The following is a 72,089-nucleotide window of genomic DNA, read 5'->3' on the forward strand; positions in this document are numbered from 1 at the left end:
ATTAAACAATCTTTCTCCGCACTGCCATTATTCAACTGGTATTCCGGGACCCCACTGTCCATCTTTCAGTTCCTCAGATCTCCCAGAATGTTTCATGGTTTCATGCCTCACACTAATCCTTTTGCCAGGAAAATAAAAAGTGTGTGTACAATTTATGTCCCTGGGTGTACATTTCTTTTTTTCAAATTTCACTGTAGAGTTCACATAATTCGTGAAGGTTTTTTTGTTTTGTTTTTCTTTTTTTTCCTGCTATCCTCGTGCAGAACTAACTAATCCATTCACTGTACCCCCCCAAAACTCCTTGGCATTCTTGAGTTAGAAACTATGCTATTCTACTTTATACAGGTACACACACGTATCCATTAGTTTATAAGGGTTCTTGAAATCAGAAATACTTGTTTCAACAGAACCTAGTATGTACTATAGCACCTAATACAAAACAAAAATTTGAGGGGAAATTTTTTTTTTTTTCTTTTTTGGAAACTTCTTTTTCTTTTACACACAAAATGCTGTCTGGATTATTTTCCAATCTCCATGAAAATAACTGGTAACTCTCACGGATACCACTAAATGGTATTAGTTTTCACAAATTTAAACAAATAGAAGAAGACAATGTACCTAGAATTGTCCAATGTTACCCACTTTCCAGACAGAGATCACAAGTAGGCAGAGAGGCAGGCAGAGAGAGAGAGGAGGAAGCAAGCTTCCTGCTGAGCAGAGAACCAGATGTTGGCTCAGTCCCAGGACCCTCAGGTCATGACCTGAGCTGAAGGCAGAGGCTTTAACCCACTGAGCCACCCAGGCGCCCCACTGTCCCTTATTTTAAAAAAGATTCTCTCCATGGACATTAAATTCCGTGGCCTTCTGGGTTGCCTTTCCCAGCCTGTCCAAGCAATTGCTGGACAAGCTAGATATTATAGCATGAGTCTTAGTCTTGCAGCTAAGTCAGACAGAGATGGAAGGGAACAGAGTCTCTGTCGGTCCAGTTCATGAGCCTTACTACTAGAATTGCTGCAGCCCATTCTGTCCTGATAGCAACAGAGCAATACTAAATTTCAGTTCTTCTCCCAAGTCAAGCTGCCAGCGGGTAGTGTCAGAAGAGGAAATGAAGGCAATGGCATCCAGTATTCTCCATTAGGTACAAGACTGAGATTGAAAAGGCAGACATACTGAGTCTGGTAAGCTCCACCTTTGTGCATTTCAGATCTGCCTGCAGCCTTTTATGATATCTAGATCTCACAGGAGAACAGGATACCATCATATCTTCTCTAACAGGGAATGCATAGGTCTTGCTTCTTTAAAAGTATTAACAAATCTCAGAAAATTAAAACTGTGGTGTCTAATGCTGCAGCTAGCCCCACAGCCAGCACTTAGACTTATCAAATCCCTCTTCCACTACCATTCACGATTACTCTCTTCCTAGCTGTTACTTTCTCTCGACTGGATTGCTTGCTCTCTGGAATGACCTAGATGTTAAATTCAAACTCAGAGGAGTCTGGTTTCTTAGTTGTACAGAGATCTATTCACAGTTTTTACTGGTCATGGAAGCACCAAAAAGATATCCTAATGAATCATCTGGGATGAGGATGACTTTAATTCCATTGTATAGTTGTAACTGTAGGCCTTTCTAGTGATTGGAGTCAATTTCCCTGTCCAGTTAAGCAACTCCATTCTTAGCATGCTATTCTTCTGGCATGTGAATTCAAAAGTAATAGGGTGATAATTTCAGGTATCAGCAGAGTGAAACCTTTATTGTGTTCCATGGTGAAAGTGTTCGCCTGTGTCTGACAAAGAATCAAACTTCTATCGGACCTTAAAAATTACAACTTTGGGGAAAGAAAGTTTAAATTCCATGAGAAAGGCACTAGCTATTATAATGAGATCATTCCTATATATACCCATAGGTTTTTAGCTCATCTTTTCTAACTGGCCCAGACATGGGACATAGTATTGACCATTGGTTTAGATCCTATCCCACATTTTGGAAGATAATATTCAAAACCAATGTGTTTAAGCTAAGTTGATACAAGATATGTGTCTTTAACAGGCAGTTCTATGCATCTATCCAGATGGCTGCTTCTCCAATAAATCCTTTGGTCATATTCGTATCAATATAACTACTTGGTCATGAAATGAGCCCTTGAGCTGAAGCATTGTTATAGGCTATTATGACTTCCCCACAAATCTGGTATTTTACATAATCTTAATTTTTGGTACTGGTAAAGGCACTGATAATGGAGTAGGTGCCAATTATAGTAAAGGAAAAGTATCTCTTCTGCCATGGTGGAAATGATCCAGGACAATCAGCCTCCCACCCTGTGAGCTATTTGGTCTCCAGAGGAATTGAGGAGTTGTATTACATCAGAAATTAAGTATCAGTCTGGGTTACTGATAGTCATCAGTAGCAGTAGTTAGATCAGTGGGAGTATGGGAATTCATGTCACTTGGGCCATGTACAGGCATACCTTGGATATACTATAGGCTTGGTTCCAGAATACATAAGTAAAGTAAATATCACGGTAAAGTGAGACAAATGAATTTGTTGGTTCCCCAGTGCATATAAAATTTATGTTTTCCTTATATGGCAGTCTAAAAATATACATACCTTAATTACAAAATTCTTTGTTGCTAAAAATTGGAAACCATCACCTGAGTTTTCAGTGGATTATAATCTTTTTGTTGGGAGAGGGTCTTGTCTTGATGTTGATGGCTGCTGACCAATCAGCGTGTTGGTTGTTGAATGATGGGGTGACCATGGCAATTTCTCAAAATAAGATAGCAGTAAAGTTTTGCACATCAGTGGATTCTTCCTTTCATGAATAATTTTTCTGTAGCATGTGATGCCATTTGATGGCATTTGACCCACAGTAGGATTTCTTTCAATCTTGGAGCCAATCATGTCAAACCCTGCAATACTTTACGTCTAAGTTTATGTAATATTCTAAATCCTTTGTTGGCCTTTCAGCAACCTTGACATCTTCATCAGGAGATTTCATTTCAAGAAACCACTTTCTTTGCTCATCCATAAGAAGCAAAAAATTCATCCTTTGAAGTTTTGTCATGAGACTGCAGCAATTCAGTCCTCCACTTCTCATTCTAGTTCCCTTGGTATTTCTACCACATCTGCAGTTACTGCCTCCATTGAAGTCTTGAATCCCTCAAAGTCATCCATGAAGGTTGGAATCAACATCTTCCAAACTCCTGTTCATGTTGGTATTTTGACCTCTTCTCATGAATCATGAATCACGATGTTCTTTATGGCATCTCATACAGTGAATCTTTTATTTTGCCCAGGTCCAGTGGAGGGAGTCACTATCAATGGCAGCTATATACTTACAGAATGTATTTCTTAAATAATAAGACATGAAGTGTGAAATGACTCTTCAATTCATGGGCGGCAGGATGAATCTTGTGTTAGGAGACAAGAAAACAACATTAATCTCATTGTACATCTCCATCATAGTTCTTGAAGGACCAGGGGCATTATCAGTGAACAGTAATATTTTGAAAAAAATTTTCATTTTCTGAGTAGTAGTTCTCACAGGGGGCTTAAAATAATCAGTAAACCATGCTGTAAATAGATGGGCTGTTGTTATTCCAGTTACAGAGCACAGACAGACTAGATTTCAAATAATTCTCAACGGTCCTCGGGTTTTTGGCAAAGAAGCACTGGCTTCAACTTAAAGTCACCAGCTGCATTAGTCCTTAATAAGAGAGTCACCCTGTCCTTTGAAGCTTTGAAGCCAGGCACTGACTTTTCCTCTCTAGCTATGAAAGTCCTAAATGGCATCTTCTTCCAGTAAAAGGCTGTTTTATTTTCACTGAAAATGTTGTTTAGTGTAGCTACTGTCATTACTTAGCTAGACATTCTGGATAACTCACTGCATATTCTAAATCAGCATTTGCTTCTTTACCATATACTTTTGTGTTATGGAAATGGCTTCTTTCTTTATATTTTGTGAACCAACCTCTGCTAACTTCCAGCTTTTCTTCTGCAGCTTCCTTATGTCTCTCAGTCCTCATAGAATTGAAGGAGGGTCTTGCTCTGGATTAGTATTTGGCTGAAGGGACTATTGTGGCTAGTTTGGTCTTCTCTCCAGACCCCTAAATCTTTTTCCATATCAGCCATAAGACTGTTTTGCATTTTGTCATTTGTGTGTTCACTGGAGTAGCAGTTTTAATATCCTTCAAGAACTTTTCTTTTGCATTCATAACTTGACTAACTGACATAAGAGGCCTAGCTTTCCTTCTAAGATAAATCATTTCTAGTTTTTTATTTAAAAGGAGAGTGGGGAGCCTGTGTGGCTCAGTTGGATAAGTATCTGACTCTTAATTTTGGCTCAGGTCATGATCTCAGGATTGTGGGATCGAGTTCCATGTTGGGCTCTGCACTTAGTAGGGAGTCTGCTTTAGATTCTCACTCCCCTTCTGCCTCTCCCCACCCCCTACTTGTGCATGCATGCCCTCTCTCAAAATAAATAAATAAATAAATAAAAATAAAAAATTTTAAAAAAGGAAAAGTAAAGACATGTAACTCTTCCTTTTACTTAAACACTTAGAGGCTGTTATCAGGCTATTCATTGGCCTGACTTTAATATTGCTGTGTCTCCCAGGGAATAGGGAGGTCTCAGAGGAGACAGAAAAAGAGGGGAATAGTCAGGTAATAGAATAGTCAGGACGCACACAGTATTTATCAGTGAGGTTTGCTGTCTGGTTTTTTATTTTGTTTGCATTTTTAAGATTTTATTTATTTATTTGAGATAGAGGGTGAGAGCATAAGCAGGATAAGTGGCAGAGGGAGGGGAGAAGCTTGCTCCTGATGAGCAGGAGCCTGATGTGGGGCTCAATCCCAGGACCCTTTGGTTGAGCCAAAGACAGAGGCTCAACCGACTGAGCCACCAAGAGGCCCTGAGGGTTGCTTTCTTGTATAGGCACATTTCATAGTGCCCTGAAGAATTAAAATAGTAACAAATCAATGAAAAAATTTGAAATATTATGAAAATGTGGCACAGAGAGTCATGATGTGAGGATATGCTGTCATAAAAGCGGCCCTGATAGACTTACTCACACAGGATTATCACAAATCTTCAATTTGTTAAAAAGAAAATACTGAATATCTGTGCAACAAGTGAAACACAAAAAAACGAGGCACGCCTGTACAGCTTCCAACCATGCCACTATGATACTTCTGTTCATAGAGCCATTGCAAAGGCACTAACTTGCCAAGGAGCAAGTTTCAGAGGACAGGTCATTCTGTCTACCCAGCAGAGAGTTCCTTCTATGGTGACTGACTTCTGGGAGTCATCTACAAAGGATGTAAAGAACAGAAGACATTGTGCCTATTTATGTCAGTCTGTTCACTTCCTTTTTCCTGCTTTAATATTTCATTGTTTTTTCAGGCTCCTAGCCTGTTCATTATTTCCCACAAGTGTATGTGAATATGTATCTATTATGGTTTCTCCCGTCATATGAAGTGGATGTTCAAGTGTACTGCTCACGAATTTAGCCACTGGAAGAATGTTTCTTTACACTGTTTTTAAAAATAACCCTTTAATGGAATGTAATGTAGTAACAGATAAATTCTAGCTAGTGTCATCATATCATGCATAATTACTTGATGTCCCATAATCAGGTACAGAGCACAGTAGCTACAGGTTAATACATTAATTTAATGAACACTTTTAGCTGAACAACATACTAAACAACTCATGATCAAAAGACAACTTCTCAGGGAAAATATTAAAAACACATTGAACTGAATATAAAGGAACATACAATATATCAAAATCTACATGACATCACAAGTAGTGTTGAAAGGGAAATTTATAGTACTGAATACACAAATTAGAAAAGAGAAAGTGTTCTAAGTTCTTATCTCAAAAATGTAGAAAAGAAGAGCAAAATATATCTAAACCAAGTAGCAGGAGAAAAATAATATAGATAAGAGTATTAATCAATGAATTTGAAAACCAGAACAATAGAGAATAAACAATAAAGCAAAGATATGACTCTTTGGGAAAGATCAATGAAATTGGCAAACCTCTAGTAAGACTAAGCAAAAGAGAGAAGGCAAATCTGACAACTTAGATGAAATGGATCCTTTCTTGAAAAATACAAGTTATTACAAATCACTTAATATAAAATAGATCATTTGTATAGACCAGAGCTGTTAAGTAAATATAGTTCATATAACTACTCTTCTTTAGCTCCCCACCAAAAACAATCTCTAGGCTCCAGATGGTTTTGCTGAAGAATTCCAAACTGTCATAGAATACTTAATATGAGTCCTACCATACAAATATTGTATGTACTCAGCAATATATAAAAAGAATTATATACCATGATAAATTGACCCAGTACTTGGGATGCTAGAAATGGAAGATAAGGCATGTAAGACTAGGTCAATAGTCAACCTGGGGATAAAGACTAGGTTGATATTCAATAATCAGCCAACTACATTAGCTAAGTAAGAAATACATAATTATATCAATTGTAGAAAAATCACTTGACACAATTCAACATCTATTCTTGATAAAGAATGCTCAGAAAAATAGGAATGGGGGGACTTCCTCAGTTTGGTAAAAAGCATCCACAGAAGTCCTACAGCTAACATTTTTCTCTGGTTTGAATCCTTTCCCGCTAAGATCTGAAGGCAAGTATATTTGTTTTCCTCACTCTTATTCAATACAGTGCTACAAATTGTAGCTAACAGAATATGGCAAGAAAAAAATTAAAGGCATGCTGATAAGGAAAAAAAAAAATCTCTAATTGCAGATAACATGACTAGCTATGCAAAAATTCCAAAGGAATCTTAAAAAAAAAAAGAATTCCTAGAAGAAATCAGTAAGTTTAGCAAGGTCACATGATACAAGTTATACTACAAAAGTCAATTATATTTTTACATATGAGGAATAAATGGATGAATGCCAAAATTGAAAATGCAATACCATGTACAATCTACAAAAGGGAAAGACTTTGGTGTAAGTGTAACAAATCATTTACAGTGCCTACATGCTGAAAACTAAACAACACCAATAAAAGAAATCAAAAATCTAAATAAAATGAGTGCATGAAAAAGTCACTCGTTAACATTAGCCATTAAGGAAATGCAAATTAAAATCATTATTAGATATCACTACACATCAATCAGAATGGCTAAAAGAAAAATGTGACAACACCAAATGCCAGTGAGGTAACAGAGAACCAGTTCATCCCTATATAAACATATAAATGATCCAGCTACTCTAAAACAACATTTTGCCATTTCCTTAAAAATAGAAACAGGGGATTACCATATAGCCCAGAAATTGTACTCTTGAGCATTTATCCCACAGAAATGAAAACTCATGTTCATGCAAAAATATGTGCATGACTGTTTATAACAGCCTAGTTCAAAAACAGGTAGCAACCCTGATGGTCTTCAAGGCGTGAATGAATAAAGAAACTTGTATATGCATACCATGAGATATTGCTTAACAATAAAAGAAACAAACTGTTTAACACACAACAACCTGAATAGATCTCCAGAGAATTATGCTGAGGAAAAAATAAAAAAATAGCCAATCCAAAGGTGACATACTGTATGATTCTACTTAGATAACTATTACAGCCTGAATTGTTTCCCAGCCAAAATCTGTCTGTTGAGGTCCTGATGCTTAGCACCTTAGAATGTCACTGTATTTGGAAAAAGAGTTTATAAAGAGGTAACTTAAGTAAAGTGAGGTCACTAGAATGGACCCTAGGCCAATATAACTGCTATCCTGACAGGAAGAGGACATTAGGACACAAATACACAAGGAAGAACATGTTAAGGCACAAGGAGAAGAGGCCATCTACAAGTCAAGAAGAGAAAATGTCAGAAGTAACTACCCTGCTAACTCTCTGTTCTTGGACTTCTAGCCTCTAGAAACATGAGAAAATAAGTTGTTTTTTAACCACCCAGTCTGTGATGCTTGGTTATGGTAGCCCTGGCCAACAGCAGAATAACCAAAATGAAAAAAAATTTCAGGATGGAAATTCAGAAATGGAAAACATATCAGTGGTTGCAGAGTTAAGGAATGAGTGGGAGTGAAAGAAAAGGTATAATTATGAAAAAGAAAAATGAGAGATTCCCGTAATGAGTTTGGCTCACTAAACACTGAATCAATGAATTCAGTCACCATAATTATTTTCAAATCTCCAGATCTCAGCGTTTATGTTAGACTTCACAGTCATATCACCAGGACAATCATCTCTAGCATAGCTGTGTCTTTTAAACTTTAGGTCAGTATAACTAACTGGTGAAACGTAGTATATATCCAGTAGTCAAGATTAAGGAAAACTTGAAAATTAGTTTTTTTGTTTCTAACCTCTCTGCCTAGAAGGCAGTGGAATGGATATTTTCACAGGCAGTACACAGTACTTATCTTAAAAACTTATTTTTTAGATATGTGGTAATAAGTAATAAAATAATATATGAGCTAATGTTTCCTTAACTATTATTCACAAGTTAGTTTTACAGCAAATCTTCAGACCTATGTAAGCTTGCAGAAGCACTTAGGCAAATCCATATATCCAAAAACACTAAAATATACAGTTTCAGCCTTTGGCAGTTTTCTTCTCTCTTTCTGTGATATCTCTTTCATCAACTTCATTCAGATTCACATCTTCAACTTCTGACTCTCAAATCTATATCTCCTGCTCTGATCTCAGGCTTTGATTTTTCATCTTTTATATCAGAAATCTTCAACTAGATGTTCTATCCATACTTCATAATTAATTTGCTTCAAATTTTAAACATCTCAAATTTGTGCTATATGTTGTTTCATTAAAACTGATTCAATGATTTGCATAATAGAAGATGGTATAAGAAGTTAAAAAAATATATAAGGAGATTTGGAAAAATTAATGAACCCAAATAAATTTATATGTCTCTCCAGATAGGTCATCCCTGTCTCTTCAAGATCTTGAATAAATTAAATTCCCTCGTTATTACTGTCTTCATCTCCTAATACCTGTGACTATAAAGTACAACTTGGGCATATAATCCAATCTCTGACTCCCTGTAGCTCTTCCTGACTTAACTGAAAACCACCAGCTTATGGGAACTAGTTTTCCTAACTCAGTTTCCCAGAGGCTAGAATAACATAACCCAGAAGTCTGGCAAAGATGAACCATTTTGGGGAATCAAAGGCAGAATTTATCAATTCCTCTTATCTTCTTCCTGGGAAACTGTTCAAGCCAAGTTACATTCACAGATCCTATCTTGAAGATGACCCTCATGGCCTAGAAAACTGTGCTTTTCAAGCTGTGATGGCGGGTGGGGGGTAATGCAACCATTTTTTTTTTTTTTTGGTTTCTCTTCCTCTCTGACTCATTCTTTCATTTCCTCACTCTTACACTTTGCTCTTGCAACGCCAGGATTGCTTTTCCAAATAAAGCCACAGCTCACAATCTTAACCGCAGGCTCTGTTCTTTAAGGAATCTGTGCTAAGACGATTTGTACTAGTATTAGTTCACAAATGCAGATATTGGAGTGAGATTTTGGTGTTGGATTACTCACCTATCTTTGGAAAGTGAGATGATTGTAACCCCTGACATGAAGGGACACCACAATTACTGGAATTTTGACCTGTGGGTTAATTTTGATGAGGTGCAAGTGGAATCTAAAGCTTAAGGAGATCAGACAGGCACATCATTTAATTACTATGGAGACAATGCTAATTGTGAAGATTGTGATTGCAGATATCCATTTTAATGAAATCAGACAGTTTGCAAAATAAAATTATAGGATCAATGCAGCTAACATAAGGGATTCTATGAAAGCTAGAAAACTTCTATGGTTTAAAGGAGATTCCAATGTATTGTGGACACATAGCAGATCATGATTAAAGTCAGGCTCAGGTTATGATCATATGGCTGTGGATCAGAGCCTCCACAGATAATAAAAGAGCAGCCTCCAAAGGTATTTTTGACATAAAAGGTATTTTATATCAATGCCAGCATCATAATAGCAAAGTTGGTTAGAATGAGAAAATTTGGAGAGGAGGGGCACGATGGTGGAGAAGAAGGAGACCCTGTTTCACCCAGTCCCCTAAAGTGAACTAATTATCTACCAGAACACTCTGAACACCCATGTAATAAGCCTGGGATGTATGATTATACACTTCTGGATCCGTACAGGGGAAGAAGACGCCAGTGGAGAGGTAAAGTGGAGTGGGAATGATCGGACTGATATAGTAGGATAAACAGAAGGGGGAGCGAGCCACCAGAAGCAACCCATTGGAAAGTAATACCCCAATACAAAAATGCACTGTGATTAGGGACCAGCGTTAACTTGGAGTCTAGTTAAGAGCACTCAAAAAGAGCAAAAGATCTTAAGGGACAACTGGTGGAATCAGGCGGTCATGGGCACAGGCCTAAGCCCATGGACCCAGGATGGTTACTGCTGGCAACCACCTGTGCCAGAGAAAGAGTGGTGGCAGAGCCTCCAGTTCGTGGTCCCAGAGCCCCCAGGGTTGCATGGCTTGCCCCTGCATGAGGGAGTCTGGTGGGTGCTCTCTAGACCTACAGCCATTTGCACTCTGTGCTCACTGTGCAACCAAGGTCTGTCTGAACTGTGCTCCCCACCCATACCTGAGAGAACTCTGCGTGGTGCTAGCTTGTGGCCTCTAGGATGGGCCAATAGTCTGAACACTCCCAGCCAGGCCTGAAGGAACTCAGTGAGATCTCTGTTGGGATATCAGCAGGCAGCGACCTGTAAAACCCTGAGGTCTAAATCCCAGGTAGCAGTTCTGGCAAAGGCAGCCACTGGAAGTGGTCTCCCTGGACCAATATTGCTCATGGTTTTGGCACGGGGTTGCAGAGAGAAGTGGGCACTTTGAACGATCCCTGAGACAGTAGCTGGGGATGTGCACTGCCTGTGGAAGGTTGCATGGCTCAGATGAGTTTGCAGAGGGGAGTCTGTGTATTCTGGACCACCCAGAGGGGAGCAGACTGAGGCTTCTCTCTGAGACAGAGGTCTGGGTGCAGTTTGCTTCCCACTAAATCTCTGAAAAGCCACAAAACAAACAAAACAAACACCCACCAAAGAACAAAAACCTCCAGAGAACAAAAGCCTGAAAAATCGGTTTCCACAGAGTAGAAACCTTGATAGGGGGCAGGAGGACTCAACCCAAGCAAGATTGCCTGAAAAACAATGCAGCAGGCCCCTCCCCCAAAAAGCCAGTCAAAAGAACAACAGGACAACCACCCAGGATCCCCATAAAACTGTAAAACCCCCACATCAGGGGAAAACAATATATTAAGCTCCTGCTGTTGCCCTAAAACCTGTATATTTCATAGATACAACTTTTATTTTTAATTCGTTCTCACTATTCTTGTTCTTTTTAATCTTTTTTAACCTACTTACCATTACAACTAGAGGTCTAATACAATATATTCCATAATAGCTTTTTAACTTGATTTTTTTTCATACATATGCCTGTATTTTTCTTTTTCTTATCTATTTTTTTAAATACACATATAGATATAACCTTCAAGGTATCCTCTTTCCCTAATCAGTACTACCCTATATATACACTAGTTTTAATTTTCCTTTCTCTCCAGGAAGCTGAGTCCTTTAACAAAGATATCAAGATGCACCCAGGAAGAATCAAAATATCCTTCCTTGCTCACATTGAGGATTTATAACCACCCTCCCATCTTTTTCTTCTGTCAGTGTTTCTGTGTATTTGTTTTTGTTCTGGTATTATATAAATCTTGGGGTTCATTTTGGCTGGGTTATTTATTTATTTATTTATTGTCATTTACTTTTGTCAGTCTTTTTATTAGTCCATTTTTTGTTTGTAGACCTTGTACATCTTACCTTTGGGGCCCATTCTGGCTGAATCTTCTCTCTCTCTCTTTTTTTTTCCTGTCTCTCTCTTTCTCTCTCTTTTTTTCTTTTTTCATTCTTTTTGCTGGTGACTTCCGATTGCTTAGAAGCATTCCAGGGTGCACCTTGCCTGGATCATGGTTGATATATTCAACTACACATCCCCTCAACCACCTCTCACTAAAATTAGGAGGAGGAACACCCAACAGAGGAAAAATTTAGAGATTGTGCCCTCTCCATCAGAGCTATCAGATGCGGACATAAACAGTATGTCAGATAGAGAATTCAGCATAACAATTATCCAGGCAATGGCTAGGTTGGAGAAAACCATTACTGACAACATAAAATCAATTTGGGCAGAAGTGAAAGCCACCCAGGGAAGAGGTTAAAAATGCTATCAGTGAGATCCAATGTAATCTAAACACTCTAACTGCTTCGTTAACCAAGGCAGAAAACAGAATTAGTGATCTAGAGGACAAACTGATAGAGATAAAGGATGAGGAGGAGGTCTGGAACAAATAGCTTAGAAGCCATGAAAACAGAATTAGGGAAATAAATGAATGAAATGTTACAACGTCAGAATTATTGGGAACCCTGGGGGGTAGGGAGTGGTAGAGAAAGAAAGAATACTAGAAGATATAGTTGAAGAAATTCTCCATGAAATTTTTCCCAATCTGGGGAATGGAGCCAGCGTTTGTGTCCTGGAGGTATAAAGAACCACCCCCCACCCCCGCCAAAGATCAACGAATCTAGAAAGACCTTTAGGCAGTTGATTCTAAGACTGACAAATCATAATTTTAGACAAGAGCTTTTGAGAGCAGCTAGGGGGAAGAGATTCCTTACATACAGAGGAAGGTCCATCAGAATAACGTCAGACCTGTCCACAGAAATATGGCAATCCAGAAAGGGCTGGCAAGGCATTTTCAGGGCACTAAATGAAAAGAACATGCAGCCAAGAATACTTTATCCAGCAGGGTTGACATTCAAAATGGATGGAGAGATAAAGAGTTTCCAAGACTGGCAAGGTTTAAAAGAGTATGTGACCACCAAGATGGCACTACAAGAAATACTAAGGGGGGTTCCATAAAAGAAGAAACAACCCAAGAATGTCATAGAACAGAAATTTACAGAGACAATCTATAGAAACAAGGACTTCATAGGCACCATGACGTCAATAAAAATGTTTCTTTCAATAATCACTCAATATGAACAGTCTAAACGTTCCCATAAAACAGCACAGGGTTGCAGATTGGATAAAATGACAGGACCTGTCCATATGTTGTCTACAAGAGACCCACTTGAACCTAAGGATATATCCAGACTGAAAATGAAGGGATGGAGAAGTGTCTTTCATGGGGGTGGGACTCAAAAGAAAGCTGGGGTAGCGATTCTCATATCAGATAATCATTAAAGGGTCTATCCACCAAGGAAATCTAACAATTATAAATATTTTTGCCCCCAATATGGGGGCATACATAATTACATAAGACAACTGTTAATCAAGATAAAGAGTCATATTGATATGAATGCATTAATAGTAGGGGATTTTAACACACCATTATCAGTAACAGACAGATCATTCAAGCAGAAAATCAATAAATAAGAGCATTGAATGACACATTGGACCAGATGGACCTCATAGATATGTACAGAACATTCCACCCTAAACAACAGAATACTCAATCTTCTCGAGCACACATGGAACTTTCTCCAGAATAGACCACATACTGGTTCACAAATCAGGGTTCAACCAATACCAAAAGACTGAGATTATTCCCTGCACATTCTCAGTCCATAATGCTTTGAAACTGGAACTCAGCCACAAGAAAAAGTTTGGAAGGAATTCATACACTTGGAAACTAAAGACCACGCTGCTAAGGAATGTTTGGATTAACCAGGAAATCAAAGAAGAACATAAACAATTCATGGAAACCAGTGAGAATGAAGACACTTCTGTCCAAAACCTATGGGATATGGCAAAGGAGGTCCTAAGGTGGAAATACATAGCCATTCAAGCCTCCCTCAAAAAAATTGAAAAATCCAGAATACACCAGCTCTCTTTACACCTTAAAGAACTCAAGAATCAGCAACAGATTAAGCCAACCCCACACACAAGAAGGGAAGAGATCAATGAAATAGAAACTAGAGATACCGTAGAACACATCAATGAAACTAGAAGCTGGGTTTTTTTTAAGAATCAATAAGATTGATAAACCACTGGCCAAACTAATCCAAAAGAAAAGAAAGAATATTCAAATTTATAAAATTATGAATGAGAAGGGAGATATCATGACTAACACCAAGGAAATAGAAACAAACATCAGAAATTATGGTCAACTGTTATATGCCAATAAGTTAAGCAGCTTAGATGAAATGGATGCATTCCTGGAAACCTAAAAACTTTCAAAACTGAATCAGGAAGAAATTGACAACCTGAATAGACCAATATCTAGTATGAGATTGAAGCAGTGATAAAAAATCTCCCAAAAAACAAGAGCCCAGAACCTGACAGATTCCCTGGAGAAGTCTACCAAACATTCAAAGAAGAAATAATACCTATTCTCCTGAAGCTGTTTCCAAAAATTGAAACAGAAAGAAAACTTCCATACTCTTTTTATGAAGCCAGCAATACCCTGATCCCCAAACCAGGCAAAGATCCAGCAAAAAGGAGAATTTTAGACCACTATCCCTGATGAATATGGATACCAAGATTCTCAACAAGATCCTAGCTAATAGGATCCAACAGTACATTAAAAAGATTATCCACCATGACCAGGTGGGATTTATCCATGGGATCCAAGGGTGGTTCAACATTTGCAAATCAATCAATATGATAGAACAAACCCATAAGAGAAGAGAGAAGAACCACATGGTTCTCTCAATTGATGCAGAAAAAGCATTTGACAAGATACAGTATCTACTCCTGATTAAAATGATTCAAAGTATAGGGATAGAAGGAACATTCCTCAACTTCATAAAATCTATCTATGAAAATCCACAGCGAATATCATCCTCAATGGGGAAAAGCTGACAGCCTTCCCTTTGAGATCAGGAACACGACAAGGATGTCCACACTCACCACTCTTGTTCAACATAGTATTAGAAGTCCTAGCAACAGCAATGAGACCACAAAAAGAAATAAAAGTAATTCAGATTGGCAAAGAAGAAGTCAAACTTTCTCTCTTTGCAGATGACATGATACTTTATATGGGAAACCCAAAAGACTCCACCCCCAAAATACTATATGGCAATTCAGTAATGTGGTGGGATATAAAATCAATGCACAGAAATCAGTTGATTTCTTATACACTAACAATGAAAATATAGAAAGGGAAATTAGAGAATTGATTCATTTACTATAGGACCAAGATCCATAAGATACCTGGGAATAAGCCTAACCAAAGAGATAAAGGATCTGTACTCGAAGAACTACAGAACACTCATGAAAGAAATTGAAGAAGACACAAAAAGATGGAAGAGCATTCCATGCTCATGGATCAGAAGAGTAAAAATTGCTAAAATGTCTAGGGCTGCCTGGGTGGCTCAGTGGGTTAAAGCCTCTGTCTTAGGCTCAGGTCATGATTTCAGGTCCTGGGATTGAGCCCCACATTGGGCTCTCTGCTCAGCGGGAAGCCTGCTTCTGCCCCCCAATCCCCACCTGCCTCTCTGCCTGCTTGTGATCTCTCTCTCTGCCAAATAAATAAAAACAAAAATAAATCTTAAAAATGTTTATACTTCCTAGAGCCATCTGTACTTTCAATACCATCCTGATCAAAATTCCACAGGCATTTTTCAAAGAGCTGGAACAAACAATCCTAAAAATTTCTATGGAACCAGAAGAGACCCTGAATTGCTAAGGAAGTGTTGAAAAAGAAAAACAAAACTGGGGGCATCATGTCACCTGATTTCAAGATTTACTACAAAGCTGTGATCACCAAGACAGCATGGTACTGGCACAAAAACAGACATATAGACTAGTGGAACAGAGTAGAGAGCCCAGAAATGGACCCTCAACTCCATGGTCAGAAAAATCTTTGACAACACAGGGAAAAATATACAGTGGAAAAAAGACAGTATCTTCAATAAATGGTGCTGTGAATATTGGACAGCTACATGTAGAAGAATGAAACCATTCTCTTACATCATACACAAAGATAAACTCAAATAAAAGACCTCAAGGAATCTATCAAAATCCTAGAGGACAACATAGGCAGTAACCTCTTTGACACTTGCCACAGCAACTTCTTTTAAGACATGTCTCCAAAGGCAAAGGAAACAAAAACGAAAATGAACTCAAGATCACAAGCTTCGGCACAGCAAAGGAAACAGTCAACAAAACAAAGAGGCAACCCATGGAATGGGAAAAGATATTTGCAAATGACGCTACAGACAAAGGGCTGATGTCTAAGATCTATAAAGAACTCCTCAAACTCAACATACATGAAACATATAATCACATCAAAAAATGGGCAGAAGACATGAACAGACACTTCTCCAAAGAAGACATACAAATGGCTAACAGACACATGAAAAAATGTTCATCATTAACCATTAAGGAGATTCAAATCAACACCACATTGAGATACCACCTTACACTAGTTAGAATGGCCAAAATTAACAAGACAGTAAACAACATGTGTTGGAGAGGATGTGGGGAAAGGGGAACCCTCTTACACTGCTGGAGGGAATGCAGGTTGGTGCAGCCACTTTGGAGAACAGTGTGGAGATTCCTTAAGAAATTAAAATTAAAAATAGAGCTTCCCTATGACCCTGCAATTGCACTACTGGGTATTTACCCCAAAGATACTGATGTAGTGAAGAGAAGGGCCATCTGTACCCCAATGTTCATAGCAGCAATGGCCACAGTCACCAAACTGTGGAAAGAACCAAGATGCCCTTCAACAGATGAATGGATAAAAAAGATATGGTCCATATATACAATGGAGTATTATGCCTCTATCAGAAAGGATGAATACCCAACTTTTGTATCAACATGGACGGCACTGGAAGAGATTATGCTTAGTGAAATAAGTCAAGCAGGGAGAGTCAAGTATCATACGGTTTCACTTACTTGTGGAACATAAGGAATAACATGGAAGACATTCAGAGAGAAGTGAGTTGGGGGAAATCAGAGGGAGAGACAAACCATGACTGTGGACTCTGAGAAACAAACTGAGGGTTTTGGAGGGGAAGGGGTGTAGGGGGTTAGGTGAGCCTGGTGGTGGGTATTATGAAGAACACGTATTGCATGGAGTACTGTGTTTGGTGCATAAACAGTGAATTTTGGAACATTGAAAAAAATAAAATTAAATTAAAAAAAAGGAAATGATAAGATGAAAATACAAATAAGGAAAACAGAAAAACAAAAAAGAATGAAAAAATTTGAGTGGATGAGCCCAAGACTATTGATTCTCTGAATTCAATATGAATACCAAGAGAAGACCTCCAGCATCTAGTAAAATGTTGCCTTACTCCCGAAATTCATCATTTATTGGCTCCAGGCCAATAATCAGATAATTTTAGCATATCCCAAGTGGGCGGGAAAGCAATTCTATAAATGTGTGAAAGGAAGAGAACACCTGGAAGATATGAACCAGCAGCTCCAAGTGAATATGCTTGATCATGGACCATCAGTGAAGGTGTTAGAGCAGAAGATACAAAAGATAAAGCTAAATAGAAGACAATTCATTCATATAAGATTATCTGTCCATGATTCTGTACTCAAAATGTTGGCATATATACGTATAGCAGGACCTAATAATTTTATGGAACGATTTCTTGAAACCTAAGCATGGAAACAGCCTACAGCAAATGAGGTAGAGGTATGTTTTTTGACATGTATTGAAGGACTCAAAAGCCTTCAGGAGCTGGGAAAGTAAAAATGGATTTACCTTGTAATGCCAAAGAATGACAAATCTTTCTCTTTTTACAAAGTCTGCCTAGAAGAATCTCTTAAATTGCTATAAGGTGGTAAGGAATGCTTTAATAAGGGAGGCCTATGAACTTTGGTAAGTTCAGTGATGGATATCCTCTATTCCCCCAGAGGCTATGAGAGACTTTTCTGGGGAATCAAGGTACTTAATGGGTGATGGGATTCCAGATGGCACAGCACAGCACAGGGAGAAGAACTTATCTCTGAGAAACATGGGAGGCATGATTATTGAAGTAAGCAATAATGCTTTTTCATATAGGAGACTAAATCATGATGTTCCTAGGAGTTTGACAAATGGGCATCTGACAAGGATATTACTCTTTTTGTGTAATAAAATGAGTGCTGACAAGCAGAAAGTTGACAGTCCTGCAGTAGAAATGACCAAATTCTCAGAGTACTTGAAATGTTAAAAATGCCATGTAATTTGGTGATCATTACTAGGATCATCCTTGGAATAACTCTCTAGAAGAAAAAAGTGGCATTACTACATACAAAAAGGTGATCTTCTTATGGCCATTACATATGCTAAAATTTTTCTCTAATTATTTCTTTTTTAATGCAAAATTTAAATCCTCACTAATTAAATGAAAGTTTCAAATGAGATCATTTTAGAAGTGCCTTGAAATGAATTAAGAACAATGAAGTTAATGAAAATTATTATCCCCTAATATATCTTGAATGGCATTTGTGAACAAATACAACCCATCACTTCTGTGGACAGGGAACCACAGACAAAGCAGGAACAAGCTCATTTACTCTGGCACCCAAGAGTTCAGTTTTCACTCTTCAAGGAAAAAACCAACACATCTGATTGTTAGCCTCGACCCAGCTGAACCAGAAAAGTAAATCTGATTTAGAAAATATGATGTTCTTCAAGTCAAATCTATATGACATAGGATTATCCCCGTGTCCTGGATTATCTCTACTATCGCTATTCTCCATTAGCCATGGGAAGGGAGGGTTCGCTGAAATCACATCTTGCCCATACACAGTGTTTTCATCGCATTTCTCAAGGGCCTTCACAAAGTTATCTCCAGAAATTGACAGGAATGTTTATTGACCTTCAAATGTGAAACTGCATTGAATAATTAAGTATCTAACTATCCGTTGCTGACAGAAACATTGAATTTGTAGGTACACAAATTAATAAGGAAATACACCAGTAATGGGAAAGAGTCAGCTACGGAAATTTACTACATGTGTCCCTACACTTGCTTTGCTGTTCCAGTTTGTTTTTATGGACATGGAAAGGTCTATTGGGAATCACATCCCAGTAGAAATGATAACCTCTCATCAAGCATATTAAACATTGTGTCTTTTTATTTATTATTTGCCTCACCTCTTCTCAGATACAATTTATAAAAGGTTGATCATTTCAAGTAGTTGAAGTTAGTATCTGTGAGATAATAGAAAAATATATGTCTCTATTGGTCTCTGCCCCAGATCCTGGCAGAGATCCTAAAGTCCTTGTAATTTCCTAAGTGATACAACACCCAGTGCATCTGCTCTTCCAATATTTGTTTCTGACTCCATTCCTGACATGGGGCTCCTTAAGCCCCTGTAAATTCCTAACGGCACTAGGAGCATCTTTTTGTCTATTGAGGTAACTCTTGGTGGGCTCCTAGAAGGAGGGTGGTCTGCAGAAAGACCAAGCCATGATTAGAAACTTGGAATTTTCAGCCTCGCCATCCATCCTCCAAGGAGGTGACAGAGGCTGGAAATGGAGCTCATGGTTGATTGTATCTACAGAAGGAAGCCTCCATAAAATCAAAAAAGTCAGGGGTTTGGAAAGCTTCCAGCATGGCCAGCACATCCACACTGGGAGGGTGCTACTCCCCAACTCCACAGGGACAAAAGCTCCTGCACTCAGGACTCTTACAGACCTTACCCTATGTAGCTCTCTGTCTCTAACCATTATTATTTCCTTTAATGAACTGATAAACATTAAACATGTGCTTCCCTGAGTTCTGTGAGCTGCTCTGGCAAAGTCATCAAAGCTGAATAGGTGGTTGGAGGCTCCAATCTAAAGCCAGTTGGTCAGAAACCTGGGGGTAACTGGCGTGTGAAGTGGGTGTAGGGGCCGGTCTTGTGCAACAGAGCCCCTACTCATGAGATCTGATGGTATCTTCAGGTAGTGTCAGAATTGAAAACTAGGATGCCCACCTATACTGGAGAGTTGCTCATTGCAGGGGAAAAAAGAACCACACATTTGGTGACCAGAAGTGTCAGAAGTATTCTGTGTGAGGAGAAGAGGAGATTCTCGGGGAAGAAAGACCTACTAGGGAAGAACTGGGTTTTTCTTTACATAGGAAGGAAAAATCTAAGTTTTTTCTTTGCAGTATCCAAAGAGGAAATATATATCTGCTGTTCACTGAAATGCATGAAATTACCACATAAAAATATGATCAGAATACTAGAAAATATTCTGGTCAGAAGGATTCTAGCTAAAGAGATATCAATCACAATAGAATCTCAAGCAAGTTAAGTATACAACTGCATGAAATTCTACTAATAAAAATTAACCCATCACCTCTTTACTAAGAGAGTGATCTTAGCTAGCTACAGCTTCCATTCAAATGATTTTGCAAATTGAAGGAAAGCCAACAAATTGTGCTGGGAAATACCTTTTTACTACCCCCTGTAGTAATAGTAATAGTAATAGTAGTAATAGTCTATCACCAATTCTGGTCTGCTCTAGACCTTGGGACCAAGTCAGTTTGCAGCCCAAAGTTGTCCTCATATCTACTAACATTACACAATCACTGCCCTGCAACTGACATTCCATTCATTTTCCTTCACTAATAGCTTTAGGGTGTTTTCAGGTAATAATTACATTTCTTATAGCTATAAAATAACATTTCGCTTTGTCACAGCCTACCTCATTAAACCATAGCTGATGAGGGCTTTGGCATCGTCATTTATTTCCTTATAGAATCAAAACTCAGAGAAGCAAAGCATTCATTTCTAAAGTTTGTCAATGTTCAGAGCAAAGACCATGTTACCTTGTAATATTGATATTTTCATCTGCTTTTATCATGTGTATCTACATTCTAATTTCCCCACTCCCTTCAGTGTTAATGTTTATATTTATCTCCTTATTTTTTCCTAATTAAAGCACAATCTTTGTTTCATTTTTCCTACATGGATTTATAGTTTCATATAATTGCAATAATACAATATCAACAATGTTATGCTTTTCACTTATTAAGATTGTATGTCAAATATTTTCCAGTGTTTTACATTGCTTTAATAAAACAAAGTGCCCAATGGTCCATTGACTTTTTATATCATAACTTACTTGACTAGTCCTCTATTTTGGAACATACAGATGATTTATAAACTATGCTGTTACATTGAGATTTTCAGGAAATACATATATTCTCTTCAGAGATTTTGTTCCTTTTCTTTTAATGAGAAATTTTCTTAGAATACATTGTCAAGGGGCACCTGGGTGGCCCAGTGGGTTACAGCCTCTGCCTTCAGCTCAGTCATGATCCCAGGGTCCTGGGATCGAGCCCCATATCGGGCTCTTTGCTCCGCAGAGAACCTGCTTCCCCTTCTCTCTCTGCCTGCCTCTCTGCCTACTTGTGATTGCTGTCTGTCAAATAAATAAATAAAATCTTAAAAAGAAAATAGAATACATTGTTAAGAATAGAATTATTGGATTAATAATATGAACATTTAAATAACTTTTGATATATATTTTTATCATTATTAAAACTAATATTTTAATTATCACAATATATAGAAGTATGAAAATAATAAAGCTGATACCTAATGTACCTCACTGATATTTTATTTAATAAATTATAACATTTTGCATATTTAATTCAGAAATCCTTTTCTCTCTTAAAATAAAATGTTAGAGACCTTAGGTTCATGCTTTCAAACACTCCATCTTCTTACTCTTTCCTTGAGCTCTACCCTATAAATGGTGTGTATCATTCTCAGGCAAGCTTATGAGTTTTACTGCATTTGTATGTGTCCATAGATAATATGAATTTCGCTTAAAGAGTGTAAATGTGCATAAATGGTATCATGGTATCATATATTCCAGTATCTTTTAGCAACTTGCTTCATTCTTCTTTCTATATAAAATTGTTTTTTCATTATTTTCTATTCTTATTTTTTATTTTGTTTTATTTGCCTTCTTTAGATTTACTCTATTTTCTTTTTCCTAATTTCTTGGTTAAGATTAATCCTCCATGGTGCCTGGGTAGCTCAGTCAATTGGATGGCTGCCTTGGGGTCAGGTCACCATCTCAGGGTCCTGGGGTCAAGCCCCACGTGGGGCTCCCAGCTCATCAGGGAGTCTGCTTTTCCCTCTGCCTCTGTTCCTCCCTCTTCTCATGGGCTCTCTCTCTCTCTCTCTCAAATAAATAAGTAAAATCTTTTTAAAAAACGATTAATTCTTCATATTTATTATTTTCTTTTTTTCATATTTATTATTTTCTGATATATATTTATAAGACCAAAGAGTTTTGTGAAACTGCCACTTTATCCACATATAACAGGTCTGGACACACTGCATTTTCATTGTTAATTTAGTTCTAAATATGTTTCAGTGTCTATTATACCTTCTTTTTTGGCCCATTATTTATTTGGAAGATTGTGCATGATTATCTTTATTCCAAATTTCTTGGGTGAGTTGATGTCCACTTTCTGTTGTTGACCTCCTACTTTTAAATTTAAGTGACTTTTGGTCCATTCTATATGATTCAGATCCTTGGATATTTCTAATGATACATTATGTAATCTATTACTTGATGAATTTTTCATGTATCCTTAGTATGCAGTAGTCATTAGAGCTATTTCAGAAAATATTTCCAGTTCTTTCCAGTTGGCATGAAGCTTATATTGTACTGTGTTCCCATGTGTCTTTGATGACCAGGACTCAATGTTTAATTGCATTGTTACATAGCACTAGCATGAAAAACATTTTTGTTGTGTTAACCCATGGAGATTTTTGGTTCTTTGTGTTACTGTAGAATGATAACTCAAATCCGATGTCGTAGATATGGGGTGATACTAGTAGCATCCTGGCAGTGGAGAAGGTGGCAGTTACATTAGCAAAACACTTAATAAAATTATCACCTGCTAGGACTTGGATTTTAGTCATGTCTCCAGTGGATGTGTAGCACTAGGAGACGTGATTGAAAACCTAAATTTATTGACATGTATTAGTTGGTATTAGCCAGCCATCATGGAAGAGACCCAAAGAATGTGTATTGAAAATATTTTTTTTCCTTCATTCTTTGGCACATGTCCATCACATCCACTTATTTGTTGGGTTGTTGAAAGCTTCTGTATCCTTACTAAGTTTTGTTATTGAGATGATCATTTTAACATCTCTCACTGTACATATAAGTAAATATTTCTTGAACAGAACCTAAAAAACAAAAAAGCAACAAACATACATGACAAATTGGATGTTACTAAAATTACCAACTTCTGTTGATCAGCAGACACCACTGAAAGAGTGAAAAAGCAAGCCAAAGAGCAGGAAAAGATCTTTGCAATACAAGGAACACATCATTCAGATGTAGAGTACACAAAAATTTCTGCAAATCACTTAGGAAAAGAATCATTCAAACCCATAGAAAAAAAACATATATATATGAGTTAGAGATATTGTACAAAAAAAAAAAAGATAACCAAATAGCCAATAAACATTTGAAAAAAATCTGAATGATATTAGTCATTAGGGAAATGCAAATCCAAATCATGATAGGAAAAAAAATGCTGTCATGCACTGACAGTATTGCTGGGAGTATGAATTTGTACAAACAGATTTGTACATTTGTTTTCTGCAGTATAAATTGAAGCTCAAATTACGATACCCTGCAGCCTGGCTATCCCAGTCACACTCTAGAGATCTTTGAGGGTCCCAGCATTATGTAAAGGGAAGTCTCCCAACGCCATAAACTAGGCAGTCCTAGGGCTTATTTCTTTTGTTCGCCCGCTCTTAGGAATAACTGTTCTGCGCCACCTACTGTCCAATACCTTAAAATCTCTGTTTTCAAATATTTAGCTGGCTTTTTGTTGTTTATGGCCAGAGGTTAAACTGGTCTGTATCATTCATCCGTCTTGGCTAAAAGCTGGTGCATGTCACGTTCTGTTGACTGACTGCTGTGGCCCTTCCATCTTCCTGCTGAGTCACAGCACATGCAGCTGCTGTCACCCAAATGACACTCCTGGGGGATGACATGTGTCTCAATTCTAGGAATTCTTGCCAATCATCTAAAACTGCTAATCCATACATAGTTGGTTTGTTATTTTGACTTTTGCTTTGTCTTTTCTTTTTCTGGGAGGCGCACAAGAACATGAAGAAGGCTTTCCTTCTATGTATTTGGTAAAAAATAACTCTTATGATAGACACAGGCTTATATTTCCCCTGAAAGGAAATAGAAATTTCCAACTCTTAACTGGATTTTAGTCTGGGGGTTTACAAGGAGACTACATATATGAACTTGCTTCCCTTAGGTTTTTACATGTTGATGACATCAGAAAATGCTATTCTTATGGATTATTAAATTTTATGATAAAATTCTAGAAAGTGCTTCCGATGGCTTATTAAGATGCTATAAAACTAAAGCTGTTCTTTAACTTGAAGTTTTATGACATTGAGTAAGCTAATAAGATGCGATGCCCAAATGTAAAACAATGGTAGTTTAACTTTCTTAATCTTTTTTTTTTTTTAATTTTGCAATGTATTTCATTCAGCAGAGAACCAAATGGTTTCATTCTTTTGCTACACTGTTGTTGTTATTTCTCATGTGGAAGTGTATGTGTGTCATCAAGGTATCATTAAATAGCCATAGCGGTCAAAAGTGACTCAGTTAGACACTTACTAAAGACCTTGTGTCATTGTTGTTGTTAATTTTACCCCTTTGTTTTGCAAGACCCTGACTGGCAAAATGATTGTGGCCGAAGCTGATTTTTGGTGCACTCCCATTGATTTCAAGTCCCCTTCCTCATTAACCCCCCTGAGATCACCTGTACCTCATGCGCCTCCCCAGGATTCCCAGTTGTCACGCCCAGCACTGCGTTATATACTCTCACTTGTCCTCTAGGATGCAGAATATATGGAATCTCAGAAGCATAGTTAAGTGTCAGGCTAGCTGTCCCTAATGGTTTAAAACAGGGTCAGCAACTTTCTCTGTGAGGGCCAGATTATAAATATTTTTAGTTTTGAGGCCATAAGATCTCAGTTGAACATATTCAGCACTGTCCTCATGACACAAAGGCTTGTAAATGAACAGGCATGGCTGTGTTCCATTAAAATTTTATGTATGAAAATAGACAGTATGACACATTTGGCTGATGGGCCAGAATTTGCTGAACATGTTTAATGGATTATCCTTCCCAAAGTGGTCTGTTGGGATTTTAACACAGACCTTTCTGGGCAATGCTATAATTCCAGTTTTAAAGGTGGGCCTTTAATGTGACATTAATAGAACCATAGGTCAGATTGTTAAGCCATTCAGCATCCAGAACAAAACTTTTGTCAGTTGAGAAATGTTTAAAAAATAACAGAAAGTGTATAATGGTCAGATATGAGAACTTGGTAAATTATTTAGCCTCCCATTTAAAAGATTATTTTAAATTATTAAAATTATTTTCTAATACACACTTGTAGTATTCATGTTGCCTGAGGGGAGAAATGGTCTACCTGGAAGTATCTGCATGAAGATCTACATATGAACCATACATCTCAATGGGATGTAGGGACACAGGAATGATTTTCTGGTAACTAACTTTGAAGAAAAATTATAATTTTCTCCTCAGCAACAGAGTGATTCTCTATGGGTTAATATTTTTGTGTCTGTGGCTATATGTAGACCGAAGAATTGCATTTTTTTACAATTCTAGCTTGAATAGATATATATTTTTCCCCCTTTGGAACTTGTCAGAAGTGCCATGAGTTTTCAAAAAAGGCTAAAACTCTTTTACTATGAAGTTGTATGATAGATTTGAAGACTACATTCAAAGGACAGATACATGGTTTCAGGTGAATTTGGGGGAAAAGATCAATCAACCAGTGTTTTCTGCTACCTTGTCACTTTTCATTCAAGTCTCTTTGTGTATGTAGCTTTGCAGTAAAGTATTCCAGCTGAGATAGATTTGGCCATTGTAACAACATTCTTTTGACTAAGTCCAGGTAACTTAACAAGTTTCTTAAAACTACATACAAGAATTGAAAGTATTATTAAGCCATTTAGAATGTTTTTTGAAAAGTGTATTCAGAGATTACAGTGGTCACTCGGCGGGAACATTCCATTTCTTACGCCACTAAGGATTCTGCGAGTTTCTATAATACCAGGTAGGTCATGGTTTTCAAGTAATTTTTCAAGTCATTTCACAGTAATTCCAAAGTTATACATTTATTCCTGAAATTAATAGCTTGTCATAAATTCTGACTTTCATCTTTGTTTAATAACCCATGCCTTCACTTATTCAATAAATGCATCATGAACCTACTACGTGTTAAGATTTGGAAAGTCAAGGATGAACAAAGCAGATGTAATCTCTGCCTTGATAAAATTAACATTCAAGTTGGAAGCAGGAGATAATAAACAGGTAGAAAAATATATGTAATAAAACCTGAGAATATGATGAAGGCCTTGAAGGAAATGAACATATGTCATGAAAGTATGTGACAGGTATGGGACCCAGTACCACCCAATAAATGAGGATCCAATTCCAACAATCCCTTTAAGGGAAGTTGTAACACATGAAACAGTAAGTGGATATTTATCTTCTAAGAAGTTTTCCTAATGAATAGGAATTTCCTAAGAAAATGGGGGTATTTCATGACAGCAGTAATCTATGAGAGAACAAAAGACCATTTCAAGATTTAAGAGTCAGAATAGAATGCTTTATAATTTCCTTTAACTTGGGTTCTATAGTTCTGCAGCCCTCTGATCTTATGGACAATCCAACAATAATCCTTTATTCATTTTTCAAACTTAAAGGAACTTTTAGGTCTTTCCGCCCCATGCTGCTCTGAGTGAAAGACTGGGAATTAGAGTTAGGCTATACAATGTCTTCTTCACCGAACACTCGGGTTTTGTTCAGACTGACAAATATCAACTTCGTCTGTCAATCTGATCTCAAGAGATGAAGCCTAAGCCATCATAGAATTGTTTCTTTTAAAGTCAGACATCCATGTTACTCTTCTAAAATGGAGCCCAGATTCAGGACTTTCATCTCACTTCTGATTTAACTATACCCCATCTTAGTCCATGTGTGGAAAATCATGGTCACTCCAGAAAGCTGGTTCATTCTGTTCCTTTGTGTATCTAAATACCTTCAGGGTCCTTTCAAATCTAACTTACTGCCTTAATTTAATATCTCAGGGAAACACTGGGAATAAGCCATACTTCTTCAAAGGCGAAGAACACATAATAGCAAGTGTACCTACCAGGATGGCATTTCTCTTAGCATGACAGACAATCTCTACAATGGTGGCTGAAGTTACTCATCAATTTACTCTCTTCTCATCAACAAGAAGTTGGCATGCCACTGTTGTCCTTATGGAACCTTCAAAATCCAGTTTCCTTCAAGCTTTCTGTTTAGTCTTCCTTAGTAAATGGCTCTTATTCTCAAGTTTTCCCCTCAGTTTTTTTTTCAAAAATTTACATTAAATGAAACACAACCAACATTTGAGAAGACTCATTCTCGAAAAAAGTAAAATGCCACAGCAAGCTCTACAGTCACAGAACTTTCTAAAAGCCGGGTAACAGTAGGCAGCTAAGAGAGAAAGCCACTACTGTTACAGTTGACACTAATGTTGTATGAAACTTGACAAAGCATAGCACTGGCTGCTGAGGAGCCAGAAGGCAGAATGTTGAGAGCTTGCAGGACTAGAGATGCAGGCGATGAAGGCCTCTTGAGAGAGGAGGGATCCCTTAGAATCCATCCCTTAGATGGACCCCTTTAACTTAGAAGTTAAAGGGGTCCATCATGCCTCTTCTTCACATCATCCCATGTGTAAAGGAGAGGGACAGACACCTCCTTACTGCCAGATGGTGGTGACATTATGGTATCCACATGGTCAACACTGATGTCATAAGTAGGGGGGAGCATTCTTACCAGCTGACAGGAATGGAAGCCAGGGCTCCTGTCTTAACCTTTTCTGATACTAACCCAGCGGTTATTGGGCCACCTTTTGCAACTCAATGAGGGTTGAAGTCTAAGCTAACCACTTAGCCATTGCTAAGTTGGGTGAGCCAGCATGGGGAGCCCCAGTTCTTTTCTGTAGTGTATGGCTGGAGTACAGAGGTTATTTTCTAAAAGCCTGTCCTTTGGCTAAACAAAGCAGAATTTTCTGGTCCATTTTTGTTTTGTTTCTTCTATGCAACTGTTGGCATTTCCAGATTGTCAGTGTCTTCTGCATCCACTGTGGGATATATGAAGCCAAAAGAAAATCCAGGGAACACATCACCGCCTCATTCCTCAGGTTGCAAGTTTCCTAGTCAATCTGCCTTGTTTTTTCCACCTTTTAGCCTCTTTGAATGGTTGTTTTATATATAATGTCCAGCATTTTCTGTTGTATTTAGTGAGAGGAATAGGAAAAAGTACATCTACTCTAACCTCTTGAAAACAGAAGTTGGCTAGAGTTATGCACATTTTTATTTCTGGGAAGTAGATCTATTGAATTTTGAGACTAATTTTAACTTTTTCTCTGGAGTCCCTTTTGTTAAACCCACTATATGCAGAAAGGATATGGAAATTCAAAATGTTAATTCCACTTTTTGCCAATATAACTTGCATTCTGTATAAGTTAAACAATGTGTCATTATTAAACAAATAATACATCAGGTCTTTAAAAAAAAATAGCCCCCCCTCCCTTAAGCTATTGGCAAGTCCTGGAGATAAGTATTGAGAATATCTTAAACAAACACTCACATTTAAATACATGAAAGAAGTTACAATATTTCTTACAAGGCATCTCTTGCTTTGCTCTCATGTTGACTCCCCGCAGAGGACTCCTCTGTCATTGGATAAAGGATAGAAGTGTTGAGGTCAAGTTCACTGAAAGAAATTTGCCTTCATTTCTTTGCACATGCGATTTCAGAATGTTTCATCCAGGACTGAAACCTCCCCATTCAAATCCCATGCTTGACCTTTAAAAGGAATGAGGGGCATAACTACTTTTGCCATGCATTTCAGCACACATATTACCATTTTGAAATCAAATGCGTCTTCATTGTGGTTGGGTGATGAGTGTTACTGCCAGCCATGTGCAGTGCATGATCAGACCGGGGAGGCTGGGTGTCCAGTGCCTTAGAAGAGAATCTCCCAGATATTACCATGACCTTCAAAAGGCTGTGAGTTGAGGTGGAACATGTGGCCAAGCAGAGGGCTTGTGCTTTATTCCCAAAGCAAGCAGGCTAACTTTATTCAGGGGCAAAGCCACCTCAGGAATCATCTCTAAGGACTTCTAGTGCTTCTAGATTATTTTAAGAAGTTGTGTGTCACCAATGCTTGTAATGCAACATAGGCCAGTATTTTGTGAAAAACGTGGACATTCATGACTCTAGAGAGAAAAGGAATCCAAATTTCGAACTCTATGAAAAAATTTTTAGAAAAAATTTAGTTTTTTTCACATATGTTTTTAATGCATGTATAGAAGTAATATGTAATAAAATTCTATAAAATATATATCTTTCAATTAGTATAAAGTGAAATTTTATCATAAGAAAACATGTTATATTTCAGTTGACAGTATGGATTTTTTAATAGTTCTTAACAATAGACATTTTCCTTGATAGCATGTAAAAATATATATAAACCCCTATCTTGAGCTTATGGAATCTTGATTAATGATTGGCTTCCCAGAAAACAATAGATCACTTTGTTTGGGGTCCTAGATTTATTTTGATTTGAGGCAATATGATATATATTTATGTTATCATATATCATATCATATGATCCATATATCATATCATATATATATCATATTGCCTGGAATGCAAAATAAATCTAGGATTTATATAAAAATCTAATATATATAAAATAAATATATATATACATATATACATACATATATACATACATTAATACATATATATAAAACATGTTATAAGATATATAGGTAATATATATCTGATATATTATTCACATAATATATATTATATATATATAATATAATGCAAGCATATGCCATTTTAGATACTAGCAATTCAAGTCACAAATATTAAAAGATTATCTCTCTGGAGCAATTCTCAAGGGCATGTGTTGAATTCCCAAAACAGTGTTATAGCATTCCAATTTTCCATATGTATTTGATCTTGGAATTTTTGTTTTTTAGATTTTCTTACTGAGACTCCTTAGAAAATGGTCTGGATAATATTTCTCTAGCTTCTTTCATGTCACAGCACTCCGATGTATTTTCTAATTTTCTACCCACTGTAGTATTTGATGTGATGACAGAGATCATATTATTTGTTAATAGTTTTATAGATGTATGCCATTTTCCTCAACAGCTATTACAGATTGTCACATAAATTAGAAAGTTTTCAAGATATATTTTTATTCCTCTGTTAGACCTAACTAAGCCAAAACACATGGTGGTTGTTTAATAAACCTCATTGAATGGAAGCCACAGAGTAGCTCCATTTCCACAACGCTCAAGAGATACAACCCAACAACGGTGTTGTAGGGGGAGGGGTGGTCATTTCTGGGGGTGTTACACACACATGACACTACATACGTATCAATCACTCTTCTAGATTTATCACTTCATGAAGCCTGTGAAATACCATGCTTCTATCTAAAATAACTAGTAGAACAAGAATTCACATTGAGGCCCTTTAAGTGCTTATCTGATTCAGTTGCCTATTCCATTTATCTTTGCACACAGGCAAAAATCTTTTTTTTTTTTTTTTTTTTACCAATTGTATTGATTGTCATGATCTTAATCTAGCATGATTTTCTTTCTTTCTTTCTTTTTTTCTTAAAGATTTTATTTATTTATCTAAGAGAGAGAGTGCCCGTGCACAAGCACGGGAGAGGGGCAGCCAGAGAGGGAGAAACAGACTCCCAGCTGAGCAGAAAGCAGGACTGGGACCCAAGGCTCCATCCCAGGACCCAGGGATCATGACCAGAGCTGAAGGCAGACGCTTAACCCTCAGCTACCCAGGCGCCCCAACCCAGCATTACTTTCATGTTGCCAAAATATTCTGAATCGTGTAGGAGATTTATTTTCTTTTGACAGTGTTGTTGTTATTGCTTCATATATTAAGCAATAAGAAGTGTATCTAAAGGGGCATCTGGATGGCACAGCCGACTGAGTGGTCAACCATTGATTTTGGCTCAGGACCTAACTGGCTGACTTTTGGTTTGGACTCAGGTCATGAACTCAGGGTCCTAGGATCAGAGCCACTGTTGGGCTCCCTGCTCAGAGGGGAGACTGCGTATCTCCTTCTCCTTTTGCTCCTCCCCCTGCTCATCCACCCCCCCCTCTGTCCCCTAAATGGATAAAAAAGGCTGTCTAAAGAAGTAAGTTGAAGTATCATCCTCCAGTGAACTCTTAACCACGTGTGTATTTCCCTTGAGCCCAAATTCCCAGACAGTGAAACCTGTCTGTGGTTTACTCTTAGAGCAGTTATCACAGACTCACTCAAATGCCTGTTTCATGCATGCTGAACAGTGAAATACAAATCTGACAGATTTATCAGAGAATCAGGAGGAGAGAAGGTGAACACAAAAAGAAAACTTACATAGGATGATGTCTGCCACATGCTCTCCAGCATCATAATTAAATCTGTCAGGTTCAAAGTAGGCTGGAAAGGACTAGACTGATTTATAGGAGGAGACGGTCACCTCTTTAAAGTACTTTTAAAACGTTCCATAAGTATCATAAACATTACACAGGAAATACAAAATTATAAGTGATTTACCTTTTGCTATTATAAAAAGGTACAGTTAGGTCAACAGAAAATGTATTAGTCTTTTTCTGCCTCACATCAGAGTTTATTCACCATATAAAGTATTTGGATTATTCACCGTGGCTCAGTAAGAAATTCAAGTTATCAGCTATTTCTCCAGAAAACAGGGAGTGGAGCAGATTGAATATAAACAAGAAGGAAAAAAACATAGGCAGTAAAGCCCTCAACTTTTAAGGCCCTGTGTGGTTTTTTGTTTTTTGTTTTTGTTTTTCTTTTCCTTCTCTGTCTCTCATTTCCTCTCTCTTTTTTTCTTTCCCTCCTTCCTTCTCCCTGGGTATTTCTATGCCCCACCTTTCATTCAGGACTACTCATTATTCTTTTTTAAATGACCAGGGCCATTCCAGCCTTATTAAGTGGAAACTTGACCTAGAGCAATGAAAAGGTCACCTGTAATTCAAGCTACAAGTGATAAAAATTTAGGGGTTAAGATCAACAGAGACTGGGAGGAAAATGGAAAAAAGTAGAGCAAAAGATTTATGACATGAGGCTATTCAAAAAAGACCAAGTGCTACCAGTTGCTGAGAAATCAAATTGATGGCCAGAAAATAAGATCAGATTAAGAAATATGAGGTTGGTAGGGCTCCTGAGGCACAGGCAAGGGACACTAAGATATATTTTTAGCCGATTATGAAGGGTCTGGCAATGGAGAGCTCTAAAATCCTTTTACACTACATCACAATGTGTCACATATTCCTTGAGAAACTCAATTACCAAACATCCCAGACAACATGAGTGTCTCTTGTTGAAGTGAGAAAAACTTTAAAAGTGACATGAAATGCTAAATTGGCTTTCAGTGTTCAGGAAAGTATTTTATAAGTAGGCATAAACCCGGATTTTCTTCAGCACCAGAAGCTCATATCTACTGACAGTTACCTGTTACCTGTGAAAGGTAACTAAGTAGATTTAAAAATATGGTTTAAGATGGTTCTGAGCCCTTAGAATGAACACAGACATGCATTTTTATTTATAATTATTTAAGGTCTCTCTTCTTTAGTGTGTCTTTCCTTAGTTGTAAGTTACTGGAGAGAGGTGCTTAGAAGCTAATCAAAAGTAAACAAGTCTGGGAGGTGTATATATATTGAAAAATCTTTCATGAAGGGGAGCAGAGTAGAATTTTTTTAAGAGTTAGAACAAAGTAGAATTATCTAAGTAAGTGTTAGAGGGAAGAAACTAATTCATCTTAAGAGCAATATGTATTGGAATAAATTAAGGCAACAACAAAATTGCCTAAGAGTCCCCTTTGCCTTCAAATATCCTTTCTCTCCAGATTTGATTTAGGTACATGACTGTCCATAATTAACACTGGAATTTGAATTCCCCTGTTCCCTTGCATCTAGATGTGGGATCAAGTCTAATTTCTGATCAATGGGGTAGAAGCAGAAATAATGTGTGTAGTGTCAAGAATCAGTCTTTAGAGGAGATGATTTGCCCATTCTTTCCCCTGCTTATCTTCAATAGCATCTTCTACCCTTCCAGACTCTGGCACCTGCCAGTCGACACTTCTGTCATGCTCCAGCTCCCATGGGGGCTCCAGCTGCTTTGGTACCATCAGTTATCTTCCTTCCTTAGTCTCTTTGGCTCTTGGGGTGAGATATCTCACCATCTCAAGATGACCTGGGTACCTTAGTGTTCTTTCTTTGTCAGAGCTCTGCATTAAAATATCTCAGTTTGAGCCATCCTTTTCCTGCACAGACCCTGACCGACCAAATAAAATCTGTTTCATATGTTTTTTGGTAAGGTTTAAATAAGATAGATGAAAGGTGTGGAAGTGTGTTCTGCTTATAGTAAACCTTCAACAAATGTTAGTGATTTCTCCATACGAAACATGTAAACAGGAAACAATAATGCATCCCTCACAAGGATCTTATGTGGGTAATATTTTATAATATTAAAGAGGTAATATTTATAAAGTGTGACTCACATAATTTCTTGCATATAGTTGGCACTTCTTGCTATTACTTACTGAGGGGTTTATTTAATTAAGTGTACACAGGGTCAGTTTGTGTGAGCTTCAGCAAGATGAGAAATTCAAAGCAGAAGACTGAGGGAAAGAAAATGTTTGTTTCATCAAGCAAATACATGTTGGTTTCTGTCAGTAGGATGTGAATGGCAATTAAAGCAGGTAGACTTGGTTTTGCTCCCAGAGTACCCAAAGGTGATCGCAAGGGAGGGGAAATGAGAGTTTGAAATAAAAAGCCTTCCTTGGCAGGTGGGATTGGTTTCATAGAAAGTCTATACTCACCTGATTGAAAGGCGGTTGCTGGGTCCCAGCACAGAGCAGCTGCCCAAGGAGGACCAGCAGCTGAAGTTCACTGAGCAGCAGGGCCCAAGAGTCCTGCAGGTGACATGGGTCCCTGGAAATGAAGACGTCAGAACTGAATCTCTGTGGCAGGAATGAGAAACGAGAAGGCGAAAGAAAAGCCAAGGAAGGAGTCCTTAGGAGAATAGTCAACGACTTTCAAAACTGCATCCCAGCAACTTTCAAAACTCATCTCTGACATCCAGATTTTGAGAGGCTCTGGACTTCATTTCTCCAAAGGTAAGAAGTACAAAAGGCACAGCCCAGTTGGATCTTAAGGCAGAAGATATTACGGGTTGAATCACGTCTTTCAAAATTTTATATATTGAAATCCTATCACCCCCTCCCACCAGGATCTCACAGTGTAACATGAATGTGATATGGTCCTTATAGAGGTAATCACGTTGAAATGAAATCAAGTAGAAATTAGCGTGGACCATGCATCATCCAATATGACCAGAGTCCTGATAAAAAGCGGAAGGTGTCATCATCAAGACAGTATGGCACTGGCACAAAAACAGACACACAGATCAATGGAACAGAATAGAGAGACCAGAAACAGAACCTCAACTCTATGGTCAACTAATCTTCAACAAAGAAGGAAAGAATGTCCAATGAAAAAAAGACAGTCTCTTCAACAAATGGTGTTGGGAAAATTGGACAGCCACATCCAGAAAAATGAAACTGGCCCATTTCCTTACACCACACATGAAAATAGACTCAAAATGGATGAAGGACCTCAATGTGAGAAAGGAATCCATTAAAATCCTTGAGGAGAACACAGGCAGCAACCTCTTCGACCTCAGCCACAGCAACATCTTCCTAGGAACATCGCCAAAGGCAAGGGAAGCAAGGGCAAAAATGAACTATTGGGATTTCATCAAGATCAAAAGCTTTTGCACAGCAAAGGAAACAGTTAACAAAATCAAAAGACAATTGACATAATGGGAGAAGATATTTGCAAACGACATATCAGATAAAGGACTAGTGTCCAAAATCTATAAAGAACTTAGCAAACTCAATACCCAAAGAACAAATAATCCAATCAAGAAATGGGCAGAGGACATGAACAGACATTTCTGCAAAGAAGACATCCAGATGGCCAACAGACACATGAAAAAGTGCTCCATATCACTCGGCATCAGGTAAATACAAATCAAGACCACAATGAGACACCACCTCACGCCAGTCAGAATGGCTAAAATTAACAACTCAGGAAACGACAGGTGTTGGCGAGGATGCAGAGAAAGGGGAACCCTCCTACACTGTTCAAGGGTTGCAGTGGAAGCTGGTGCAACGCAAGCTGGTACAACCACTCTAAAAAACAGCATGAAGTTCCTCAAAAAGTTGAAAATAGAGCTACCCTACAACCCAGCAATCACACTGCTGGGTATTTACCCTAAAGATACAAATATAGTGATCTGAAGGGGCACGTGCACCCGAACGTTTATAGCAGCAATGTCCGCAATAGCCAAACTATGGAAAAAACCTAGATGTCCATCAACAGATGAATGGATAAAGAAGATGGATTATATATAAATAAATGGTGGAATACTATGCAGCCATCAAAAGAAATGAAATCTTGCCATTTGCAATGACCTGGATGGAACTAGAAGGTATTAATCTTAGCGAAATAAGTCAATCAGAGAAAGACAATTATCATATGATCTCCCTGATATGAGGAAGGTGCAAGGCAACATGGAGGGTCTGGGGGGTAGGAAAAGAATTAATTAAATAAAATGGGATCAGGAGGGAGACAAACCATAAGAGACTCTTAATCTCAAAAATCAAACTGAGGGTTGCTGGGGGGAGGGGGGGAGGTAGAGGGTGGTTGGGTTATGGACATTGGGGAGGGTATGTGCTATGCTGAGTGCTGTGAAGTGTGTAAACTTGGGGATTCACAGACCTGTACCCCTGGAGCTAATAATACAATATATGTTAATAAAAAATTAGAAAAAAATAGAAGATCTGTGATTTTTTTTTAAAGGGGGTTGGAGAGAGATCCACAAATAGGGAGAACTCTAAATGAAGAGGAAGGCAAAGATTCAAGGGAGATTTCTATAAGCCAAGGAACATGAACAATTGACAGCAAACCAGCAAATAAAGCAGGAAGCTTGGAGCAAATTCTTCCTCACAGCCCTCAGAAAGAAACAACTGCCAACACCATGATCTTGCCCTTCTCATTTCCAGAACCATGAGCCAGAGATTCTATCATTTAAGCCATGAAGGTCTTGGTACCTTGTTTTGGCAGCCCTGGCAAACTAATACAGAAGCTACCAATAAGGTTGATGTATTTGTCAAGAATGTTTTATTTATTTTTTTTTTAGCAAAGAATATTTTAAATAAAAGTGGTCCACACAAAACAAAATCTCTTATTATCATACACCTAAGGAGGAAATCTATAAGATCAGGCACATGAAAAGTCCAGGAATGTGCAGTTCCCAAGAACATCTTGATTCAGTCAGTTAAATGATGCTGTGGGGAGTGTGCTGCCATTTTCCTGCCGATCGTTTCCCTGGCAAGTTCTGCAGAAATGAGAGAGAAGATGGGATCTCACCAGTCTAGCCTTCACAGAGCTCTGGCAAGCAAGGAAAGTTAAATAACCTCTCTTTTCCAGGACTCATATCAACACACATTTTATTTCCCATAGTATCCTGCATTATTTAATTATTACCCATTACTTTACTTATATTGACCCTTGGGAAATTACTTAACAAAAGAGGTCAATGGATGAAAATATGTGGAAAAGTTAAGGTTTATTAAGCGTGATTTCCCAACTTCCTATATTATCTGCTGTTATGGAGACAAATATGGATAGTTTTATTTGAGAATGAAAATGAGGAAGCATAAGGAATAAAGGAATAACAGGTTAGGCATAAATATGAATTTTTTCTTTACTTCAGTTATCATATTCTTGAAAGTATTTCCCTCAACAAGAGGGTGCTTTAATTATGGAAAACCTCTTATCAGAGGCTGGGAATCCTACATCCAGCCACTGGAAAAAGAATGTAACTTTTTTTTTATCACCTATTCACTCTAATCAACTGAAAAAAAAATTAAAAAAAATTTAGTTTCATGGTCTGATCTTAATATGCTAAGTTTTCTGTAATTTAAGTAGTAGAGGACCCCAAGGCTTGACAGCCATACTTTTCGTAGTGCTTATGTGAGCTTTCTTGTTTTCAAATAATTTCCTTATTTAAATTTTAAATAAAAAATTACTCATTTTTAAAATAGTGTCTGGAACTTAGCAGTCTTGGATGTTCCTTGCTGCACATTTTTAAGGCAGCAGTCATGACAAAGAAAAGTTAAATTATTGACAGTACTATGATTCAGAGGTAACTATTATGAAGAGTTTCATGTATTCTATCCAAGTTGCTTTTTAAGAACTTACCTGTGTGGGGTGCCTGGGTGGCTCCATCAGTTAAGTGTCTGACACTTGATTTTGACTCAGGACATGACCTCAGGGTCATGAGATGGACCCTTACATTTTAAGATTCTATCTCTGTGTCCCTCTCTCTCTGTCAACCCCCGTCCTTTGCAGGAGCATGCTCTCTCTCAATGAAACAAACAATAACAACAAAAAGAATATATCTGTGCAATTTAGGAAGTGGACATAATATTGGTTTATTCTTTAACCCGTGTCTTAGCATCTGTTTGTATGTTTTTTGTTTGTTTGTTTGTTTGTTTAAGATTTTATTTATTTATTTGACAGAGAGAGATCACAGTAGACGGAGAGGGAAGCAGGCTCCCTGCTGAGCAGAGAGCCCAATGCGGGACTCGATCCCAGGACCCTGAGATCATGACCCAAGCTGAAGGCAGAGGCTTAACCCACTGAGCCACCCAGGTGCTCCTGTTTGTATGTTTTTTATTTTAAAGTTGCATCAGACCAGTTTGTAAGGACGCGGGGAACTGATAATATATACCTGAGAAGAATTCGGTTGAAAAATGTATTTTGCAATTACTTTATCAGATTCAATTAAATGTGCAAGTCACCTTCCTTTAAATTAGAGAGTTGCTTATCTAATGTATTCCCATAAGAAATATATTCATGTGACTTAAATTATTTATTTCCAAAGGTCTTAAGGGTAAAAAAGTAACATATCTTATCAGGCGCACAAAGATAATGGGGAACTGATCGGGAGAGTATACTTACAAAGAAACATGGTAATCTTCAAACCAAAGTGACCACCAGAGCAACCCAAGTGCGTCCACACACTCTGCACAAAGACAAGCAGATAGAATTGATACACATTTCAAAAGCACCTGATAAAATGAATGGCTGCTGACGCTACACAGTAACTTCTTCTGGGCAATACATTCTCTCTTAAATGAATAGCAATAGAGCCCTTTGAATATGACACATCTGTCCATTTATGAAAAGAACATAGCTGTAATATAGATTAATTTTTTTAAAGATTTTATTTATTCATTGGAGAGACAGAGTGAATAAGAGAGAGAGAGCATGAGCCCTGGTGGGGGCAGTGGGGAGAGGGAAAAGCAGACTCCGGTGGAGCAGAGAGCCTGACACAGGACTCCCTTTAGAACTCCAGGATCATGACCTGAGCTAAAGGCAGACACTTGACTGAGCCACTCAGGTGCCCCTAGATGAATTTTTTAATGCAAAGAATATTACATTCCTGTTTCTGTATTTGAAGGCAGAGATTAAATGATACCTCTTTCGAAGGGCACTTACACACACCCACCTACCCACCCCCCTCAGGGATTGCTGAAACATAAAAGACAATTGAAATTTAATATAAGTTAATTGCAGAAATTATGTAGGTAGTCATAATTATATAGAAAATCACTTATATGCAGAAACCACAGATCGATATGGACAATCTATAATAGCTAATCCCTACTCTGATTACTTGTCAACACATAATAGTTTATTTATATGTTCTACTCAGCCACCTGCTGGAATCTGCATTGTACTTGTAGACATCCAAAGGAAAAATGTTCAGTGACCACTCACTATTCCTACAAGGAAATTATGTTCCGATGACAAAGCAATATATCACTGGCACTCTTTCAGTCAAAGGAATCCATCTGAAACTCTCATCCGTTCATAATCAAAAAGCAACTGGCATGGCCAAAGGGATGTGTACTGAAACACACCAATGTCCCTGCAAGTGAGTAAGAATGGCAAGTTAGGGGGAAACAGCAGCTTCTAGGATAGTACTTACAGGAAGTAGATTAAAATTTCAATAAAAGTGATACATTCATGTGTTCTTACAGGAAAAAAAATGTAATGAGAGAAATTGCCCATCAGGCTTGAGTAAAGCAGGCTGGCACCTGTCCCTAAGAACTAGGATGTTTCAAGATTTTAAGATAAGGAAAAACAAGGATGCCTGGGTGGCTCAGTAGGTTAAATCCTCTGCCTTCAGCTCAGGTCATGGTCTCAGGGTCCTGGGATCGAGCCCCGCATCGGGCTCCCTGCTCACTGGAGAACCTGTTTCCCTTCCTCTCTCTCTGCCTGCTTGTGATCTCTGTCAAATAAATAAATAAAACCTTAAAAAAAATAAGGAAAAACATTTTACTGTCCACTAAATAACCTGCATTGCTTCCAGAACCTAGTGTGTGCTCCCAAACTGTCCCATATGTTTCATCGAGGTGAGCCACCCAGTTCTCTCAGGCCACAGAATTACCTCAGGAGCCAAGAAAGTATTGTATTTTCTTTACTTCCTTGCAGAAACATGGGGCATATGGATTCAAAAGAGAGCAGGCAACTGTAGTACTTGTCCATTTTAACCTAAATTTTTTAACAAAAATCAAACTTTTTACTGATGCACAACATGGATAATGGATAATGAACAGAGCAGTACAGAACACTCTGCATTCTCTCTTCAGTCCATAGCACCCAGCCCCTCAGGATGGATGAGAAGACTTGCCATCTAAAGATCAGAATTTCAAAAGAAACCTCATGTCCAAGAATGCTCCAGAAATAAAACAGTGATATTGAGTGAATGGCTTGTTTCTGAGTGAAAGTTATAAGAAACAGAGGTGAGAAACTCATTTTTAAATTATATTTAACAGTTATCAAAGCATTTTCAAACTAATGACTTCCTTATAACTATGTCACCAACACAGACTAGCCAGAACTACTGACCCAAAGACCAAAAATCTAAGAGGTAATTCAGGAAATAGAAGAGATTTGAAAAATCTCTTCCTTATAACTATGTCATGAGCTAGTTGGAAACAGGTGTCATCACCACTTCAAAAACAAGGGAACTAAGACAGTGAGTATAAGTGAAATAACAAAGGCTCCTTTTTAAAAAATAGTAATACAGGGCGTCTGGATGGCTCATTGGGTTAAAGCCTCTGCCTTCGGCTCAGGTCATGATCTCAGGGTCCTGGGATTGAGCCCCGCATCAGGCTCTCTGCTCAGTGGGGAGCCTGCTTTCTCCTCTCTCTCTGCCTGCCTCTCTGCCTACTTGTGATCTTATCTCTGTCAAATAAATAAATAAAATCTTAAAAAAAAAAAAAGTAATACAGTGAGGAGCACCTGGGTGGCTCAGTCAGTTGAGTGACCGCTCATGATTTTAGCTCAGGTTATGATCTCAAGGTCTTGAGATTGAGCTGTAGGTGGGTTCCACACTCAGCATGGAGTCTACTTGTCCCTCTCCCTCTGCTCTTCCCCCTGCTCTCTCTCTGTCTCAAATAAAGAAATCAAATCTTTAAAATAAATAGTAATACTGTGACACCAACCAAGATTCTCTTGAGTGTTTATATTATGTACTTTTACATATAATTATACAAACACCTTCTCTACCTCTTTAAAATGAAGTAACCCAGGTTGTATTGTATTGGTAAACAAATATTTTTTTAGAAATTTTTAAAGTTTTAGAAAAAATTTTCTATTAAAAGTCAGAAGAGGGGTGCCTGGGTGGCTCAGTGGGTTACAGCCTCTGTCTTCAGCTTGGGTCATGATCCCAGGGTCCTGGGATCAAGCCTCGCATTGGGCTCTCTGCTCAGCAGGGAGCCTGCTTCCCTTCCTCTCTCTGCCTGACTTTCTGCCTACTTGTGATCTCTGTCTTTCAAATAAATAAATAAAATCTTTAAAAAAAAAAGTCAGAAGATATTACTCCTCTGTTTTCCAATGTATCACATTCGTGATCACAAAGTGTAGTACAAATCGATTACTTGTACATTTATTAGAGACATGGATTGTTTCTCTGGAAATTTTTTATAATCTTTTATTATTTCTTATCTTTGCACTCTGAGAATCCGTGTTTTATCAACATGTGGTATTTTCTTCATTTACCCGACAGACCCCTGGAGGACTGTACAATTTAAAGATTTTTGTCTGTCTTCAACTATGAACAATTAATTCAGTTATTTCTTAGAGAATATTCCCCTCATTTTTTTCTGATATTATTAGTTGGATATTCTACTTCCTGCATTAATCTCTATAACTAAGACTTTATTCCCCTTTCATCAATCTTTGCATTCTGCATTCTACCACATATCTCCCTCTGTCCCCCTCATCAATATGTGTGTGTGTGTGTGTGTGTGTGTGTGTGTGTGTGTGTGTATTTTAATTTCAAAGGACTCTTTCCTGGTCCCTGACTGTTACCTTGTTACCTTTTGATAGCATTTGATCCTTATCTTATAAATTTGTCTGTGTATATGAGTTGGAATTTTTCAAATCTCTTCTATTTCCTGAATTACCTCTTAGATTTTTGGTCTTTTGGGTCAACAGTTCTGGCTGGTCCGTGTTATTGATTTTTCCCACTTGTCTAATTATATTTGGCCATTTAGTTATATTTTAAGAATTAAAAATTTGACTAATCTAAATAACAGGTATGTATTTCCTGTACAGTTATGTATATGTTTCCGCATTCAGCTGCACACCAAAATTAAGAGTTTGGCTGGACATGCTACGAAAATGAGTGTGGCCTATCAACATTTTATGCTTTGCTTCAGGTCTAAGTGGTCATGATAGTATTTGGAAAGCCACAGATGCCAGAATATCAAGGGTTTTATTTTAATTAAGGGTCTCAAAAACCACATCTACAGCCTTTTTAAGTTGGAGTTGAAACTTTAGTTAACATTACAAACAATTTTCAAGGATAAACAAATGCCTATAGCTATAATACATGTCCCATGGGTATAATTCTATGACTTTGAACATTGGTTGGTAAATATCTTAGAAATCAGTCAAACTTTCAAAATTCTCTACAGTTCAGAAGTTCTCTACAGTTTTGTGCATAATAATTATTCTCTCAATTAAAAAAGGAATGGACTTCAGGAAAGTATCAGTGTTCAGGTGGGGTTTTTTCAATTACGTGTTAGATTTCTATTGAACTGTGTGTACTTTACATGAAGATTATTGCTGGAAGCTCAAGCTAGTGAGACTCATAAAGAAGTAGCTCATCTCAGGACTGGTTTAGTGGTTAAAACTACAGACTGATATTTGGAAAGAGAGGCTGGTCTGTAGCCAAGAACAAAACTGAGACATAGGAAGAAGACCATTGAAATTTTGGGTAGTTAATGGTACATGCATTGAAGGAGAACTGTAGCACCTTCTGTGAAGGAATGACAAGTGGATAGAATTGTCATTCTAATGGACTATGTACGGTTGGGGAGGATGTCGTATGAGAAGTCATTACAAGTGAGCTGAAGGAAGGGGATGGTGGTAGGGAACCAGGGAAAAGCGAGGGAGTGAATGGGGTTGTCTGCAAGCTACTTCCACAGGACCGCAGTTTGGGTACCCTCCTTAGTCAAGCCTAAAAGAGATTAGAATACATTCCCCCCCACCCCAAACACTGGCATGAGTATTTCTGTTACTGATGTAACTGTCTTCAGGGGAGACCAAAGCAACACAGGATAGGGATCGGAGTATTATGGCAGGAAGGGAACAGGAGATGCAACAGGCTTTTTCATGACTAAAAATGTCTGTAATAGCTACATGATAGTAGTTGCTATGTGGAGATGAGTAAAAGAAATTTCTGACTAAAACAAATGTGAGGATTTTTCATAATGAAAGAACTGTCTCAAACTAGTAGTTTAAAAAGAGAGGAGGTGAAGCTCATTTTTTATGAGATTTATGACGTAAATGTGTGCAAAAACCTGGGTTTTTAACTTGACCCCTGTTTTGTGAAGAAGAGACTTTACTTAATTCATAGCACAGAGCAAACATATGCTAAAGTCGATGCAAAATTGTAAGTAAATTAAAAGGACAGCATGAAAGAATCTTATTCAGAAGTGAAACCACAAGATAGGTTTTCATTGTGAATCCAGACAACAGTCTTCACAGTCCAAATAGTCCAGTAATGGCCAGAGCACATGATCGCCCGAGACTAAGCATGAGGTCCCACGCGCCCTTTCTGAACGGCAATCACAGGACCCAGATGCCAGCCTTTGAAAGACCTTTTGCTAGCAGCAGGATCTGACTCACTGGCAGGCTTTTCAAATTGTTTCCCTGGCAGCTTTGAACTTGCTTCTAAGTCAGTTATGTGATTAGACTCTTCAGGGAGCCTGGGTTTGCTTATCTTCCTCTATGCCATATCTTTGGACAATGCAGCTTCTCACAAAGGCAGGTAACTGTGTGGTTCCCATCAGTTTGGGTCACCAGTTTCCTCAGAGTGAATACCTATTTTGTTAAGCTAAATAAATAATCACAGTCATTTTTTCTGAATGTACTTGCCTAAGCAAAAATCCCGAGGGGACAGAGAAAGCTGGTTTATACTGTTTTGATTCTGGGTGCCTGGTTTTTCCTCCTTCCTGTTCCCCATTCCTCCTCATCTTCTCTTCTCCTAACCACTTCCTCTAGGATCCTTCTGAAAAGTATGTTTTATGGTGGAATTAGGAAAGAAACAGAAGTTCAGAAGAGAAGATCTAAGAAGATTAAGAAGAGTCATTGGAAATGTCTTTCTAGTTTATATCATCATAGGTGTTTTCATCAGTGCATAGATCTTGAAGACAGATATGGTGTTAAAAAAAAAAGTTTGAATCATGTGAAATTAATAAAGTCACCAAGAAATAATCCTTCCCAGTAATTATGTCAACTGGTAAAATAACACCTCTAGGGACGATGTATTGCTTTGGACTTATACACACACATGAGGAAATAGATGTGCTCATCTTTAGCAAGGTGCTGAGACATTCTCTCTATCAAACAAGAACTTCATCTTCTCTCTACTTGTTAGAAGTATAAATGACAAAATTTGATTTATGCTGTAGTGACTTGGAAGGGAGATGCAAGAGCAACCTGAAAAAGAAGGTCTGAGAGTTTGCCAAAGAAACAAAATCACACTGGTCTCTGACTGAGTAATTGACGGCACATGTGTTTCCTAGCCTGTCCTTGTAACATTTCCTAGTCCATTTTCTGTAATCCATAGTTTTCTTCCTTATGATTATTTCGTGTGAATAGACATACACTATTCTAATTGTGTTACATGAAAGAATGATACACCTTATATTATAGAACCTAAGAGTGATGCCGTATCATATATTGGGGATATGGGTTGTATGGCTATTTTTCCCATTGTTACAAATTCAAAATAGTACACCAAGTCTGAACATGATAAAACACTTACTTAAAGTTTCATGTTGATGACATGATTAATTTATCATTGCTTTTATTAGTAAAAATGTTCTCTGCTTCCTCCAAAAAGGCTTTCTACATTTTAATGCCAGTGCATATTTGATTTATCCAAATATAAGTCACTGTGAAGTTAGCAATGAAATAATAATACCATGTCCTCTCCCTTCAGCTCTCTCCACTGTGGCACTGTGTGGCTTTTAGTTTTTCCTGTATATTTTGCTTTCTCTTCTCATCAGGCAAGAGTGTCTGCCTGGTTAGAGGTTGCTGTCACCGGGACTAGGGGGAAGCAGGTGTGTTCAACCTCAGGATGCTTCTTCCTTAGCCAAGGATACTGAGAAAATTACAAATGAGACAAGACTTGATCTTCAGCCAACGGAGATGGCGCTCATCAATCTTAACCATGAGGCCATCCACTGCTAGAGTTCTCAGGTGGGCCAGCTTGAGAGAAAGTCAAACAGATTTTTCCCCTTTTTTCTCCCTCCTCCCTTTATTATTTTTGCTGGTATTGTAAGAAAAATTGGGGAGAGAAGGTAAATAATAGGTCCTCTATTCAACAAATCTACCTACTAACTCCCAGAGTCAAGCTTTCAGTGCTGTCACTGACTGGGAAAATTAATTGAGGGATTTTTAGTGTATGAAATACAAAATAAGTTTAACTTTTTTTTTTTTTTTAAAGAAAACCTTACTTTATCCTTTGGCTTGAGAAGAGATCTGGCAATTGTCCTCTTGGAAAAAGAAAAGGGTTCAGACACTGACCCAACATTTCAACTTAGCATATTCTGAATTGACAGAGAATTAAATATTTAAATTTTTTTTTTTTTTTTTGTCATAGAGAGAGAAGCGAGAGCAAGCACAGGCAGACAGAGTGGCAGGCAGAGGCAGAGGGAGAAGCAGGCTCCCCACCAAGCAAGGAGCCCGATGCGGGACTCGATCCCAGGAGGCTGGGATCATGACCTGAGCCGAAGGCAGCCGCTTAACCAACTGAGCCACCCAGGCGTCCCGAGAATTAAATATTTAAATATAAGGTAGTAAATAAAAGCAAAAAATTTATGTTTTAGAAATATGGGAAAATATTGTTCTTTCATTTTCAAAAGAAAATCCCACCTCATTTCAGTGGTGACAACTTCAGCAACTAATTGTGTGAATAAAATCATGTTCCTTTTCTTCCATTTCTACCCTACCCAATATGCTTTAACCACTTTCCATTCTAGAACTTCTTTATTTTTAAGTATAGTTACAGTGCCCAGTTGCTCAGTTGCATCCAAACCTTGATAAATAAGTGAAGAACTCAAATTATCTTTGGTATTAATATCAAAAATTTATACATTGCTTTGCTTTTTCATCTTTCACACACACCATGTCATTTGAACCTCACGTAGAGTACCCCGGGGAAGAGATTATCATTCAAGTCTCACAAATGTGGCAATACAGGTTGAGAGAGATTAGGTGACTTTCCCAAGGTTGTAAGTGATACTGCCGGCATCTAATGCTTTGTAGATCCAAAGTCAGAGGTCTCTAAACAGTGTGTTCCAGGATTTTGATCTCCTCAGCTTTTAGGCTGCCTGGCAGAGTTTAGGGGCCCCTAATCACCTAACCAGTTGTCTCCAGCTGTGAGAAACCCCATTCTTTACAACTGTGGATGATACACAGATTGTCACTTTTTATATGCCCCATGCTAGGAAGATAGCTGGAGAGTATTGCTACAGGCTGTCAATGTTTCCTAGAAACATTTGCCTGCAGAGTTTAAATATTCTTCTAAATACATTCTAAGACTAAATTGTTAAATCTTATCAAGTGGACTCACCCAAAGTAAAATTCCTTCTTCAGACCACATACCAATTATCTCTTACTACTTTTCCAGAAGGGAACAGAGAAAAATGTGTATATATGTATGTATTTGTCAGGAAAAGAGAGTGAGAGACTGAGAGATGTAGATAACAGATGTAAACTGAGTTTGATGCTCTAAACCTGAGTCTGTCCAATTAGCTGCTTCCTTCTTAAGTTGAAGTTCAGCATTTCTCTGGAGGCTGTGACAATTACTGAGGTTCATTCCCACTGAACAGTAACAAAAAAAGATACTTTGAAATATTGTTTTGCCATTCACAGTTTACCAGGTGCATTTATATGTTTTTTTTTCCTTCTCAGTTCTCACAACAACTTTTGGAATTAGCTCTTATAATGCCAGAGTTTCACAAGAGAAAGTGTTTCTGATACACAATTTCTTCTCCAATTACTTTTTCTGACTTGCTATGTCATCTCTGTCAGACTGATTATTCCACAAATATTTACCATTTGGTTGTCCTTGTAATAACCCATGAAATTCTCGAGATGCCTATTGTTTTCTCTTTCTTTTTTTTTTTTTTAAAGATTTCATTTATTTATTTGACAGAGAGAAATCACAAGTAGACGGAGAGGCAGGCAGAGAGAGAGAGAGGGAGGCAGGCTCCCTGCTGAGCAGAGAGCCCGATGCGGGACTCGATCCCAGGACCCGGAGATCATGACCTGAGCCGAAGGCAGCGGCTTAACCCACTGAGCCACCCAGGCGCCCTGTTTTCTCTTTCTTTGAGGGGTATCCTGAGATCTTTAGATAGGGTCATGAGTTCCCCGTCTCTCCAGACCTTTAGGGTCCTCACACCCCACCTACAGTAAATGGTTTTAGAGTGTATTACTGTTACCAGCGTAAGGATAACTTATTATCGCCGAACCATTAAGAGACATAATTTCTACCAAGGGAAGAAGATGGTCATTTTCATTACAGAAAGTCTTCATTATTGGCATCTCTTTACTTGCCATGAGTTGCTGGTGATTGCCCTTAATGTTAGAAGCTACTAAGCTCGCAACTATGCAGGAGGAGTCAACAGCATAGGGTGCAAGCTGTGAAGCCAGAAAATCACATGAACAGATTCAGAACCGCAGACTGCTTTATCTAATGCCAGGACATTCTGACTTTCAGCAGAAAGAGTACCACCATTTGCTCCACGGCCCCAAAGTCACACGCAATCCCCATTCTCACATAAATATTTCATATTAGAGAAACCCCTTCAGAGCCCCAGAGCTCACACAAGCTTCTTTCAAAGTGACAGATGACCCTCTGGCCCACAGAGACAGATTTCATGGACTGCCTCAGTGTTAAGTTTCGGACAGAGCATTCTGTGATGAATTTCACAATAGTTATTTTGCAGCTCACAAGGCTGATAGCCAGACAGCAGTGAGCAGCTTTGACATCAAATTCCTAGCCTTGGGTTCAGCAGTCCGGACGGCAATCTAGTTGAATGTCTCGTAGACATCTTCCCCGCCTTGGTGGCTGATAGGTGGCAGATCATTAACTTGCCAGCCTGACAAACACGGGGAACGATCATCCGAGGACTGCCTGAGATTTGGAATAGAGTACTTTTAATTTAGTTAGGCACTTTGAAGAGCAACTATTGGAACTGACCATGATACTAAGACGTTAAGAGCGTTGACCTACAAACACCAACAGCCTCAAGTCAGTTCTCTAACCCAAATGTCTCTATTCCCCGGCAAAAGTCAAGAGCCTTGGCTTTCTAAGTCTGTACCTTTGGCACTCCCAGCACACTCAGCATCCGATAGGCATGCACACCATACCACACCAGACCCCAGGGAAGGGGAGCCGATGAATCAGTGTTCACTTTTCCTATTGTATTCATCTGTCACCTCATTCTTTTTTTTTTTTTCTTTCAGTCCTCAGTATTTATTTAGCCTCTACGATATGTCAGTGTCTCAAGCACTGGCTATCAAGGGGCAAATAATATAAAACCAAGTTCCAGCAGCAGTCACAGAATTGGGAATCCTACAGTCTAGTGGAACCCTGGTGAGTGTGTGTGCGTGCGTCTGCGTGTGTTTGTGCACATAAAAGTGTTTGAAAATGATACTAATAGGTCCCAACGGGCCAGATAATGTTGGGCTTTATATGCCATAGATGAGAAATGTCTGGACTTTTCTAAGTTTGGGAGCTAATGAAGGGATTTGAGCAGAAGTATAACATTACACTGATTTTGCAGAAATATCCCTTTGGCCACACTGGAGAAAGGGAAAGCAGAGAGGCAGAAAAAGACCCACGGAGAGTTTGAGAGAGCTGAGGGTACTTAGAACTCAAGTGAGAGTGGCAGAGGTGACCGGAAGCTGACCAATTCTGAACCAATTTTGAAACGAGACCTGAGAGGAGCGAATAACGGGTTTGTTATTGCCTTGTGAAAGGCTCCTAAATTGTTGGTCTAAACTGCTGGATGGCTGGTGCCATTTTCTGAGATTAGGAGAACTGGAAGGAGCAGCAGCCAGGAATTCTGTGTCAGCTTCAGAATTATGGGCTGTCTTTTAGGTCTCCGGTGGAAGGATCACACTGGCAGTTGGTCAGAGAGATGTTAGGAATGATCTCACAATGAAAGATTGATCCTTCTGCCACACAGGTGATATTTAAAGGGAAGGGATTAGGTAAGATCACTTATGGAATGAAAGACAGTAGAAGAGAGGCCCGAGGCCTGAACTTTGGAGAACTCCAACCATGAGGACCAATGAAGAAGATGACATACCAGAGGAGACAGAGAGAGACAAAATATAGTAGGAGGAGCACTAGGATAGTGTTTCTTATTCATATTCTTGTCAGTCACAGGAATCACTGGGGAAGAACACGGCTGGGTTATGGGCAGGACGAAGTTACCGTAGTTCATCTAGTCTAAAATGCACTTTCTTGGGAACATTTTACGTCTATGAAATCAAACGCATTTTATAATTGATGGCAGCTCCATACTGTGTCACAGTTTAATTGGCTGATCTGATCTTTAGTATCAATAAATAGAATAATGCACCTTGCAATTAATTGATGCTGTTTTAGATTTAATGAAATTTATTCTGATGACTATAAAACAGAGCACACACATGGAGAAATTAATATAACTCCTCTCTGTCACACACACACATCATTAAGTACATTAAGAATTTGTTTTTGTTTTTGTTTTTGTTTTAAATTTATTTATTTATTTGACAGACAGAGATCACAAGTAGGAGATATGCAGGCAGAGAGAGAGAGGAGGAAGCAGGCTTCCCGCTGAAGCAGAGAGCCCGATGCAGGACCCGATCCCAGGACCCTGGGATCATGACCTGAGCCGAAAGCAGAGGCTTTAACCCAGTGAGCCACCCAGGTGTCCCAAAGTACATTAAGAATTTGAATACTCTTTCCTGGCAATTCTTGAGGATCTAATAAGGGAATTCTATTTTCTTAACATAAAAGAATAGATCCCTACATGTGATATTTGAAAAGGAGGATACTCTTAAGTCACATTGTGTATTATCTACATGTTTCTTATTATATGCCAAATCTATAATTTGATGATGAATATATTACATTCAGGTTACAAATCCATCCAATGATAATTCATTTCCTCAATCCATCAAGCAAATGAATTTTAAATATTCTTATAAGTTTCACAATGAATAATAATTTGATAGAAAGCAATAGAATACTTTCCAAATTGCTATAAATAAAGGAAAATTGTGGCCATGAAGGAACGCTAGCAATTAATAATTGCTTTTTATTTTTTTTTAGGAATTTGTTTATTTTACAGAGAGAGAGCACAAGTAGGGGGGGCAGCAGAGAGAGAGGGAGAAGCAGGCCCCCACCCCGCTGAGCAGGGAGCCTAATGCAAGGCTCCATCCCAGGACCCTGGGATTATGACCCAAGCCTAAAGCAGACACTTAATGGGCTGAGCCAACCAGGGGCCTCAAGAATTGCTTTTTATAGTAAAAATTGACACCAAAGTTTATTTCAAATTATACAGCCATCCAAAGTTCTTGTGTAACTTGGAGGAGCAAACAACTCATTATTTTACCAAAGAGTATTGAGTTGTTACAGTGCATATAGTCATTGTACAATAGCTATGCAGGAATTGTTTTTGTAGTCTAGCAAACTGATATTAAATATTGAAAATAATATCGAGGTTAAATATTGAAAAAGTCATCAGCAAATATGCTAGGTGTATGGATATGGAGTGTAACAATGTATGCAGCCTATCACTGTTACTGATAATTTTTAAATGATGGTAATCAAATAGAGTATTGCTTGATCGGAACTGTTTTATAATTTTTGTATAGGTTGTTTTAATCACCTTATTAAGTTGTTATTCTGTTTTAAAGATGAAGAGGAACTATTATTCTGACTTAACATTTTGTAAACAAGTATTCATGTCAGTGTCGCTAGGTTGTTCAGCTGCAGTAATGAGTCAAAGATCAATTAAGCACAAACCCCATAATGGATCAAGGCACAAAGATTTTTTTTCCCCCCAATCCATTTGAATTTAGAAAGAGACAGCCTGTTTCAATCTGTCTTCTGAAATGCAAGGTCAGCAGACTGAGGATATCGGCTGCCACTCTTTAGACATCTTCAATCAATCAACCTTGATTGGCCATGCAGTTGGATTTTAGAGTTAAGAAAATGGCGTTTCTCACCTCCTCTGCTTAATGCTTGAGATGAAAGTAAAATGCATCTTGATTTCAAGTTTTAAAACAAAAGGTGAAGTCAAGTTTTCATGTATTATTCAAGCCTTGTCTATAAGACACATAAACTCTTCAAGTTAAAACATATTTCAATGAAGAACCAGGTTGCCTTATTTTCCTTTGAAAATGGAATTAAATTTAAAAATAACTGTAATGCAAATATATCTTAAAAATATGTATCCAACAGAATCCTTTATTTCTTGCCCAAACATCATATTTATATCTAAAGGGAAAATGAGTTCTTGCTAATGAGATGATATAGAAAAATAGCTTGTAGTTTGTGTTTCCCCAGTGATCATGAAGGTGATTTGCATTTCAGAGAGTGGAATGTTCTTGTGTATTAGAAGAGCTATAGGTTCAAATGAGACTCAGACAATCTGTCTACAAAGAGAAAGCTCAGCAGGACAGTGCAAGTACAACCATCCGGAACTCTTGGAGTCATGCTTATACAATGCCTGAAATTGGAAATGGGTCACTTTGTTGAAGTTGGAGTGTGAGGGTATATAAGAGGGTTTTTGTTTGATTTGGTGATGTTTTCTTCCATGCCCAGATTTAGTTTATGAAAAGGTTATGCAAGTTAGCACTGAACATGACAGCATCATCTCCTTCTGCTCATTCCCTCTTTCCTTCTCTGGTGTTTTGTACGCCCCCCCCGCCCCAGCCGCCATGGGCATGGTCTTGGTCTTGGCCTTCTTATACCTCAAGTTAACATAACCTACTAACATATTCTCTCTGAGTGGACTGATGTTCTTTTGCTTGAAACAGTTGGCTTCCCTCACCTCTCCACTTACCCTTGTGAAGATTTGTCTTCAGCATATTCCCCAGAAGTATAATACACAATCTTTTGTAGTCCACATTTGTATTGAAAAACTTGATGTTTCATATTTCTCCAAAAAAAAAAAAAAATCAAACAAACATAGTTTCTGCTTCCAGACTTTGTTTCTGCCAAAGGTGGGTTCTATTATTTGTCCACACATGTTGACCACTTACTTCTAAGTGTTATTAAAGGTGCCATAATTATAGTTTTGGAAACCCTACTTGTTGGAGACAACTTTGCCCATGCCTTCTTTATGGGTAATTCCTAAAACACATAGCTGCAGTTTGCACATCTTCAAAAATTTCTTCCAGATGTTTCTTCATGGCTTCTACACAGCAGATTCAGATTCAGATTTTTCCTATGAATCAGTTTCTAAAATTATAAGCTGTGAGGACCTGAAGAGGAATCTAGAGTCCCTATTCCCTAAGATGCTATAGAAAAGCACACTTCTCTTTCCCAACATCACACACAAAATTAATAATCTGAAGTGGCAACATGATGACAAGGACCCAAATAAGTCAGCACAAGTTCTGTTATGTCTGGCAAAGTAAGGGAAATCTTCTATGTCCACAGTTTTACAGTGTTATTTTTATAGGAAAAAAAAATCACTTTTGGTTGTAATGCTAAGAAGGATTGAGCAGTGAGACTATGATCAGTATTAAAAAAGAAAAATGGAAAACAGTCTGGCATTAGGCATCAATATGGGGTCAAAATCACCCCAATCTCACTCTGGAAGAAAACATAAAGCAATCAGGAGGGCCAAATGAGGATAACATGTAATAATGAGAAACACTGGGAAGTAGACTCAGATCCACTATGCAGAAGGCAGCAAGGATAGCTTCAAAGGTTGAAGAAAATCAGGAGGAAGATAGGACAGGCATTCGCTAAGAGAAGGGGGCCTAGGAGCTCTGACCCCAGTGACCTACCTTTATCTCCACCTTGCTTCTTGGAGAGTCCAGGTCACTTGGGATCTAATAGCTTATGGCCCCATAAAACTACGATTGTCTCATAGAAAACACTGAATGCAATAAGAGCTCTCCCATCATTTCCGAAGGTTTGCTGTCAAATGGCTCTCTTTCAGGTTACTGGCCACTGGTTTTAGCCATTAAGTTATTAAATGTATTAAAACTTCCACTGAATTTGGCACAACAAAACATGGACTTGGATATATATGCTTCCACAATGGAACTTCCACATCATTGCAAAAGTGGGGGTACCAATGAAAGCACAGCGCTGAGGTGAAATACAGAGAAATAGACTATATAGAGGAATATGAAGAGAAATAGAAAACAGAGTGAGAAATATAAAAAGGCAATGCAGAGGCCTTTCCAAGAGCTTATGATATAGTGTGGGAGGCAAAGAAACAGACACCCACTAGTACAGTTACCATGTTATTTCATGTCATAATTTCAACTGAGACATATACCAAGGGCACCTACTATAGGTAAAATGAAACACTGCACTCAATAACATTTTTTTTCCTTTAAAGATTGATTTAATTAATTAATTAATTTATTTGACACACGGGGGGCAGGGGGAGAGTGCACAAGCAGGGGGAGTGGGAGAGAGAGAAGCGGTCTTCCAGCTAAGCAAAAAGCCCAATGTGGGGCTCGACCCCATGACCCTGGCATCATGACCTGAGCCGCCCAGGCGCCTCTGCACTCAATAACATCTAAGAAATAATGTGTGTACAAGAATAATACATGGCAAAATGGGCCAAATATCGTGAGAGATGTATCCTTGGATATTCACAGGAGGAAAAAACCACAGTGCATTAGAGAATCAAGGAGGCTAGTTCATAAAGGCTGGAAAAAAATAGAAAATCAATTAAGGTCAAGGGCATGAGGGGTAAAGAGGTATGAGGGCTAGATAATACAGGAGACGTTTATATATGGTAGTAGTTTAGCTTGACTGGAGCACTTAATAGGTGCTGATTAAAAGAAGGAGATATAGATAGAATTAAAAGTGGGGAAAAGGAATATTTGCTATGAACTTGTAATATTTTGGCTATGGTGTATAGAAATTTACATATATTACTTTGTCTTCACAACATATGACCAAGATGGGCATCATTATCACCCATTTAGAGATAAAGAAGTTGAGACCCAGGCCAATTATAACTTGGTTTAGATCAAACAGAAATAGTACAAAAACCTGAATTTGAACACATGATATTGGAAGCATTCCACTACAATATCCTGCATCTTAAAACGGTCTGATGAGACCAAAACTATTTTTCTTAAGCCATAGCCTGGGAGCATGGGTTGCATAAATTCCTTACATGGATTGTTCTTAGTAGTAATTTAAGAAGCATCGATTCAGATTTTTTCATACTCTTCTTCCACCTCATCCATCACATGTTCTGGCTTCTGATAGGAAAGTGCATATCAAAAATACTTGTCCTTTTTCCCTCTGGGGTTGGAGTTAAATGTGATAAATTCTGTTCAAAAACTTGAAATAGAGCCTGCTTCCCTCTCTTTCTCTCTCTCTGCCTGCCTCTCTGTCTACTGTGATCTCTCTCTGTCAAATAAATAAATAAAATCTTAAAAAAAAAACTTGAAATAGGGTGAGGGAGAGGTAGTCCCATATTTTGCACTGTTCTGCCAAAATCATTGGTAGGCATGACATTAATTATTCATGTATTCATAACATTAATTATGAGACTAATCATATATTAGTTCATTAAAATCACTTAGCAGTATTAACAGTATTATATTATTGACAGGAAAATAGCAACAGTAAATAGGTTTGTGCTCTTTCTCTACTTTATCTTTTAAAAATACACCCAATTTCTTTGTTTTCTGAAAACTTGTTTAGAGTCCTTAAGCATAAGGATGCAATAAATAGTATATGAAAAAGTGGCTAGCTTGATATCTGATATATTTAGATTATTAAATGCATATTAATTCATTTATTCATTCATGCATTTAATTTAATTACATTTCATTAATTGAAACAAATCAGCTGTGGGGAGTTAGTTTAGATATCAAAATATTGCCCACAATACTCAATGCATGGATTCATCCCCTCCCAAAATGTAAATTCATTTTCAGGCAATACCTTATAGCGTGAAGTGCCAGAAGTTAGAATCACTTCTTTTTAACTTGCCTTATAAGAAAAATGCCATCAGTAAGTAGACCCTGGATGCTCTTGAGAAGGATAGCTAACCAATCTCCCCTTTTGCCTCCCACTCTCCAAATAAATATCCCCAATGACCTTCAATTTTTCCACTGTTTATTTTGACTACTATCAACCACCCTCAAAAACAACTGCTTAAGGATCAATAAGAATACTGAAGATGAACTTTAAAATGCTAAAATAATTCGCAAAGTTTTGGTAGTAGAGATATTTTGAGTAAAAGTCTTTTTTTTTTTTTAAGATTTTTATTTATTTGATAGACAGAGAGATCACAAGTAGGCAGAGAGGCAGGCAGAGAGAGAGGGGGAAGCAGGCCCCCCGCTGAGCAGAGAGCCCCATGTGGGGCTCAATCCCAGGACCCTGAGATCATGATCTGAGCCAAAGGCAGAGGCTTAAACCACTGAGCCACCCAGGCGCCCAGAGTAAAAGTCTGTTTTAAGTTGGGTTTCCTCAAGATAAAAACTGGGTGGTCTGTATTGTGTCCGTGGTTTACTAAGGAGAGACCCAAGGGACTGAGGGAGGCAGCTCTGGGGAGGGCAAGAAGCTTGGGGGAAATGTGGAGTCAGCCTCCACAGCCTGTTGTCTTGTGGAGATCTGACGAATGGACCACAGCACAGAATGATCTTGATTTGAGGTATACCCGCTGTCAATCCGTCCTTGACTCGAAAGGTATCATCCCTGGGGGAGGGAACTCCTGCCAGTCTAGAGCAGTTCTCTGGGCAGGTACGGTTCCCAGACCATCACATGGGCATCACCAGGAAACTTGTTACAAAGGATAGCTTCTTGGACCTTAGCCCGGAACTGCTGAATCAGAAACTCGGGTGTGGGGGCGGGGCAAGTGATCCAGTTTTTAACAAGCTCTTCAGGTGATTCTGATACACAGTCAAGTCGGAGCACCACGGGCTGAGAGCAGATCTCCAGAGGAAAAAGCTGGGAGCCCTCAGCTGCTGATCCTCCCAGTGGTGTCGGCTCAACAGCCTTGCCAAGGGAAGCAGATTGGTCTACCAACAGCCCGCACTAGCATGTTCCAGGCTTCATTTGTAGGAGAGGAAGTCACCCCTTGGTATGTATCCTGTTTGTAGCTTTCCTACACGTACTCATTTAAGAGCTGCCTTGCATGCATGTGCTAGATTTGCCTCATTCTGGAAAATGGGATCATATGCTTCGATCACTTTGCCTTGTCCTCCTGCTGTCCCGCCCCCACCCCGCCCCGCCCTGCTCCGCCCCGCCCGTCTCAAGGGAGGAGTCGGCCTACTGAGGATGGATGAATTTTTCAAATAAAACCAACCAATCCAGAGTTCTATGTCCAACCACTGGGGCTTTTATACTCCAGGCCATTACATACCTCCCTACTGAACCCCAAAGCTAGGCACCTGACAACCAGGGATAGCCCCTATGCCCCAAAACCCACTGAAATTATTTAAACTAGCCAATACCAAATCTGCTTGCCCTGCCTCACCTGTTCCTACCTGAAGAAACCACAATAAATACCCCGACCCACAGTTCCTCTCCTTCCCTCCACCAGCTGAAAGACCTCCCTTTCCACGCATGTGGCTTCCTGTCCTGCGTCCTGCCTCCACCTTTGGAGAACCGTGAGTAATATTTTATTATTATTATTTCAATGGCAGTTGTTTTCTTGATCTGTTGGCCAGACTCTACCTCAAAATTTTTGTGAACATGCATATTTTAAAAAACCTCTTCCTCAAAATCCACTCCACGGGACGAAGGAGGCATAAAAGATTGAGAAAGTAGATTAAAGAGTCTTGCCTCAGTGTGTGTGAGAAGGCCTGGCAGTTCACCTCCACTGATTTGAATGAAAATTTCAATTTGAGGTGGTTAAGGGGAAAAAGATTTCAAACAGATGCCGTATAAAATCTTTACATAATGTGAACCCCCTTTCCTCTTAAACAAGCAGAATCTAAGTTCACTGCAGAGATAGGGCAAATATTTGTTTTCCACTTGAGGCATTGCTGAGAAAAGAAATTCAACTTGTCCTCTTGCCAGAATTTAAATAATTTTTCTTGGGGGGGGGGACATCACGCTTTGGTTGCACATCCCTTTTATGTTTACATGCAAAACACAGTTTTAATTTTTATTACAAAAGCTGTAGTACATTTATTTTTGGTCAGAACAAAATAACAGCTCTCTGTTTTCACAGTAAGAGTGTATATGTCAAGGCTAAAACTTAGGGCAATAAAGCATCATAAACATGAAACAAAAACACTGAATGGCAGAGAATGCAATTATGTAACATGGCAATTTTCCAGCAATAAGTAATGTGACGTGTGTTCTTGGGCATTGATTTGCATTGAGGATTGTTAGGAATTGTTCAGTCAGAAGCAATACTTTATTTGCGGATTCTTGTTCATAAATGGATGTTTCGGTTTTGAGTGAAGATATTTTATTTATCAAGGACTTAAATTCTAAAGTGTGAACACAGTCCCAGCTCTGGTGACCTTGCCTCTCAGGTATTCTCTGGTGTGCCAAACTGTGAAACTTGAAGGAGATACATTTATCTTCATCATGTGCATTTGATAGCAGTTATTGAATTTCTAAAATTAAATAATTTGCAGGCTATTTTCGAGTCCAAATTTTTCTGCCAAATTTTCTATCTTCTGAGTGATTTATTTGTGGGTCCAAAGCACCAGAGGTTATAAAGCTGTGGTCAAAAAGATTCTTACTTTGTATGTAGATTAAAAGGTTTATCTCACCTGAGGTGCAGCTAACTCTTTGCCCGGGTGCCAAACTCAATGGTGTGTGACATGGACAGCAGCTTGTATAATTGCCAGTGGTCAAAGCTGGGCTGGACCTGGGTGTCTTTCCCCTTGGGGAGATAGTCCACGGGAAACAAGAATTTTGAGTTATTTGAGGATTATGAATCATTACCTGCATAATTCAAAACTACAGTTCTACTTCTGATTTTAGCAGGACAATAGAAAAAAATGATGTTTGTTTACAGGGCCATTATCTTAGCTGTTAACCTGAGGGAATGTTTGGTGAGCTTATCATAACCAGTCAAGCTTATCCCACACTGTGATGCTAGAAAAGAAGCTGATGTTCCAATTCACATAGATTTGTTTTAGAAGATTTAGCTTATACTCGGAGGAGAAAGGATTATGAAAGAAAATTCAAAATCCACAGTATTTTAAGTGTACTATTCTTCCCAGCTTGTAAACTTCTTAAGCACAGAAAATTGCTTTCTGTATTAACATCTCCTGACTTACTGCTACCTCTATCTCCTAATACAAGCAACTGAACACGAGGCAAAACAAGGGTAATGGTAATTAATATATTGATAATGCTAACTGTCCTTTCCTACATGTTTTCATGTATCAGGTGTTGTTTTATGTACTTTGGATATATATCATGTTAATTGTTAGAGTAACAGTATTAGGCTCATTTTCCAAATGAATGTGTGTTAAGCTCCTAATACTACATGTGGGATTTTGGAATCAAGCTTGACTGGGTTTAAATCCAAGCTTTGCTGATGACAGAAGTTGGTGGCCATGGGTGCATTACCTGACCCCTGACACACATTATTTGACCTTTAAATAGTTGACTGTTTAAAGGACCCTTAAGAAAAAGGCTGTTTATAATATGAATAATAGCTTTCACATGGACTGTTGGCTTTACTTCTGTAATGCCCCTGATGAGACCCCCTCCTGTGGGTAATGTTTAAGCTCCTATCCTTGTCTGTTCCACCTGGACAAAGGTCATTCTCTTGCCCTGACACCAGTGGTATTCCAACGCAAAGGGCACTGGCTCATGAGAACACAACTGTCACATACTCAGGAATTCTGAAATCTGGTTATTAAACCATTGGCAGCTTGACATCAGCTGGAGTGATAGTGTTTACACCAGGGAAGATACTTCTGTGTCCTCACTTTTAAGCTAGTTCTACTCTTTGCAATTCCTACAGTCCTAACTCCTCAGGATTACTTAGAATTCTCATAGATTGAACGTGGTCAGCCTACAACCTACCCCCATCTCATTCTTTCATTCAAGCAACATGGGGACACTACATTATAGCAACTCTTGACCTCTTCCTCACCCAAACAGCATGACCCCTGTGCCCATGTTGCCATTCATGGTATATTGTCTGCTTAGAATTCTCTTCCCAGGATGTATAATAGGCAAGCTTTTTTTCCTCAGTCCTTCATGGTTCAGCTTTGTTTTCTAATCTGTAACTTCTTTAAAGCCTTTCATACTCCGGGGATGGGGGGTAGAAGGGACACCATGTCTTAGCTGCTTTTTACAGGACATTTGTAAGAGGGAATATTTAGCACTTAGCACAGTCATTATTTGCTTAGTTATCTAGTAGAGTAGATCCAAAGTCTGAGGTTATGGCTTATCACCTAGAATACAGGAGATGCTTAGCAAAGAAAAATTGCACCAGAGGGAATTAAACAGGCAAGAAAACTTTCCTCAAGACTGTTGAAGTAGCAGGAAGAGAGAAAACTCAACTCCCCTGCAACGAAAGGCTAGAGTGTTTTTGAACCCTGGGGTGAGCTAGGGGGAAAGTAGTGGAGCAGGTGGGAGGAGCAGGGTTGGTGACATGGTGACTGACACCTGCATTAGCTAATTGGAAGTTATCAAAGTTGGGTCTCCACCTTCCCACAGACATTGGGATACAGGGGCTCTGTCTTCGATGAATAGGTTTCCAAGAGATAGTTTCCCGGTCTTTTTAGATTTTTTCCAGTTTTATTGAGATATAACTGACATATATAATGTGTAAGTTTAAAGTTCATGACAAAATGATTGGATAGATGTCTATATTGTGAAATGGTTACAAATTTAATCAACATTCATCACCTCCTATAATTTATCTTTCCTTGGGATAAGAACATTTAAGATCTACTATCATCAACTTTGAAATATAATTTAACTATAGTCCTATGTTGTATATGAGATCCCTAGAACTTACTTCTAACTCCAAGTTTGTATCTTTTTATCACCTTTACCCATTTCACTGATTGCCTCAATCCCCCTCCCCTACCTGTGTTAGCCACCAATTTATTCTCTGCATCTAGGAGCTTGGGTTTTGTTTTTTAGATTCCACATAGAAGACCTGGTTTCTCCTATGTCTCTCAATCTGACTTCCTTCACTTACCATTATGCCCTCAAAGTCCATTTGTTTTGTCACAAATGGCAGGAGTTACTTCTTTCTTTAGGCTGAATAATACTCTCCTGTGTGTGTGCACACGCGTGCGTGTGTTTGTATCACATTTTTTTGTCATCAATTGATGGACACTTGGGTAGTTTCCAGGTCTTGGATATTTTAAACGTGGCAGTGAACACTGGGGTGCAGATATCTTTTTAAGATAGTGATTTTTGTTGTTGTTGTTCCCTTTGGATATATATCCAGAAGTGGAATTGCTAGATTATGTGGTAGTTCTAATTTTACCTTTTTGAGGAAACTCCATCCTGTTTCCTCAAACAGGAAATAGTGGCTGCACCAATTGACCTTCCCACCAATAGTACATAATGGTTCCCTTTACTCCACATCTTCACTAGCATTTGTTACTTCTTATCTCTCTGATGCTAGACATTGTAATAGATGTGAGGAGAGCACTCCTTAGGGTTTAATTTGCCTTTCCCTGAGGAGTAATGTTGAGTCCCTTTATGTACCTGTTGGCCATTTGAGTATATTCAGAGAACTGTCTATCCAGGTCTTTTGCACTTTTTTAAATTGGGTAATTTGTGGGTTTTGTGTTTTCTTTATTTTTTTATCAATTTTTTGGCTATTGAGTTGTAGGAGTTCTTTCTATATCTTAAATATTAACACCTTATCAAATATGCGGTTTGCAAGTATTTTCTCCCATTTTGTAGGTTGCTTTTTCATTTTGCTGATCATTTCTTTTGCTATGAAGAAGCTTTTTAGTTTGAGACACTCCCACTTGTTTAATTTGGATGTTGTAGCTTGTGTTTTAGGTGTCCTATCTAACAACAACAACAACAAAATCATTGCCGAGACAGGTCAGAAAGTTTGTTTTGTTTTTTTTTGTTTTCCCCTCTTTTCTTTTAGAAGTTGTATAGATTCAGGTCTCCTGTTTAAGTCTTTGATTAATTTTGAGTTAATTTTTGTTGATGGTATGAGAGAGACGTCTACTTTCATTCTTTCACATGTGGCTGTCCAGTTTTCACAAAACATTGAAGTTGCTGTCTTAACCCCACTGAATACTCTTGGTCCTCTGGCAACTATTAGTTGAACTTACATGAATGCGTTTATTTCTGGGCTTCTTTCCATAGTAAGGAAGACAGCTGTCTAAAGTCTAGTCAAGATGAAAGGTACATTAAGCTCATCTTGGTCATGCTTGTTAAATATCTTAAAAATTGTGTTTGACCAGTGAAGTGAATCCTGTAGTCAATGCGTTTTAACCATGCTTATGGTTAAAAGCAATCAATATAACTTTTTAAATATACTTTCTTAGTAATTTTGTGAGTGGTGACTACCAACAGATACTATTTGGGATAGTATCCTGTTTTCCTATTGCTCTGCCTATATCTATGTTCCTAAAAGCCTATATGCAAACAAATAAATATTTATAAGGAATAAGTTGAAATACAGTAAAATAGTTGACTATTTAAAGAACACTTAAAAGGAAGGATATTTATATTGACAACAGCACTACAGAATTAAAATTCTACGAAACCTTCATTTCCTAAACTGATGCCCCTTAACAAGCTGAGTACCGTTCGTATGCCAGGGATGTTCTTTTATTTGATCTCTGTTCTGGCTACATGGGTGTTTGTGAATATCCATTGAACTGTGCATTTATCTGTGCATTTCTGTGAGTACATACTTGGTTTCACTATGTGTACCTTTCTGAATATTTTTCAATATAGAAAGATATAAAAAAGAAAAAGTCCTAAGATTTGGAGCTACAAGCCTTGGTTTTATATGTGTTGCTGAATTGCTCTGTACATCACTTTCCAGGTCTGGAACGTAATGCTATTTACAATTATTTCAATCAAAAGGGATCATATAAGTAAAATATAGTATATAAACTTGAAAGGAAATAAAAATAGGAATTTTTATGAATATACTAAGCTTCATAATATGGCATCTTATTTGGAGTCTGTTAATTGCTCCTGTGACCCTGAAGTGGAAAATGATAGACTTTGTAACTTGTTCATGCTAAGTCATTTTTAATTCTTTTGCCTTTTAACAATTTTTTTTTTCTCCTGGTCTCATCATAAGGATTTTTCTTTTGGGGGAAAAACTTTGGTTTTCACTATTTTATATGAAAGCTTCTGAGCATAGAACAAAGTAAAAAAATGTGCCATAAAACCTGTGTATCTACCATCTACATTCTCCCCATGTTCTCTTATTTTTTAATAATTTACATAGTAAAACTGCCCTGTAAGTGTACAATTTTGAGTGTTGACAAATACTTTGCATAACCACCACCATAATGAAAATAATATTTCCATTACATCAAACGGTACCTGAGCTCCAGCCAGTGGTCATTCCCTTCATCCACTCACATTCCCTGGCAACCACTGATAAGAATTCTGCATCTATAGTTTTGCCTTTTACAGAGTGTTAGGTAAATGAAATCTTCAAGTACATAGACTTTTTTTTTTAACAGCACTATACTATATTTATTGGAAAAAAAAAAAACCCACATATAAGTGGACCCATACAGGGGCTCTTGGGTCGCTCAGTGGGTTAAAGCCTCTGCCTTTGGCTTAGGTCATGATACCAGGGTCCTAGGATAGAGTCCTGCATCGGGCTCTCTGCTCAGTGGGGAGCCTGCTTCCCTCTCTCTCTCTCTGCCTGCCTCTCTGCCTACTTGAGATCTCTGTCAACTAAATAAAATCTTAAAAAAAAAAAGTGGATCCATATAGTTCAAACCCATTTATTCAAGGATCAACTATGTATATCCAGTCTAAAGACAACAAGAACTGTAAAAAAAGCTTGTCTATTGAGTAAGTTTTTCATAGTTATGTGGGTTAGTATATTTGACCTCACTTTATTTTTTTAACATCTAATGTATTATTTGTTTCATGGGTACAGTTCTGTGATTCATCAGTCTTAAACAATTCACAGCACTTACCATAGCACATACCCTGCCCAGTGTCCATCACCCAGCCTCCCCATCTCTCCCACCCTCTCCCCTCCAGCCACACTCAGTTTGTTTCCTGAGATTAAGAGTCTCTCATAGTTTTTCTCCCTCTCTGGTTTCGTCTTGTTCCCTTTTTCCCTCCCTTCCCCTCTGTTTTGTTTCTCAAATTCCTCCTATCAGTGAGATCATATGCTATTTGTCTTCCTCTGACTTACTTCGCTTAGCATAATACCGTCTAGTTCCATCCATGTCATTGCAAATGGCAAGATTTCAGCTTTTCGATGGCCGCATGGTATTCCATTGTATGTGTGTGTGTGTGTATACGCACACCACATCTTCTTTATCCATTCCTCTGTTGATGGACATCTAGGCTCTTTCCATAGTTTGGCTATTGTGGATATTGCTGCCATAAACATTTGGGTGCATGTGCCCCAAGTACATAGACTTTTGAATATCCTTTTTTTCACTTAACATAATGTCATGGAGCTTCATCAATGTTACCGCATGTATTAGTAGTTACTTTGTTTCATTGGCAAAATGTTATGTCACTATTTAGCCAAACCGCAATTTGTTTCTCCATTCATCAGTTGGTAAGCATTTGGATTCTCTCCTGTTCTTGGCAATTATGAAGCTGCTAAAAACACTGACCAAAAGGCTTTTGTTTGCAAGTCTCACTTCATTTCTCTTGGAAAAATTTTCTCTTGGAGAAACAGGACATTCCTACAAGTGGGATTGCTGGATCACACACTAGTACATGTTTCATTTCATATGATGCTGCAAAAATATTTTCTAAGGTGGTCTTTTTGCATCCTCACAACTATGTCTAAGAGCCCTAACTGTACCTCATCCTCACCAGAAATTGGAATTGACAAGCTTTTTTGTTTGTTTGTGTGTTTTTGTTTTTGTTTTAGAGCCATTCTAATAGATGTGTGGTAATAACCTCATTATGGTTTTGTTTTTCATGTATGTAATGACTTAGATCCTGAGTACGTTGGTATTCAATAAGCCTATTTGCTGTCCATGTTTTTGCCGCATGTCTGTACAAGTCTTTGTCCTTTTATATTTTTTTTGTTTTAATTGGAGGTTTATGTTCTTTGGAAAATTATGGGAGTATTTTTTTTTTTTTGTATACAAGACACTTATCAATGTCTTTGGCTTATACTTGTCTATTTTTATAGCTGCATTTATATTCATGTTAGGTCCAAATTTAATTTTCATTTGACTTTAATATTCCTCTAACTAAAGTGCAGGATTGGATTTACTTTGAGATTTTTCTGGTTTTCTAATTTAAGCGTATGATGTATAAACTGTAGGCGCTATAGCTCCATTGCACACATTTAAAAAAAAATTGTTATTTTTATTTATTGCAAATGTTAACTAATGTCCCTTGTGACTTTCTCTTTGACCCAACTTTATTTAGAAGTGTGCTTCTAATATTCAAGTGTCTGGGGAATGTCTCAGATAAGATACCTGTTTATTACTTATACTAGTTAATTTGCTTTTTGCTTACAATGTTTTAAATCTATTTATTTATTTTAAGGTGCAAAATATGGTCACCTGGTGAGAGTTTCATGAGTGCTCGAATATATGTTCTGTTGCTCTTTGAAATGTTCAATTAGCTCATGTTGACTGATGATATTCTTCATGTATTCCTGTCTCCGGCAGGGGATTAGGGTCTGTACCTGAGATTGTAAAACAATTTCTTTTCCATTTCTATGAGTTTCTTCATATAGTTTGAGGGAACTGTGAATATACATAGTTATACAAAGAGAATAAAATTAAATTCTCCTAATGATTTCTCTTTTTCATTATGAATTTCCCCTCCTTATCTCTGTAGTATGTTTTGTTTGGAAGTTTCTGCATTGTTTGATATGGACAAAGCCAACCCATCTTTTCTCTAATTACTGTTTATATTAAATATCTTTCTTAAGGTCACCTAGGTGGCTCAGTTAATTAAGCATCTTCCTTAGGCTCAGTTCATGATCCCAGGGTCTTGGGATCAAACTCTGCTTCAGGCTCCGCTCAGCGGGTAGCTCCCTCTCCCTTTGTGTGCTGCTCCCCCTGCCTGTGCGTGCCTCTCTCTCTCTTTTTGTCAAATAAATAAATAAATAAAAACTTAAAAAAATCTTTCCCATCAATTTTAACATCTCTATTTTTACATATATATTAAGTAGATTTATTTTAAACAGTGGATTTTTTTGTTTTTTTTTAATTTAATTGAACAATTTGTTTAAAACTACAGATTTTTAATCAAATTTATATTTATTTTGCTAGTTTTTAGGTGTCTTATCTGCCTTTTTTTCCTTTTATGTCGTTTTGAAAAACGATGATTATCATGATTCTGTTATTTCCACTATTGATTTTAGTTTTATCTTTTTAAGTTTTAATGCTATGATCAACACAAACCTAAAACATTCATATATCATAGTCGACTTTTAAACAATACTGCGTCATTTCACATAGTGTTGAAGCCTTGGAACAATATACTTCACCTCTTCCATGTCCTTGTTCATGCCATGTCTGCCATAAATTTGAATTTTGCATATAAGTACAAGAAGACAGTATAATTTTTAAAATTTTTTTATAAACATAATAAATTTTTATCCCCAGGGGTACAGGTCTGTGAATCGCCAGGTTTACACACTTCACAGCACTCACCATAGCACATACCCTCCCCAGTGTCCATAACCCCTCCCCACTCTCTCCACCCACCTCCCCCCCAGCAACCCTCAGTTTGTTTTGTGAGATTAAGAGTCTCTTATGGTTTGTCTCCCTCCTGATCCCATCTTGTTTCATTTATTCTTCTCCTACCCACTTAAGCCCCCATGTTGCATCACCACTTCCTCATATCAGGGAGATCATATGATAGTTGTCTTTCTCCGGCTTGACTGATTTCGCTAAGCATGATACCCTCTAGTTCTAGAAGACAGTATAATTTTTGTTTTAGATGGCCCATTATGTTTTCAAGTAAGTAAAAGTAGGGGGAAAATAATATTCTATATTTGCTTTCTTTTTACCTTTACTGAGGACTCCTTTTCTCATTGTGTAGATTCAAGTTTTTAATCCAGGATCCTACTCTTTGTGAAGGAAAAATGTCTTTTAACTTATCTTGTACCACACTTTTGACAACACGTTTTCAAAGGTGTTTGTTTTTATGTTTTTGTCTTTATCTAACCAAGTCTTTTTATTCTTAAAGATATTTTTGCTAGAATAGAATTCTAGGATGAAAGTAGATGTTTTTATCTTTTCTTTCATGCCTAATGCCTGTTGTGCATCCTTTCTGATGAGAAGTCTAATGTTGTATATTCTTCTGTCTTCTAATTATACATATGGTAGATTTAAATGGTTTGAATAATGTCTCATGAATACTCACTTTATTCACTCTTTTCCTTTGTTTCACTTTGGATCACTTTTACTTTAATTCAAGTTTCCTGATTGTTAACTTTGTTCATTCTTCTCATCCTTTGGAAGGAATTTGCCATTCATCATCCCACGTCTTTATTTTTTTTTTTTAAAGATTTTATTTATTTATTTGACAGAGAAATCACAAGTAGTTGGAGAGGCAGGCAGAGAGAGAGAGAGAGAGGGAAGCAGGCTCCCTGCTGAGCAGAGAGCCCAATGCAGGACTTGATCCCAGGACCCTGAGATCATGACCTGAGCCGAAGGCAGCGGCTTAACCCACTGAGCCACCCAGGCGCCCCCACCTCTTTATTTAAAGCACTTTCATTTGCCTTTTTTCGATGGTTTCAATCTCTTCGCTGAAACTGCATCTCTGTCCATTAATGTTTTCCAATTTTTCCATGAAATCCTTTAACAATGATAGTTATTCCAAAATCCTAGATGAATAGCTTCACCATGTGGACCACTTTTATTTTGATCCTGGAGATTGTTTATTTATTGGCAATGGGCTAAGTTTTGTTGCTTACATTATGTGACTCCACTCCTAATGGAATGCCAGATACTCTGTAATGAACAGAAAAGGGTGAAGAAAATAATTTCTGCACATCAATGGGCACAGCTCTTCCGTCAGGCATCTGGAATAAGATTTGAGTCCAACTAGTCAGGTGAGTTTGGCTTAACTATTATTACTTATTGTGATTCCAATTGCTTCAGTGGTATGCTGCCTCTTTCTTTGTTCTTAGGGTGTGCTTGGGGTGCTGGAGGATTTTGTTTCAACATGCATAATGGTGTTTGAGCTTTCGGAGATCCTTCAAACTTGGGACAACAGATAAGGATCTCTACACTCCTTCTCCTCCTTCAGGGGAAGACTGGGGATGTTTCTTACTCCTAGATTCTTGTTTTAAACAAGTTACTTTCTATTATCTTACTCTACCTTCTGACTCTCAGAGAAACAAAGAACCTGGACTCCAGGGGGAAAGCATTTTAAACACTTTTGGTCTGTCTCCTACTGTAACTGGAACTGCGCTTTGTATCTATGCTTACTCTTGGACAGGAGTTTGCTCTCTCTACTCCAGTAGAGTATATATAACTTCCAAAGGTACGGCTGGTTTCATACCTTTTCTGCAAAAGGATCTTTCATAGGTCTCTGTGAATAATGAATATTTTTACCTGTGTTCTGATGGTGAAAAGTTCTGCTTTCCAGTGGAGTGAGAGTTCTTTTGTTATTTTGCTTTGAAACGAAAGTCTAGGAAAAAAGAACAACTTGGAGTCTGTCTTTGCCACCCTTAATGACTGCTCCTGCATTGCTATGACTTTTTGACCTCCTGCTCTTCTCCCAGGTTTTAGCAGTACCTGATAGAGGCTACTAAAGAAGAGCTTGCAATCCAATGTGAAGGACGTTTTGTCTGGGTTCTTCAGGTGTTTCAAACTTGACCTTTAATAAATGCCCATGTGTGGCCTAGAAGATTGTCTTAAAATTCAACTGATTCCTTAATTGCTGTATACAATTTATATCTTACACCCATTTTGTGCCATGGGTGAAAGAATGGATTTGCCCTGTCTCTCCTTGGAGGATCTTGTTCTTTAAAAATTACTTATTTGCTTGAGTAAATTCAGAACAACCCATGATGGGCTCAAGAAAGTATGACCAATAACTTAGACTCCGAAAAGTATATTTACATGCTCCATTGATAGTTAGGATTTTTAAATATAGGTTGACATTACTGGATGTTATTTCTGATCAAAATACTGGTATACTAACTATTTCAGTTTCAAGATTAAACAATTTTTGAGGCTCCCAGACATTATTCACAAGGGAAAAAAAAGTTGACCTCAGACTTTTCTATATAAGCATATGATGTCCAAATAACTGAACAATGTCCACTAAAGTTATACAATCAAAAGTATTTACATAATTAGGCATTCACAAACATGAAAGGACCCAAGGAATATAGTAGCAATTACGAACTACATTTTGAGAGAAATCTATTGAGCATTAAATCAATTAAATTATGGAATAATATGAACCTATAAAAAACTGCAAATGTTATTTTAAAAACTACACTAAAATTATTTATTCCTGGAGGGAGGTGGTATAGAGGAGTGTCTAAGAACATGTGTTACTATTTATTTCTTCATAGTTCATACCAAGAAGTCCGTCAATTCTCTAAAAGCTGAAGGTTTAAAAATAATACTACAATATTTCAAAATTTTCTGTACTTAATTTTGGAGACATTGAAAAATGAGTCATTCTGGGAGCTTGGGAATATGGCAGAGTAGAACAATCCTGAGATAACATCCTCCCACAGACACATCAAGGCTGCAACTAAATAAATAGCATAACTCCCTCTGAAAATGACCTAAAAACTTGCAGAACCGCTCTACCACAGCTAAAGATAGAAGGGAAGAGCCACACGGAGAATGATAGGAGAGGCAGAGACCTAGTTGGGAACAGGGTATGGCAATCCACCTGTATGAGGGATCTCACAGGTACAGAGGTCTTCCCTGAGGAGGGAGAGAATCAAGCCCCACATTGGGCACAATCTGTCCTGGGCATATTCGTTGGGAAGATGAGCCCCCGAAACATCTTGAGAATTAGTGGGGCTTACCTAAGGAACTCAGTAAGAAAATTATGAAAGAAGGGTGCCTGGGTGGGTCAGCCAGTTAGCATCTGCCTTCAGCTTGGGTCATGGTCTCAGAGTCGGGGGTTGGGGCCTGAGTCTGCTTCTCCCTCTCCTCCCTCCTTGTACTCTCCCTCTCATTACCTCTCTCTCTGTCTCGCTAATAAATAAATAAATAAAATCTTTAAAAAAATATGGAAGAAACTATCACTGGTAAAAACAAAGAGTAAAGGTGGTAAAGTAATTACTTAAAGCTGGCATATGAAGGTAAAAAGACAAAATTAACAAACTCAGTTATATCTACAAAAATTAAAGGATACACAAATAAGACCTAACACACATGGAAAATTAGAGCGATATAATGAGGTTCCTTGAAATGTGTTCAAACTTAGGTGACCAACTCAAAATAGGATAAATATATCCTCAATAAACAGGCTGTTCTATATGAACCTTATGGTAACCATCAACCAAAAACCTGTAATAGACTCCCTCCCCCCCAAAAAAAAATATCCAGGTAATCTAAGCAGAACACTAAAAGTCATCAGTTTAGAGGGGTTAGAGAATAAGAGAAACAGAAAGGAACAGAGAAGAACTACAAAAACAGCCAGAAAAATAATTGACAAAATGGCATTATTCATACTTATCAATTACTTCTTTAAATGTAAATAAACTAAGTGCTCCAATCCAAAAGACAGAGGGTGACTGAAAAGATTAAAAAAAAACAAAACCTATTTATATGTTTCTTATAAGAGACACACTACATACCTGAAGACAAATACAGACTAAAAGTGAAGGAATAGAACATATACCATTAAAATGGAAACAGAAAGCTAGGTAGGGTAGCAATGCTTAGTGCTTGTTTTAAAACCTATTTTGTGTGATCTAACAAGACAAACGGGCATGCATGGTGATAGAGATTGTTCAAATAAGTGTGTATAACAAGTGTAAATGTCTATGCATGCAACAGAGGAGTGACTAAATACATAAATATTACCACAGATAAAGGGAGAGATTGACAGTAATACAATTTGGTTTTAGGGGACTTTAACACCCAACTTACATGAATAGACAGATCAGACAGAAAATCAATAAGGAAATAGTGGCTTTGAATGATACTTCAGACCAGATAAAGTTATATATATATAAAACATTCTGCCCAAAACCAACAGAATACACATTTTTTCAAAGGTACTTGGAGAATTCTCTAGGATAGATCACATATTAGGCCATAAAATAAGCCTCAATAAACTTCAGAAGATTGAAATCACTGAAGCGTCTTTTCTAACCACAATGGTATGATATTAGAAATCAACTACAAGAAAAAGGGGAAAAAAACCGCAAACAGGTGGAGGCTAAATAACATACTATTAAACATCCAGTGAGTTAATGAAATCAAAGACAAAATAAAATACCTAGAGAAATATTAAAATGAAAAAAACAACAGTCTAAAATTCGGGGGGTGCAGCAAAAGCAGTTTTAAGAAGGAATTTTATAGCAATACAAGCCTACATTAAGAAAAATGAAAAATCCTGAGCAACCTAACCTTATGTCTAGAGGAACTAAAAAAGGAAGAACAAACCAACCCCAAAGTTAGTAGAAGAAAGGAAATTATAAATATAAGAGCAGAAATAAATGAAATAAAGACTAACAAAACAGAAAAGATCAGTAATACCAAGAGCTTGTTCTCTGAAAAGAAACAAAATTAGTAAGACTTTCATCAGACTCCTCAGGATTGAGAGTCCTCAAAACAGAAATGAAGGAAAGGTTACAATCAGCTTCACAGAAATAAAGTATTTTAAGAAATAATTACAAAAAATTACAAATTGGACAACCTAGAAGAAATGGGTAATTTCCTAGAAACAAACTTCCAAGGCCAAATCAGAAAGAAATAGAAAATCTGAACAGCCTGATTAGTAGTAATGAAATTAAATTGGTGATCAAAACATTCCCAATAAATGTAAGTCCAGATGGCTTCATGGGTGAATTCTACCAAATTCTACCGAATTCTACCAAACATTTTTAAAAAGTTAGTACATATTTTTCTCAAACTATTCCAAAAAACTGAAGAAGTCATTCTTTGAAATTCATTCTTTAAGGCTAGCATTACCTTGATATCAAAATCACACCCACAACAAAAAAAACTACTATTAAAAAAAAGGAGGCCAATATCTTTGATAAACATAGTTGCAAAAATTCTTAACAAAACATTAGCAAACCAAATTTAGGAATACACTAAAATGGTCATTCCCCAGTCAAACACCATTTGAATGTTCAAAAGGGATTCATTCCAAGGATACAAGGATGGTCTAATGTACGCAAATCAACCAGTATGACATAACAGGTCAGCAAAATGAAGTTTAAAAATCATTGCAGTATATGCAGAAAAAAAATTGACAATTCAACATCTGTTGATGATATAAAATTCAATAAAGTGAGTATAGTGGGAACATACTTCTATATAATAAAGCCATATATGACAAACCCACAGTTAACATCATACTCCATGGTGAAGAGCTGTAAATTTTTTCTCTAAATTTCAGAAAAAGACAAGAATACCCATTCCTGTCACTTTTATTTAATGTAATACTGTAAGTACTAACTACAGCCATCAGACTGTGGGGGACTTCTTACCAACTGGTAAGAAGTAAAACTCATGAGATGTCTGGGTGGCTCAGTTGGTTAAACCACTGCCTTTGCCTTAGGTCATGACTTCAGAGTCTTGGGATTGAGTCCCACATCGGGCTCTCTGCTCAGTGTGGAATCTGCTTCTCCTTCTCCCTCTGCCCTGCCACCCTGCTCATGCTCTCTCTCTCACATTATATCTCAAATACTATATATTTTTTTTTAAAGATTTTATTTATTTGACAGAGAGAGATCACAAGTAGATGGAGAGGCAGACAGAGAGAGAGGGAGAGAGAGGGAAGCAGGCTCCCTGCTGAGCAGAGAG

This window comes from Mustela putorius, unplaced genomic scaffold (genome assembly GCF_011764305.1).
Source record: "Mustela putorius furo isolate JIRA1106 unplaced genomic scaffold, ASM1176430v1.1 tig00003845_pilon_pilon_pilon, whole genome shotgun sequence".
NCBI classification, from domain to species: domain Eukaryota; kingdom Metazoa; phylum Chordata; class Mammalia; order Carnivora; family Mustelidae; genus Mustela; species Mustela putorius.